This window comes from Brachycentrus maculatus, unplaced genomic scaffold (genome assembly GCF_059751285.1).
Source record: "Brachycentrus maculatus isolate JH-2025_06_01 unplaced genomic scaffold, ASM5975128v1 h1tg000258l, whole genome shotgun sequence".
In the NCBI taxonomy this organism is placed as follows: domain Eukaryota; kingdom Metazoa; phylum Arthropoda; class Insecta; order Trichoptera; family Brachycentridae; genus Brachycentrus; species Brachycentrus maculatus.
This window is the reverse complement of record NW_028281009.1, coordinates 572,876-632,787: the sequence shown is the minus strand read 5'-3', so window position 1 is coordinate 632,787 and position 59,912 is coordinate 572,876. Positions and strand designations below refer to the sequence as shown.

The window sequence follows — 59,912 nt, the reverse complement described above, 5'->3', positions numbered from 1 at the left end:
ATTCCACGCCATCGTCCCGCAACAGCAAAGGCGCGCTCGCCAAATTTAGTGCTTTGGTTGCGAGCTGGTAAGATCACTTTGCCCATAGCAATTGTTGTAGCCGATCAAAGCGTGAGACGTCTATCAACAAATTCGTCCGGAATACACAGGAATTTTATACACTCTGGAGACATATTTTCTTAAGTTGGAGCTATTTTCACTTGATACTACATCTCCCCTACAAAAAAATTGCGAATAAAATAAATTTGGGTATTTTACTTTTAAGTCTCATTAAAAGTAAAATACAAAAATTCTACAAAGAAATGTTCGAACTATCTGAAAATACGTGAAATAAATACATTATGTGATTTTTTTCAAAAAAGAAATAAAAATAAATACATTAACGATACCTTTGTTTATGGCAACAAAAAATAACGGGTTTCGTCAAAATTAAGACAGCGAAAAAAATCATACCTGAGGTACCTACATATTTACGTTTTTAAAGAATTGTTGACCATTTTTAGTGAATACATAATTTTATTCATTTCTGTTTGAATTTTTAAGCTTGAAAACATTAATCAATTTTTAATATGCATAAATATAAATGATAAATTTATTATAAAGGTCATTAAACTTTTGTATCGCACTGTACATTCCACAATACGTAACTACCCGAGTGAAGTTATCGTGGACAGTAATCGGTGCATTTATAAAAAAGTCTTCGTACGTCATACATATCAGAAAGTAACGCAAGAATTACACAAGCCCTTTTCAAGAGAGCCTAATCTCAATAACACGGTATTTTCGGTGCGGTAGGGACCATAGGTATGCTTAAATTATTGAATATTTTATTGTGCCGGTTCTAGTACAATATAATCCAATGAGGATAGACCTGGAATTTATTTAATTTGTTTATTAAAATTTCTTATTTAATTGCTAACCAAGAAATTTGATGCATACTTCAGAAGATTTACCTTTGGAGTAGGTACCTACGTAAAACGAAATAATCCATAGTTCCATAATTCAATACTTCTAGTACAATAATAAAATCCAATGAAGATAAACCCAGAGTTTTTTTAATTTTTTTTTTTTTTTAAATTTCTTATTCAATTTCTAGGAGAAATTTCATGCACGCATCAGGAAAACTATTTTTGGAGTACGTAAAACAATTAGGTGTTTACATTGAGCAAACAACTAATTCGATATTTAAAAAAAAAAAAAAACTTTAGAAAGCAACAAAAATAAGTTGCGTGTCACCATACTTATGGCGGGTTTACACAGCAGTGGACAACTAAATGTACAACTACAGTAAGAGTACAGATATGCAACTCCGTGTGCCCATTGTTCCGCAAAGTGAAAATGAACGCAAAAGTTACCTCTAGTCTATCCGATGTCGTGTCCTATGCACCATTGGGTTAGACATAATACAACCATTGTGAACAGTTACATATTGACCATTTGCCAGTAAACGTCTAATTTTAACCCTAGGATACTAAACTATCGTAAAAATTACGACGGCAAAATGACGATTCCTGGAAACGACTGTTCACGACTTTCCTGCGCCCCTTCCTTCACAATATCTTCCTTATGTTCGTAATTATTACGTGATCTCTTAAACCTGAAGAATGCTATTATTACTTCTTAAGTAAGAAATGTTTTTGATTATGTGTATTATTTACTTCCATTTTATTTCTATGTCGTATTTTTTACGAATGTTTAGTAACAACGTCACTCGTAAGATAGCTTAATAATTTAAGGTTTAATATAGATAAGAGTTGCATTTATTATTTACCTTGTTTATTATATACAAGGCTTATAGATCGTGGATTTTTGTTTAACTTAAAAAAGATGTTTTATTGTAATCTGCGTTGGGAACATGAGGGATTATATAGTGTGGGCCAATCAGGAACTTCTCAGCATTTGCTCATTGCTGGGAGAAAACCACGTAAAACTCCTAGTAATCTAGGGTTAACTGCTCTCCAGCGTGACCAGGGAAGGGTCCTGCCCAACATCTTGGCCATGCTCCAGCCCAAGAATACGAGAAGATGTTGCAATAATACGGCGGCTCCACTTTCCCCCTTTCAGACTCAGAGAACTGATAACGTTTTTCTTTAATATATCCGCCTCCGTAGTGCATTACACTTGTCCACTTGACCATTGTCAGCACGCTCTGCTACCGTTCTGTAGGTCCCGGGTTCGATTCCCAAAAGGGGTAAAATAAATAAAATGTTTTTTTCACTGTTATATTTATTCAATATTACCCTGGACTGGTACCTGAAGCGGAGGGCTGATCACCTTTCCTTCATGCGTAAACGATCAATATAACACTGCGTTTATATGACACAGTGCCCTATGCACCATTGGGGTGCGGATAAGGGTTTTATTATTTTATTATTATATATACTTATATATATATATATATATATATATATATATATATATATATATATATATATATATATATATATATATATATATATATATATATATATATATATATATATAAGTTTCTCGGTTCGAACCCACCACAATTTGATACCTATTTCCGGTGATTTTTTTCGATGTAACGCTACGGAACGGTTTCCGGCACTTTTTTTCACGGATAATTTTTAGAATTTTTGATTCTCAAAATCAATTAGACGAAACAATGTTTGTGTTTACGTTATTATAATCAATATGCATACAATTCGTCAAGATGTTAAATTTTTTTTTTAGTAAAAAGCTAGACATGAAGTGAGATCCGAGATCTTTTTTATTAAAAAAAAAAACCCTGCCTATTTTAATAATGAGCCGTATAGGCTCACATAAATAGTATGCAATTGAAGTATTTTTATAAATAAAATTTAAAAAAAACACAAATATTTATCTTTTTATTAAAAAAATTGCGCTGTATAAATTATCCATTTTTTTCATAACTAACTAACTAACCATCACGCCGCTTCTCGGAGGGGTAGGCAGAGAGAATCGAACGCCACACCACTCTGTTCTTGCAAACATTCTTCGCCTCTTCAACATTCATGCATCTCCTCATACATACCCGACGATTTGTACGATTATTATCTCTCTCTCTAAATTTATTATTATTATTATTATTATTAACGCGGACCATGCTGTCTCTTCCAGAGTCTGGAGATGGTGTGGCTATTGGGTACCTATGTCCTGTGTCGGGGGTGGGGGTAGGGTAGGTGGTAGCGAGTCCCCCCGCGCCCCGCCGCCGCGCCCCCTGCGGTCAGGCCGCCTGACCTTCACATTCGAGCGCATACATTCATCGATTGTTCCGATTTCGTGTTCGGCACATTCCTGGGATGCTGATCCCCCCTCCCCGGGGCCCGCGGGGCCGCGCCAGTCCGCCCGCCGATGCCGAGCGCGCCGCACGCGTGTCGCGAGTGAGTGAGTGCCCTAGCGGTGATTTAGCAGTCGCGGACTACTCGCATTCCTGCCGGCCCCCCGAGACTTCGGTCCCCCTGAGCCCGGCTGCCCCGGTACGTGGTCCTGCCTCCTGGCTCCCGCCTCCTGCCTCCTCCGGCCTCTTCCCACCTCCTCCTGACCCCCGACCCCGAGGCGCATCGCATTCCGAGCCCCGCCGCGCCATGGGCAAGGCTAAATAAGTACCCCCAGGACCTATGCCTTACGTAATATAAGAACTAGCGGCGTTCCAGAGCCCAGTCGGCCGTTCCGTGCTCCGTGCTACCATTCCTCGCCGTGTTGACGTTCCCAGGCGGAGCGTGTTACGGCTCAACAGGCGTCGTTCAAAACACTACAGTACGTACCGTGTCCACAAATGCTCAATTTGCTCCACTTACAGTCACTCAGTCGAGATTTTTATTGATACCTCAGCATAAATGAAGAACTTCATTTTAACCCACTAAAAATATCGTATGTATAATATTTTAGGCCTTTCCTAATACATAATTCGGATGAAGTCTAACATGCATGTACGAAGGTCTCCGCGAACTTACTAAAAACATCACGCGTAGAGTCGAATTTTGAGTAATTTGTTAGTCTGTCATGGGTAGAATGGCGATCACTTGAACCAGCCAAAAACATGTCGCAAGCCCTGCATATCCCCATCTCGATGGGTTTCTTCACACATGTGTCTGTAAAAATGTCGATGAAAAGTTTGCGCGTTATTTGGCAGGTGGTGTGCCTCCTGCGGCCTCGTCCTCGGAACGATGACCGCTAATCCAGCGCCGGTCGCGTCTGGAATGTAGGATTTGGGTTATCCTTAGAGTACAGCCTCCCGCCCGTAGCACCGCGTCTCTCCACCGGTCTTACTCTCGATTCAAAATGCATCTAGGTTACTATCAAACGTACATTCACGCCGGTTATTGGGAACAATTTACATTTCCACGGACAGTCGTGTTTCAGGTCTAATATCATTCATTAGCCGGATACGTAGCGTAGCTACCAATTGTTTACATGTTACCACAACATATTTATTTCCGAGCGTAAATAATTATATTGTTTTGCTGCAGGAAGTTTATCATTATCAAGATCCAATACCTATGATTTTATAACACGCGGATTCGTAGCTACATGCGGCTGGCCTACGTTTATAGAAGCGATGCTTTATCAATTTCTGAGAATCTACACAATTCAATTGAACTCGACGTTTCTGGTATTTTGTAAAACAAAGAGTCTAAATTCTAGATTGTTCTCGAGGCCTGATTTATCCAGGACTGGAATTACAGTGAATAGTTAACGCGGTCACTAGTATCCACCCTTCTTTCTGAACCTAATTCTACAATAGAATTGCGGTCATTATTTCTAAAATGATAAAGGTAAACGCATTTAACCTATGAAAAATTAACAATTATTATTGTGTTTGTAAATAACAATAAGACACTGGCAAAAACATCCTCTCACTGGGTGACTGCCAAATAAAAAACTAAACATAAAACGTAGTGCCGAAAACTTTAGCTTTACCACGCACGTTTATTTCGGACGATTTCGGCATTTTGAAATAGCTAAATAGAATTTAATGGATACCGAAAATGAAACTAATGACTTTTTTAACCGAATTAAATAAAGTTTAAATTATGCTACGCGGTTAAAGCGTTAATTTTCCAATGTATCGACGCCCCAACATGATAAAACACAACTGATAAAGCCAATGTGCATTCGATAAGATTAAAATTACACATTTGTATATTGTTTTAAGCATTTGGAATGTAAGAATTCGTTTTAATCATATTTTTTTGAGAATTTATTTATCGATAGTATTTATATTATTTTTTAAATTAAACTGTAAAACGATGAAACTAAGGAAACTATAGTGATGAAACCAAAAATAAAAGCTTTGCCAATGAATGATTCTCAGCCACCGTAGTACGGTGGTTACCGTGATTAATTTGTACAATTACTATCGCACAAATTTGATTCGTACATTAAAAAAAATCCACTCGCATATGTTATTTATTTCACCAATTATAGCTTTCACCGATTGTGGGGCCGCCATTTCATCAATAAATACCGATGATAAAAAAATCAACAATTACTTGATTTTTTATGTTATGTATTGAACTTTTTGACTATCAGCGTTTCGATCTCGCGATTCGGTGAGAATAATTTTATCTTTGCAAAAATAGCGATATTTCCAGCCAAATACGTGCAAAAGATCCGATAGTGCAGGAATGTTGGATCGAAACGAATAAAATACCGAGTAAAGTATGGCCGAGTTTTGTTTTGTCAGCGCAAACCATTCCAATCGCATTCTTCATCTCCCTTTAAATTCAAGGAATTAAGCGGAGAAGGGGTAACTACTTTCGAGTTCATTCGTAAAAATGAGTAGGGAAAAAATTAAATATATAAATATTGCTTTATTTATTTATTTAAAAGAAATAAGTACGTTGGTGGGCTTATTACTAAAAAGCAATATCTTACAACCAAAACTAGACTAGTGATTTTGGTCAAAGGCAAAACAAATGAATATATGAGGAGAATGTCGTTGGAAACAGAAGGAAATAAAGACCGAGGAAAATTGGGCACGATCAAGTTTTTCAAATGCTGAAAATGATCAGGGCAGGAATATAAATAACCGGTGGGTATGTATGAGGAGATGCATGAATGTGAAAGAGGTGAAGAATGTTTGCAAAGACAGAGTAGTGTGGCGTTCTCTCTGCCGACCCCTGCGGGAAGCGGCATGGAAGTTAATAAGTTAGTTATTCACCTATACCACGTATTCTACATTCGTACATCAATTTTTTTATTTATTGGTAAATTACAGCCGCTCATGACCTGTGTTCTAAATACACAATACAAACGCATCCCATTTCGTTTTGTCTAGCGAGATTTTTAACGACAGTAAGTAGAAATATCGCAAAATCAATTCATTTTTCTTTCGATCATTTGAGTCAGCTGACAGTTGATTTGTGTCGTGAATCCAAATTGATATTGGATTAATTTTTCGATTCCGCCAATTTTACATATCGGTTTACTTCCTGTAAACGTCAGTTACCCCATCTGCGCCTAGCACGCCAGCAGTAGGGTACATGCGGCCCATGGCAGATGAGGTCACGCAACCATCTCGTCAAGTTCACAGAATGCAAATTAAGATGATGGATACGCCTTCAGTGTTGCTTATATCACGATAGGATTAAGGTCGACTTAATTAATAAAAGTACTTAACTATTTGCAAACAAATCGCACATTTTATTTAATACATTTAATAGCCTTGTTTGTTTAATGGTGAACGAATATAAAACCTAAAAGATTTATTTAAGGGGCATCGCCACGTAGTATCTTAATACATTTTTCTTTAATCGTAAACTTGTAAAAAAATTATATCTCATTATCACATGACTGTTTAAAATCTATGACCTTTATTTTCTAACTTATTGATAATGTTTAAATAGTTTTTCATTAAGATTTATTGAAAGCGTCTTTCGGGCAATGTTTTACTAAAATACAAGGGATAAATAAAGTGGGCAGTGTTATATTTAAAAGAATATTTCTAGTTAGGTAGGTACTGTCGAAAAATTCACATAAAAACTACATTTGTTAAGATCAAAACATTGAATTGTTGACATTACGATATAAATTACGATGGTAAAGAATTTTACCCGTCGGGAATTGAGCCCGAGATCTTTTGAATAAAGTTCTACATGGTTACCCGTATCTTTTTTGCTAATGTGACTGATTTTTTATACATTAAAATTTACATCTCTATCTCTTCTATTTAAAAGCGCAATGTTAAAAAAATAAATGCTGTTAAAAAATCTTGAGTGGGAACAATATTGAAATGGGGAACGGGTTGCTATCTGGACCGCGCGTTGATTGTCCGACCAAGTTTTCGAAAGCTTTCAGAAATTCCACGTACTTCGCAGCTTAATAATATCCTATGAAAAATACGAAAAATATAGTTTTTGCAGTTTCCTTTATGAACGCCATATGAAATATTTTGTCATGTTTCTGTATGAAATTCATGTTGAGAAAATTATTACTTGCATACGATAACCCTATTATTTAAATAAATCGCGTAACATATAAAAGACAATAAATAATATATCTAGTGTCGGGTTGTGGTCCCGTGGTTAGTGTCGCCGACTCTTGAGTTAGAGTTTCTCGGTTCGAACCCACTCGTCCCAAAATTTGATACCTATATCTAATAATGAGCCATTTAGACTCACGGAAATAGTATGAAATTGAAGTATTTTTGTAAATAATAAAAACACAAATATTTCTCTTTTATATTTTAGTGTATTTCACTAAATCGCTGGTGTTTTCTTCCCCTTATCTTCATTCAGTGGTACATAAAGCACTGCATCAAAGTAGTCGTCATAATTCAAAACTACCATAAGTCAAATCAATATTTAAAGCAATTAACATTAAGATTTTCCATTTTATTACTAAATCTATTTAAATATCAAGATACCTAAATAATAATTAATATAATCCGAACTCGCTAATCACTCAAAATAATCATACACCTGAAAAAAGTTCTAAATGCATTAAATACATGCAATAGAGGGCTTGAATTAAATTATTTGAAAATATTACGAATTGAAAAACAAGAATATAATTTTGCACCAATAAATACTTGATAACATGATTTATCGAAAAGTCCGTTGTTGAAAATGTTTCCGCTTATTGAGTTGGTCTTGAATTCCTGATCCCTATGTCTGTCTCCCTATCAACACAAAAATAACCACTTGGGATTCCTACCCAAGCCTTGATAACCTCTAAATATTTTACATTTTTGTTATATAGATAGATTTTAGTGTTCATTAGTCTGAGCAAGATGTTACTTGCTTCGAAACCGGTCGACATTATAGTTATAAAACTAAATCTAGTGATATTTTTAAGCTAATTCGTCTCACGTTTGTTTTTTAACTATTGATATCAATTATTGCTTTTACCGACTGTTTTTTTAGTAATCGTCATAAACAATTTATTGGTTTTTAAGCATCTAAAATGTTTGAAATTATCACCATTTCAAGACTGATTTTGACGTTTTTCGTTAAAAAAATACATTGTTACTGTTGGAATATTGGGAAAATTTTTGTTGGTGTTTTTTTTAAAGAAATTAAATATTATAATTGTCTACCAGTGAAAACCTTTAAATTTAATTATATGAAAAGCGGGTGCTCTTTTTAGATAGGCGAGTATAAATGTTTTTTCGATTCCATAACTTTTAATTGATTACAGTCGCTGAAACTCATGCAAAATCGCTTATCCTACGAGGATATATCGGCGCCTATCGTTCCGATATTCTTCCTTACCGAAAGTCTATATTATTTTTTAACTTCTTGTACAAAGGGCATGCACATTGACAAATTTTTGCCTGTATTCTCAAACCCTGTTTATATTTGACCTAGTAACTACAAAAAAATGTTAAAATAGTGTGTCCAGTTAAAAAAGGCATTATTTTTTGACATCTCATCAAAGATGAAGAATACTAATCAAATACATAATAATAAAAGAGTTTCTGCTAGTTAAAAAGCTTCTTTTTGTCTCACCAATAGATGTATCTAGTGAAGTTCTAGTGATTCAAGAACAATGTTTCAAAATTGGTTCATATATATAGAACTTCCAAGAATTTTAGTAGTGTGGTTGTCAATAATGGGTAGAATTGGTGAATGTTATACGTGTGTAAAGTGATCACTTAAACCAGCCTATGACGGTCGTCAGCCCCGTAAATGCCCAGACTTCCATATTCTTCTTCATCTTTGATGACATGTCAAAAAATAATATGAAAATAACTCCTGTAATTGGAGATAATCCAGATTTTGTGAACAAGTATTTGGACACACTCAAAATGTTGTAAAAAAAGACATCTCTAAAAATTAAGCATACAATTTGCGTTCTAGAATTAAACTGCTATTCGCTATAAACGTTATATAAATACCATTTGAAGATTCAGGAAGTATCAATTCAATTCATGAAATATTTTTTATACAAATAAATACCTACTTTGATAATTGTTATCGTGACCATCTCGTATGAATACGTATAAAAATGAATGAATGACGTGATTCCGTAGTCGCCACTGACGTCAGCAGTAATTCATTGCATGAAAGAATCCAGAAAATGGATGAAAAAATACCATTGCCATTATGCAAAATAAATACACAGTTAGTGTATTAAATAATATGACTCATTCTAGATCTCCTCCGATTAACGTAAAAAATATTTATTTTTCTATGAAATATGGCCAAACAAAGGTTAGAAAAGCTCTTTACAGTAACCCCCCCTATAACGTTATAAGGGGATAATTTTTTTATGTTTATTAATGACTTATTTCAGTCATTTTCGCTGGTTAAAATGTAAAAATACAATTTAAAACATTAAACCCCTATAACGTTCTCTCCGATAAAACTGTATATTTCTCAATGTTATAGAACGGTTTACTGTATTCTTTTATCCATTATCAAGCGGTAGAAGTATGTTTTAGTGGCAAGGCTGCGATTTCATATTTCCATGTATAGAATTTTGGTATTTTGCACTTCTTACGTTTTTTTTACTACAAACTTATTTTTTTTACTTTTCAATTTAAATTTCAAAAAAAATTACATATCCATGTGCGTAATTTTAATATTGTTCAACGAAGAAAAGTGAATTGTTGGGTAATATATCCAAAAATAAACAAGGTTTATTTTATTGAATTCTACATTTAATTATGTACTTATATGTTAATACGAGACGCGTTTTGTCTTTTTAAGACATTATCAAACACATAGGTCGGTGAGTGTTTGGTAATGTCTTAAAAAGACGAAACGCGTCACGTATTAACATATACATAAATAAATGTAGAATTCAATCCAATAAACCTTGTTAAATTTTGGACATATTACCTAACAATTCAATATGGAATTCCACCAATTGTCTGCAGGTACAATAAAGAAGAGAAGTGAGTTGACATCGCGATTTTTCTGGGCGATAGGACGGTACCCCGTCGCCAAACTTATAAAAAGATTAAAAAAATAACACGATATGAAAGCATACGGTGCGAGAAAATTAATCAGTGTAGGCAGTAGAGGTAGGTAGTAAGGTAAGCTGGTACTACTTACTAGGGTAGGTAGTAGATGTAGATAGTAAGGTAAGCTATGTACTACTTAGTAAGGTAGGGTAGGTACTGGTTGTATTTTTATGTCACGCGGGGAAGTTAGGATATGCACTGCTATTCTGCCTATATGGAATGCACGCCCCTGCTGTCAAGTTAGTATTATTTATAATGTCGAACCTTCCTGGCAAACTATCGTACGTATAAACACCAAATAGTAAAATGAATATTTGCAAAAATAATATAAAACCAATGATGAATATTTTTCAAATTTTATTTTTAAGGTAAATATACACGAGATGTAAAACGGATAGTGTAATCTTAAAAAAAAAAAAATTATTACACCATTTTTGGCTCGACCTATGTTCATTCAATTTATCTAATGGAATGTTTTTATTATATTTCATCATTTTAAACCGTAATGGATGTTACACAGTTCTATGAGAGTTTCGAAGAATATAGGCATTTTTATGTTTTTTTCATCGTTTTTTATTATTCTTTATTCTTTTGTATATCCCGGGCGCACACGCCAGGTGTGTAGTCCTGAGAATGGAAGGTACCGATCCTTTAATATCCTGGGAGAGTACGTACCTACGTGAGAAATGGGAAAATCTGTCTTGATTTAATAGATGTTATCTACACAAGTATATGTATTTAAACACACATGCATCTGTGGGCGCATATATATATATATATATATATATATATATATATATATATATATATATATATATATATATATATATATATATATATATATATATATATATATATATATATATATATATATATATATATATATATATATATATATATATATATATATATTTAAATATATAATATAGAATATATATACATATTCTTACAGTATTTTTTTAAATTCTTTCAGACTCTTTTCATTCTTCATACATTGAGGCATATGATACAAAAATAAAATAAATACAAAAACTATGATTTCAATGCGTTATGAAATTGTTTTGGAAACAAATACAGATCAGAAGATAATGTTATATTTTAGTGGCTAACTCAAAAACATGATTCCGTAGTGATTACTCCGCGATCCGCGATGTAATAAATACAGAAGTTATACGTTTTTTTAGTTATTAAGCGAGTTAGTGTGAAAGTATATGGAAATTCATCATAATTAGGTAAATACTAATATTTTAAAAAATCAATCTTGTTCCTCTTGCATAACCATTATATCGCTCATTTGGTGCAACAATGACGCAATTTTTTTAAAACAAGTTAAATGTGTCAAAATGTGTGCGGAAAGACTATTTACATCGGGAGAAACATCGACAGAATTGATTTTGTGGTGAAATGCTGCGAGATGGTACGAGTGTCATTGTAGAATTGAGTTAAATGGCGACATTTCTGTTGCTACAAGGTCTGAATGGCATCTCCTGTAATATTTCTAAATGTGTAATTATTCAAGAAGGCGCTATTATACGGCTACTCCACTTTCCCCCCTTCAGACTCAGCCGATTGACGACGTTTTTCATTGATATAATTTTTTTATCTCTCATTATCATAATCCATACCTGCATAAACGCCTTTGAGATATTTTTTTTACGAAAATGACGCTATATAAATAATCAAGATTATTATTATTATTACTCCATTGTTTCACCAAATGAGCGATATTTTTTCGCAAATTATTTTGGATGACTTGTTAGGAATTCCAAATAAATGTTCGTGAACGTACTGAAATATTATTTTGGGCTTTGATTTAGATTCTCAAATATTTTAACGAATCGATTCAAATGGGATCCCAAAATTTGCCGCTTGAGAGTACCACTTGAGTCGAGTTCCACAAAAAGTAGCATCGTGGAATTTGTCGCACGTTTCCATACCATATGGCTACAAGGGGCATATTCATCATTCATCCATTACAGCTCGATTGCAACGGAAATTGGACACCTTTCACAAGTGAGATAGATAAGTGTAATGCCCCTTGCCCGAGATGGTCATCCCTTCAGGGTATTCGATTACAGCCTGAAATTAACCGCCACCCTTAAGAATTTTTCAAACATTTGAAAAAGTGTCGGATTATTTCATCAGTTTTATTTATTTGTAATAAATCAAATGATTTGTTTTCCGTTTGAAGTTTTCCATCAGAATTAATTGTGTGTCTGCTTTTTTTTTTATATATAACAAATTAGTATTTCATGTTTTTAATTTAAATTTCACTTGGTAAATACCACCATTTCTTAGAATCTATTGCGACACGTATTTCGATGGATTCCTCATAATTTTCAAACACCGTATGCGGTTTGATGGATTTTAAGAAATAGCGTTATCTAACAATTGAAATTTAAAATAAAAATGGATAAATATTATAACAAAGTGACTACCGAATCAAATAATCGTATTTGATAGTTCAATTCAATTCAATTCAAATTAAATACACGAACGTATTAATCTTATATGCATTTTTTTATTAACATAAATTCTATGCATTTATTTAAATCACAATTTTAAACATATTTAAACTATTTTTTTGCACAGACCCATCAAGCCACCTTGTGTGTCTTGTCGGTGGAGTTCTTTTTGAATACATTTTTATTGTTTTTAACCATTTTAACATAATATACACACAAAAAGAGAGAAAAATTAAGAAAATAAACATTTTACAACTTTCATAAAATTAACTCTTGATCATTCACCCATTCCTTTATTTTGCCTTTGTTCCGTATTTTATTTTGACCTCTAACATCCGTCGGCAACAAATTAAAAATGTTCGGAACGATATATTGCAGTGACTCCCATATTTATTATGTATTAATTTAAAATCAAACACAGATTTTTGAGTCTACTAAGTTTATTAACATAAATTGTTATATTTATTACCCATATTTATTGTTAATTCTTGGGACTATCAAACCTTCGTTGTGTGTAAATCGTGTATCATGGTTGTGTACTAAATGATTTCGATATTTTCGTCTAGTTTGTTGTTCAACGATGCTACTCATCCACAATATTCCACGTACCGGCAGTAATTTTAAATGTTTATATCAAGATTGGATTGTCTGACTGGGTACAATTTTTTTTATTAAAACTTTTTTTGCAGATTGAAATAATGAATTCCCTTTTTTCACTACAAAATCATAGCTTCTAAATTTTATCTTATTTAATTAATATTTACCCGCTTAAGTGCGAAAGGGCCATCGATAAGAGAAAAACATCTGTATTTTTATAATTACTTTTATCCGAGTAAACAGAAGCCTTATACGTATTTATCTTATTTTTTTATATTTCTCTAAGACGTATTAATAACATGTAGAATGTTTATCTGTCGCCATCTTGTCATCATGATACCTACCATACAATTGAATATTTCCAATAATTGCATACATTCATCATAGCGACTGTCCACTGACACGTGATTTGTATTGCTCTAATCGCCATTCAGAGAATCGAAGGTATATAAGGCGATGTGTTATAATATATGTGGGTAATTATAAGTATCGTGCCATACAAATCAATGGGATTCGATGAATAAATACTGCTTCCACAGGGTGGCCCAAAATTTATCACCCAATCGGAAAATTGGACAAAAGAATTGCATAAAGTTGGTCACCCCAATGAGATAGAGACAGCAAACAGCGGACAGTAATTATTGCAATGTGTATTTTGTGCATATTTATATATATATATATATATATATATATATATATATATATATATATATATATATATGTATATATATATATGTATATATATGTATATATATATATATATATATATATATATATATATATATATATATATATATATATATATATATATATATATATATGTATATATATGTATATATATATATATATATATATATATATATATATATATATATATATATAAATATATATATAATAAAACCCTTATCCGCACCCCAATGGTGCATAGGGCACTGCGTCATATAAACGCAGTGTTATCTTGATCGTTTACACATGAAGGAAAGGTGATCAGCCCTCCGCTTCAGGTACCAGTCCAGGGTAATATTGAATAAATATGACAGTGAAAAAATCACTTATATTTATTTTAGCCCCCTTGGGAATCGAACCCGGGACCGCCAGAACGGTAGCCGAGCGTGCTGACCATTACACTACGGAGGCGGACAAAAATATATATATATATATATATATATATATATATATATATATATATATATATATATATATATATATATATATATATATATATATATATATATATATATATATATATATATATATATATATATATATATATATATATATATATATATATATATATATATATATATATATATATATATATATATATATATATATATATATATATATATATATATATATATATATATATATATATATATATATATATATATATATATATATATATATATATATATATATATATATATATATATATATATATATATATATATATATATATATATATATATATATATATATATATATATATATATATATATATATATATATATATATATATATATATATATATATATATATATATATATATATATATATATATATATATATATATATATATATATATATATATATATATATATATATATATATATATATATATATATATATATATATATATATATATATATATATATATATATATATATATATATATATATATATATATATATATATATATATATATATATATATATATATATATATATATATATATTTATATACATATATATTTTTCAAAAATAATATAAATGAACGTCTCGTCACGGGCTATGCTTAGTGAGGCGTTCATCAAAAAAATATTATATTGTAAATAAAAAGAAATATTAAATAAGTAATAAAATAAATAAATCTGAACTCAATAACAATCTGCCATATTAGTTTCTGTCCAGTGTTCTATCGAGACTGGTTTCGTAGGTATTCCTAGGTTTTATTTCGGATGATGCCTTATGAATAAATCAAATCCGTGTCGGACATGACATTTATAATAATTACGTCGATATTATATGTCGTGCATTTCCATAATTTCTCGTCGCTGTCACCGCTTTCTACTTCGGAACAATATTTGGGCGCCAAAAGCTGGAGCGGCCATGTTGTGTGACGTCACGGCTCGCCACACAGCATTCCTCGGCCCTCGTCCGTCTCGTTCTCTCGGCGGGGATTAGACGGAGACGGCTGCTTCAGGTTCTTTTCGGAGGATTCAACGTGCCCATCCGCGCGGCGAGAAGAACCAAAGTCGTTCGAGACACTGAGAAAAAAGGGGTCTAATTTATCCGCATCGTGTTTGAACTTTGATGTATCTGTTAGGGTTTTTTTATAAGGGTTCATCACGATTTTCGTATGCGATCGTTTTTCTTTGTATCCCGCCTTACCTGCTGCCTTACGTGACCTCAACGGTCTTCATTCTCCTCTCTCGTTCCCTCTACTCCCTTTGTGGATAGCCCCGTCCCGCTTACCGAAGAAGTCTCTTTTTCTATCTCGTTTTCTCTCACTGTGATTTTCATAACTCCGTCCCGCTCCGAACCGCGGATGATGCTGGAATCTCCGCAGCTTTCCCGCCGAAATGCTTGGCGCGCTTTTTGGAAATCGGAAATTCCACTTCACGAGAAATAAATAATATTCCGGTTTCATGTATTGTAATTCGGTGTGTGGATACGAATATATCAACTAATTACCACATATGTGATCCTGATAGTTTTTATTTATGATGATTGACTATCAATGTTCTTATTTTATTTTTAAAGTCAGCCAATAAATAAAAATTCTTATTAAATTCAGTTTTTTTTCTCTCTCTTAACGGCTTAAATAATGTGGTAAAGAAGGTATTATGCTAAAATAATTGGATCTTAGTCAAATTTAATTGAAATACTTGACAACCGGCTAATGTTATGCATAATACCTGTAACGTTATATATTGTAAAGTAATATTCACTGAATGTTGTCTAATGTAAGGTTATTGTCCTTGTAATGTGTCTAGTGTAAAGTTAGTATCCCTGTAATGTGTCTAATGTAAAGTAACTGTCCCTGTAATGCTGTATTATGCCTGCAAATGTCCCTGTGATGTGTCTAATATATAGTAACTGTCCCTGTAATGTGTCTAGTGTAAAGTTAGTATCCCTGTAATGTGTCTAATGTAAAGTAACTCTCCCTGTAATGCTGTATTATGCCTGCAAATGTCCCTGTGATGTGTCTAATATATAGTAACTGTCCCTGTAATGTGTCTAGTGCAAAGTTAGTATCCCTGTAGTGTGTCTAATATAAAGTAACTGTCCCTGTAATGTGTCTAATGCTGGAAATGTCCCTGTGATGCGTCTAATGTAAGCTAACTGTCCCTGTCTAATGCCCTCAAATGTCCCTGTGATGCTATCTTATGCCTGCATATGTCCTTGTGATGCTATCCAATGCCAGGAAATATCCCTGTAATGCGTCAAATGTAAGGCAACTGTCCCTGTAATGCTGTCTTATGCCTGCAAACGTCCCTGTAATGCTAAGTAATGCCTCCAAATATTCCTGTGATGCTGTCTAATGCCCGGAAATGTACCTGGGATGTGTCTAATGTAAAGTAACAACAACTAATGTCTCGTTCCTCTGTCAGGTGGTGCTATGAGGTGGCATGCGCGCGCTGTGCGGCGTGCCCCCGCCCGCCCCGGCCGCGCGGCTGGCGGGCGCGGCGCGCTTCGTGTCGCTGCGCGCGCCGCCCGCCGCCGCGCCGCTCGTGCTGCTGCTGGACGCCAAGGCGCGCGTGCGCGACCTGCGCCACCACGCCGTCGCGCACTTACACCACCACGGCGTCACGGACACGGACATCTTCGGGATAGCCGTACTCTGTGGTGAGTTACCTACCCTACATTCTATCGCGCGCTGATAAAGACCAGATATTTAACTAACCATTAGGGTCATTATCATTACCAATACCACTTAATTACGTAGTCAATCTTCAAAGAACGAATATGGTAGTGCGGGGCTATAAGTACCATTTTAGCTACTACTACTACTACTACCATCACGCCATTTCTCGCAGGGGTAGGCAGAGAGGATGTAACGCCACACTCTTCTGTCCCGACATACTCGTACACTCTGGTATTTACACACGAGGTGTGTAGATACCCCTATTTCTTAAAAATCTATTGTAACACGTGTTTCGATGCATTCCGCATAATTTTAAAATACCGGTACCAAAAAAACCGCGTTTAAAATGACCCAGAATGCACCGAAACACATCGCACAACAGATTTTAAAAACTCAAACTTATTCTCCTTTTTGAATTTGCATACTCCAAAAAAGCACTCAAATATAAATGCGATACCCTCATAAATCAATTTAAGCAACCTATGAACGAAATACTTCTATCTACCTCAGTTACTTAAGTTATATAACAATAACAGACAAATACTTGAAAATCATATTACCGCGTCTTAATTATTAATCATTAATCATAAACAAGTAACCTTGTAATATGAACTTAATTTTTCGAAATCTTTCCTGGCTTCTTCATCATTTCTTTCCCCACCCCGAATCATCTGGATCGCATTTTTCTACCAAGTTTGTAAACTGAGATGGTACTTTTTACTCAATAACATCTTACCCCGCTTTACTCTACATATACACTCGAGACAGATATCGAGTACCTAACTTAATATGCGCTATGAGGCATCTTTTGTTTCAATTTCGTTTCGCCACGAGCAAATTATATAATAAATTTCTATGGGCTACAAACTGTACCTTCATAGTGACTACAATATAGTGTGGAACGGAAGTGAAATCGATTTTTCACATTATTTATATTATATTCTTATACGAGTTAGTTCCCAAGAAAAGAAAACTGACACGAACGTTAATTTTTATCATATTTGCTCGTCACGATAAAACACTACACACACTTTTTATGACCGATCGATCGCTATAAGAGATATAATAAAAGTAAATAAATGTGCTCGTTAGTAAACAGTGTTTATTTTTATTGCAATTGATATGTTCATTTATGTATTTAGTTATGAGTCAATGAAAATGAATGTTGTGCTTACGAGTACATTAACTCGAATTGTTTGTGATTTCGTATTGCATTACATTGGAGAAGCACGTGTATTCGGTGTAAGCACTATCAAGAATTTGGTAACCGGGTTGCCATGATTACAAAATTACAGTCCGTCGACAGTTCGTCAAATGTCCGGGTGATTTTTTCACTGTTTTTTCTTCAAAAGAGAAAATGTGGAAAAACATCTACAATCAATGTTATATAAGTCATTTAGCGTATCCCCCAAAAAAGGATAGGTCACCAAAAAATGAAAATATGGCTTAGTTTTCGAGATATTTTTACTTTTATGAATTTTCCGAAAATCTACCCCTTAGATCCGTTTTTCGAATGCCACTTCTTCAAATTTTAATTTCTTAGGTTTCTAATTTTTCTTTCACATAAAAAAGAATATCATGAAATTGTGTTTTCACGATGTTTTCAAAATCAAGCTTAATAATTCCATGTATGAGGCATAAATGTAGAATTCAAAGTATGTTATGTGCTTCCGGTACGGAGAACAGGAAATAAGTGTGACACAAATATATTGCAGCGACAACAAAACAAAATTCTGAAACTATGACTTACTTTACTTCCTACAATATGTATTTTAAAGCACGGAATAATTTTGCATACCCCAACCATTTTACAGACAGAAAATAAATCATACATCAAATAGCACTGCATTAATTATCCAAAATTCTCATTTCTATGAACTTTCTCACAAGCTATGTGAACAGAAAGGTGTGTGTAGAATATGAGACAAGATTTGGATCATCCTGATTGTACATACTAAGGACAGTGGAGCGAATGGATAACGAGAGAATGACTAAGAAAATATATGTGGCGAATGTGGGAGAACAGAAAGAGGATAGCCGAAAAAGACTTGGGACGATCAGATTAATCAGAACCTAAAATCTGGTGGTGTCAAAAGTCTGCGTAATCGGAGGGCATGCATGCCTAGGTTTATGGATGAGAAGGAATCTAGGAGTTTATGTCAGGACAGAAGAGTGTGGCGTTGACAGCACTATTGTAGTAGTAGCTAATACTTAATCTTAAACCATAAAGTGAATTGTGATACAAATTCTATCATTTTGGAAATAGCTGTAATCATTTATTCGGTTATTCTATTATATATTTTGAAAATTAAAAGCATTAACTTTTTGGATCATCGTAATACCATATATTATTTGGAGAAATAAACAGACATACATAATATATAACTTTTTTTATTATGTATCTCTGTTTAGTAATAAAACTAACCCTGAAGAGGGCAACAGGTTGTTGCCGAAACTAGTTGGTTTTTAATAAAAAAGTGAGTGGATCAAAAAACAAAGTTATTTTATTTCTCCAAATTTTATTATATTATTATATACAATATTCTATTATTTATTATATATTATTATAGTATGCAATATGAATGGTACAAAGTTTACTTAACTTTTAAACCTATGTCGAACACAAATGCCACTGTGTAACCAAATGTTACAATGCAATAAAATGTAACATCGCAAATATATATTTGTGTTTGGTACCTCGCGTATCTATTTTTATTTTCGTATATTTTCTCTACATTTTTTGTGCGCATTTTGTTTAAAATCACTTATTTTATAATTATGCCTTATATCTGTTACTATATACCATAAATAAATAAAAACACGTCTCGCCACTGGTGCTGGGTACTCCCGGTTCTCATATTTTATGGTAATACCTGTCAGTAGGAGCTACCTTCTGTTCAGACCATTATTTTAAGGCCTTGGGCAAGTCCATGTCCCTATTTCTCGATTCTTCTGTAAATTGCGTCATTTTGTGGTGCAAATTATCGGTCAATATCAATGAATTGTTTATAAATGCGTAGCGTGTATTTAATATTGTTTGCTTGCATAAAATAGTCTATTCTTAGATCCGACAATTCTGCTTCATCAATTTATACATAATTAACGAGGTTCTTTACCACTCAAAATTCAATTTTAAAATAATTATTTTATTTACTTAATCTATTGTGCAATAAATTAAATACGTTGACGGACTATTTGCTATGAATCAATATCTACCAACCAATCTAGTCGTGTAGGGGAAGACTGCCAAATGATTGTTAGAATTTTATGGAAATATAGTAATGTTTCAGGGTTTTTTTTAAAAAAAAGGTTTTAAAGGAGCAACGTTACGTAGTTTTTTCACTGATAAAAATTTATACAATAAACTCTTTATTTGCGAATGGTATATGTATAAATAAGACCAAAAAATAAATTTTCTTTTTAAGAAACTAACTAACCATCACGCCGCTTCCCCGAAGGGGTGGGCAGGGAGAATAGAACGTCACACCAATCTGTCACCACACAATCCTCGCCTCTATTTTTTTTTTTATTAAAAACCAATGTTTTTTCTTTCCAAAGTTATTGATATTTACAGTAAGAAGGAAGAAAAACTTTAAATGAATTAAATTTCCAAGTTTTTCTTACTAAGAACAATTTTGAAAATGAAAATGGTGGGTTTTGAATTAAAGACGATTCACGGTAATCTAATATTTTGTATATATATTTTAGGGTCTAAGTTTCGTTAGTAAAGAATTTATAGTAAAATCTATGAAAATACAACGTTGTGATACCTCTTTAAAGAAGCTGAATCTGTCACGGGAAAAAGTCGACATGCCCTACGTAAAAACTACATTTTAGTCAATTTTGAGATATTTGGTGTACGTTATCAACATACCATTATCTAAAAATATAAATAAATAAAAAAATATATAAAATAAATTACGCCTAGTTTTCAGGCGCATAAGAAGCTATCTACATTGAATTTTCGAAATGCACTGAACTCCTAAAACGCTAACTACTTAATTTTGGCCATGCATAAAGTTTTGAAACGATTTAATACATTATTTTATCGTGTTTTTTAATGTATAATACTAATTAAGAATTTCAGATACAACCGTAAATTATAAAAGAGTACGCTGAAAAAATATTCTAAGCTCTCTCCTGTAATGTAACAGATTTGCAGATAGAGTACTTTACGTAGGGGCCGTCGAAGTAATTCATTCCTGAGTCTAGCAGCTTACACAGAAAAGGAATTAGATACTGAAGAAAGATGTGTTATGGCGAGGAATGGAAAGTGTTCTCCCCTGAGAAGAGTGAAGCGAAAGACCGCGTCTAGAGAGGTACATAAAGTTCTCAGTAAGATATTTTGGTGCATCGGAAATCACGAAGAATATTGTCTACAATTCTCTAGACTTGATAAAGATTGTAGATTTATGTACGAGTATGCGTTATTTAAAACGAAGCCATTTTATTTTCATTAATTGATTCGGCAGTCACTTTGTGGTAACACCTATCCATTTTCAATTAAGTTTTACTTAGTAAATACCACTATTTCTTCAAATCTACTGTGACAGGTGTTTCGATGCATTCCGCATTAATTCAAAATGAAGCCATTTTAATTAAATGCAAGAAGGTGATATTTTCATTATTTTCTGTCATATTTTCTTATGAATGTAATTCGAAAAATCTGATTATTATGCATAAAACAAATAGTGACAATCGCTTACTGTTTTATCCTTTTATTTTTCTCTGGTATAATATTTTAGGGCTTGTCTTTTTTTTATCGTATCGCGTGTTTAATTTCTGAATCCTTCGTCGCGTTCCTATCTACTGAAATAATTCCAGGGTTGTGCGCGTATTCACAATTGCCTTTTAAATTGGACCTTGCAACAAAAAGTCAACACAAAATAACCCCAAAAACACTGCCACCTTGATTAAGGACAACGAAATTTTCAATGGTGATTTACATCGGTACTTATCTATCTAATATTTTAAGAATTGTCTCTGGTGCATTATGAAAAGTAATCTCTCATTAATAGACCTTTATTTTATTAGATTTAATAATATCCAGTGTGTCGAAACACATGACGCAGTATAGTGTAAAAATTAGTGGTATTTACTGAAAAAGTTAAATTTATTTAAAAAAAATCCGTTATGTGACTGATCAATTAATGATCAGTCACTTTAAGGTAATATTTTATCAATTGGTACTGTCGAATCAATTAATAAAAATATTTTAATTATAGCGCTATATAAATTATTCTTCTTCTGCAAACCCTTATCCGCACCATTGAACGCAGTGTTATCTTGATCGTTATCACACGAAGGAAAAGTGATCAGCCCTCCGCTTCAGGTACCAATCTAGGGCATTGAATAAATATTCTAGTGAAAAAGACGCTTATATTTATTTGACCCCCCCTGGAAATCGAATCCAGGACCTCCAGAACGGTAGCCGAGCGTGCTGACCATTACACTACGGAGGCGGGCGAATATAAATTAACCAAATATGATTATTATTAATTGCGGTTTTTACCGTTTTTATTACATAAAAACTAATTTTGGTTGGACCATCCCTGATTCCTTCGTTTGTAATTGCTCATCGATACAAAAAATAGCCACTTGAGATTCCATCCCAAGCTCTTCTAACAGCCTAAATGTTATATTTTTTACATGTACATATTATATATTATTTCAAGCGACTTACAAATTAGCAGCGTTCAAGTTACAAAAGCTAGTACGAGTGATGTATACAACCCCGTGTACCTTAGCATTGCTGCTTTCCTCCTATAACTAGGAACCTATTGTTACCTGGATAGTTGGCTAATAAATTAATATGAAAAATCACAAGACTATCGATAACATTCTTATTGAAATCTGTAGGGAACTAAATGAGATATTAAAGTTTAAACTTTAGATATTTGAATAAAAACGAAAAACGTGCGTTCGCATGCCTCATCAAATTTCCGACATCCGAACGTTTTATGACGTCATATGGTTTATTGTCTATGGTTTATAGAGCTGTAATAGTAGTAATATGTATTGTTTGTTTACCACTACACTACCATTTGTGTTATACAAATATGAGGGGAGAGGGGGGGGTGGGAGGGTGAACCATAGACATCAATAAAAAGAGCCGCCAATAATTTAGCAATGACACCAACATTAAAATAACTCCATCGTTTCTGTGACGTCATTCATTGCCAACTTACGAAAATAACGTTTTTTCGAAGGCGAATTTTCCAAAAGAAAATGATGAATGAAAATATTAATTATATCGGCTGTTATAAACTCAAAACGAGTCTTATACAATCCTTTATAGGTTGATTATATTAAATTAGATATTCCTCCCGTCTGACAGAGATCCATTGGGTCTTAATCGATTGACAAAATTTAAGAATCCTACCACTAACGCATTACGAATTTGGTAAAAAAAATTATAATAACGAATCTCCCCTGCCCTCGTACGAATGAGCGGCCAAACTCGTTTATGATTTTCCCGCCATGCCGGCCGTAATACTGGTAGCCGGTCGGCGGGCGGGGAGGGCGGGGGCGCGGGGCGGGGGGCGCGGAATGCGGCCCTACCCGCGCATTCCGCGCCCCCCGCCCCGCGCCCCCCGCACACCCGCACCCGCGCGCGCCGGCCCGAACACGTGAGCGGCTGGCGTGCAAAATGAATTTACTCACTATTTCCATTTTTTTATTTATTGATTTGGGGTTTAATTTGTAGAAATCCATTTTATAATTTATATTTGATGCATTATCTTTGTGATTTTCCATTTCATAATTAAAATGTAACGTTGTTTTAAAATCACTATAAATATTTTATTATAACTTAATTATAATGTCTACCGGTTTCGAAGCTAACCGCTTCTTTATCAATTATTACTAATCAGTCTGATTAGCTTCGATCTGTTAGCTTCGAAACCGGTAGACATTATAATTAAGTTATAATAAAATATTTATAGTGATTTTAAAACAACGTTACATTTTAATTATAAATCCATTTTAATTTATAAAAGCGGCCGGGTCAGGAGTCGTAATAATCGTCGGGTATGTATGAGGAGATGCGTGAATGTGGAAGAGGCGAAGAATGTTTGCAAAGACAGTAGTGTGGCGTTCGATCCTCTCTCCCTACCTGCGGGGAAGCGGCGTTATGGTTAGTTAGTTAGTTAGTTTAAATGTTGAATCAAACACTTATTTTTTTAGTCATACTTATATGTGAACAAAAGTAGAATTCAATCCAATAACCTGGTTTTATTTAGGATATATCGCTCACTCCTTTCAAGAACGTCATAAATCAAAAATCGACAATTTTCAGTTGTGCTAGTTTTCGGAATGCCCAGAAAATGTACTATATCCCAGCAAAAGAGGCATATTTTTAACTTAATATTTACCCGCTACAGGGCAGAAAGTGTTGTTTTTGCATTTTGAAGAAAAGGTATTGTTTAATTTTTTTTTAATCAACTAAATATTTTTCAAATGGAGAAAAAACCTTCAGGCTTTACCTAAAAAGATCTGTTGCACAGTAAAAAGTTCAGTAAGTGGCTTGATATTTATTCTTAATACATTGTATTATATTTATTTACTTTAAAAACGATCTCCTGAAAAATCAAGTTTTTTGATTTATGACGTTCTTGAAAGGAGTGAGCGATATATTTCCCAAAAAATATTAATAATAACTATTGCAACCCCCATCTAAAAAATGATAATAGTAAGAAATATAAATTTATCTATTAAACGTTAAATCAAATACAGTATTTTTAAGTCTACTAAGTTGTATTTAATTGTTAAAAAAACACATAAAAATCAAGATTGTGACAATTGTTTCGCCTAGTTATGGCAAATTCAAATAAACATTCGTTTACAATATTTTGAGTGTCCAAATACTTGTTCACAAAATCTGGATTATCTCCAATTACAGGAATTATTTTCATATTATTTTTTGACATCTCATCAAAGATGAAGAAGAATATGGAAGTCCGGGCATTTACGGGGCTGACGACCGTCATAGGCTGGTTTAATTGATCAATTTACACACGTGTAACATTCACCAATTCTGCCCATTATTGACAACCACACTACTCAAATTCTTGGAAGTTCTGTATATATGAACCAATTTAGAAACCTTGTTCTTGAATCACTAGAACTTCACTAGAGACATCTATTCATAACATTCGTTTGACAATGCCGTAACTAGGCGAAAAATGGTAACAATATTGATTTTTATCTGTTTTTTAAATAATAAAATACAACTTAGTAGACTCAAAAAATCTGTCTTTGATTTGACACATAAATTTATATTTCTTATTTCTATAATTTTTTACATGGAATTTCACGAATTGTCTGCAGTTACAATAAATAAATAATTTCTTCTTCTAACCTTTATCCGTGCCCAATGGTGCTAAGGGCACTGCATCATATAAACGCAGTGTTATCTTGATCGTAAACACATTAAGGAAAGGTGATCAGCCCTCCGCTTCAGGTACCAGTCCAGGGTAATATTAAATAAATATTAGAGTGTAAAATCAATAATATTTTTTTCACCTTCCCCCTGGGAATCGAGCCCGGGACCTCCAGTACGGTAGCCAAGCGTGCTGACCATTACACTACGGAGGCGGACAATAATTATTTAATTAATGCCATTAATTATTTACCTTGTTTATTATGTACAAAGTTTATAGATCATTAAGTGTATTTTTGTTTCTTCTAACTAGTTAAATATGTTTATATTTCTTTTTTCTTATTTTATTTGGGAATTTAATAGATCAGTGACTCGGCTGCCGTACTGGAGGTCCCGGGTTCGATTCCCAAGGGGGTCAAAATAAATATAAGTGATTTTTCATTCTAATATATATTCAATATTATCCTGGACTGGTACCCAAATCCGAAGGCTGATCACCTTTCCTTCATGTGTTAACGATTAATATAACACTGCGTTTATATGATGTGGTGCCCTATGCACCATCATGTTTGAGGAAGAAGAATATATTTTATGTGTGCGTATGTTAATGGAATGACTTATACTTATATATATATTTTTTTAATGTCATATATCGCTGTTTAAAAAATGGTATCTAAATCGTCAATATTTTCATATTCGAAAGACACCCATGATTCTAGCCTTAAAAATGGAAATTTCCAAGGAGAAACTTTTCTTTTATTATTTTATTTGAGAATTTAACAGAACCGTGATCAAGTTATGAGCATATACGAGTATTACAAAAGACGTACTTGTACTTACAAAATTCCACATTTGTAAAAATACCTGGAAGAGAGATGGGAGGGAGGAAAGAAGAAAGGGGAATGATCAGAGACAAATAGTACGAAACCAGGGACACACCACGATATCAATGTCGACTTCTAACGTGTATTTGTTCAAAAAATCAAGTTCAATGGGTATAAAATAATGCACCCTTGAGGTGCTTTTTTATAAAAATAAATAACCCACTCTACCACAATTTGATACCTCTTTCTAATAATGAGCCGCTTAGGCTCACAGAAATTGAGATACATCTTTTTTATATTTTATTTTTATTTATTCATTATTTTTTTATTTCTTCAGGAATTGTACAGCTTTACATTTAAAAAATTATGCAATAAAAATACTTACATTAAGAAAAATAAAGTCAATTACACAATTCCACAATTATATTTGTGTAAATCATAATAATATATAATAAAACCCTTACCGCACCCCAATGGTGCATAGGGCACTGCTTCATATAAACGCAGTGTTATCTCAATCGTTTACACATGAAGGAAAGGTGATCAGCCCTCCACTTCAGGTACCAGTCCAGTGTAATATTGAATAAATATTACAGTTAAAAAATCACTTATATTTATTAAACCCAGCTGGGAATCGAACCCGGGACCTCCAGAACGGTAGCCGAGCATGCTGACCATTATACTACGGAGGTGGACAAAAAATTATATGTAAATCATACAAACAAAAATATTTATCTTTAAAAAAAATGGCGCTGCATAAATTATCCATAATTATTATTATTATTCAAAGCTAACTTGGAATCATTGAATTGTTCAAACTCATGCCTTTAACAAGATACAAGCGAGTGTTTTGTCTATGCATTATAATTTTTCACGCAGAAATACATGAAATTATTTATCGTAACTTTAAACATAAAGAATAAACCCACTAACCATTTTTTTCTATTCTATTCTAACCCTTATCCGCACCCAGTGGTGCATAGGGCACTGCATCATATAGAAGCAGTGTTATATTGATCGTTAAATACACGAAGGAAAGGTGATCGGCCTTGCGCTTCAGGTACCAGTCCAGGGTGATATGAAATAACTCACAAGTAGTGGCTATAAAACTTATAAAGTTGGGACCTTAAAGCCTAAGCAGGGACATGATAAGCTGTGTTGCATAAGTCGTAGCTAGTCACTTGGGCGTTAAGTAATTCAAAATTAATTCAATGTTAATTAAAAAATATATGGTGCCTACTTATTTCACATCAGGCAACACCAGAGGCCTCCCTAAAAAACTACGATATGTTTAAAAGTACCTACCTACTATTTTCTCTTGGCTTCTCAATCTTCGGCATAGTAAGTCATTAACTTCAATTGTAACTGAAGAATTTAAACTTTGTAGGTATAATAAAATAATTAATAATGATGTAACACGTGTGTTTTAATACATATGATTTTTACTCAAATAAGCTTTCTGATTAAAAATGCAGTGGCGGATTCTTGGTGATTGGTGACTAGATGCTGTCGAATAATTTCCATATATATATCCAGGGCTTTTTTTAAAACAAAAAAGGTCCCGGAACTCACTTCATGCCAAGCTTTTTACTAAAAAAAATATACATATTCAAATATCATTTTAATATTTATTACAATACCATATTTTATGATTTTGGGGAATTATATAAATATAGATTATAATTACGTAAGCACTAACATTGTTTCGTCTAATTTATTTTTATATTTAAAAAAATATATATATCATTGTAAAAAGGTGCCGGAACGCCGTTCACCGCGTTACATGAAAAAAAGGCTTGTGTATATCCATTTTTGGATTTGAAATTTCACCGTATCTGGAAGCACATGCGAAAAAAATACGCAGAGTAAATTCACATTGAACGTGGGCTTTTCTGCTGGGTACAATAATTATTCAAATATCATCTCTTACAGTGACTGGTCACGAGACCCAACTCTTCCAGATCTACCTTTCAATAAACTCTGCGTTCAATAACACCCAGTAGTAGGGATTCAACCCTTTCTACTGGATACTCCCATAACTTATGCTCTCCTACTATATAACACTAGAACTTACGTTTTTCTTCATCTAACTTGCTTTTTTTGGACGAAGTAGAATCTACTTATGTTTTGAATATTGAAAGCATTAACTTTGTGGATCATATTGATATATTATTTCGAGAAATAAAAATACTTTGTGTTCTGATCCACTCACATTTTTATTAATCAACTAGTTTCGGCAACAACCTGTTGCTCTCTTCAGGGTTACATTTATTACTAAATATATATATATATATATATATATATATATATATATATATATATATATATATATATATATATATATATATATATATATATATATATATATATATATATATATATATATATATATATATATATATATATATATATAAATATATATATATATATAAAAAGAAACAGTGTACAAGTTGTTGGGTTTCAAAAGGGTAGGGGTGGGGGTAGTGGTGTTTTAAGGAGGGGTTTAAGGATAAGTTTTACCCCTACCCTTTTGAAACCCAACAACTTGTACACTGTTTCTTTTTATATATATATTTAGTAATAAATGTAACCCTGAAGAGGGCAACAGGTTGTTGCCGAAACTAGTTGGTTAATAAAAATGTGAGTGGATCAGAACACAAAGTATTTTTATTTCTCGAAATAATATAGAATCTACTTAGTCCAAAAATGCAAAAAAAAACTTAAAAAATAATCCACAGGTTTTTATTTATTTAAAGGATGTGACAATAATGGTTAAGGTACTCGATAGCGTCTTTTATGACCATCGTAAAAGGGTGCAGTTTTTTTAAAAAATAATTTCGAATCATGCTTTTTCAAAAACATCTCTGATTGAATCCGCTTCTCAGTTTCGATCCTATCCAAAATATCCGCTGAATTATACAATACAAAGTCATTTACATAAATAAATAAATAAATAAAATGTTGGGAGCAGTGCACTACAAGTAAACACAACACAGCGCTACTACTGATGCTTTGAATACTAAATGACGGTCTCTATAGTTACTCTTTATCGTATTGTCATAGGATGGCTACCATCGTTATTGACTATTATTATAACGAGGCTTCGCTTCGCTATAGTCCTGTCGATGTGCATATGGTACTGCCCTAGTTCAATGCACTTTTGCATAATATTTGTCTTAATAGCGCTATGTTTGTTGTATATCAGCTCAAGGGCGTTCCAAATACGCAATCTATTTTAAACTCACTTTTTTACATAAAATAAATGAAGTGTACCGGTACCTACTTTAGGCTAAAATTACAGTGAAAATTAACTAGTTAACCTTTCCCTTCCGGTGCTAAAATAAAACGGTCCCGGTGTTGGGTAGTCACTACACAATAAAAAAAATGAGCGATTTTAAATCGGAAAAATACGGACATTCATATCTAATCCCCTTAATTATTTATAAATAAAAAGTTATAATAATTTAGATTTATTTGCTGAAAACATTAAAAAAAACATCTGGCAACGCTCACTGAACAAGCATAGGTCTACTCTTGTCGGAAACCCAAGAGCTACTGACCGCTAGGCAAAGGCAAAGAACATTGAGCTTTGAGCTCTTCACGCTTGCACAGTGCAAGTATGCAAGAGTGAGATGTCTCTTCGCGCGCTGTTTATACGCGAATTTGTTTCCGATATTCACAAAATAGCTCCAAAGTACCTAAATTCTGATTATTACTAACATTATTTTTTAAATCAATGCATAAATATGTTATGGAAGAATACCTAAAATCTTAGCCTTGTATTTATAATATTTATAGAGATATTGATGGTTAGTAGAAGCAATTTGTATAAGGTACACAACACCGGGAAGGGATGGTTGACTAAAAAGTGCAGATAACTTTAAAATTTATTTTAAAATAATTTTGAACTTTGGCATCAGTTTGGCGATAGCTTCATTTTTTAAATAATGATTATTTAATACAAAATTCTAGATAATTCAATATTAGCCTGATTATTTAAGGAGGAAACACGAGCAGTAGTAAAATAATTGATTTATTTTATTATTTTTTTAATAAGAAGAAAATATTTATGTTTTTATTATTTACAAAAATACTTCAATTTCATACTATTTATGCGAGCCTAAGCGGCTTAATATAAAATATAATAATAATCCCTTTCCGCACCCCAATGGTGCATAGGGCACTGCTTCATATAAACGCAGTGTTATCTCGATCGATTACACATGAAGGAAAGGTGATCAGCCCTCCACTTCAGGTACCAGTCCAGTGTAATATTGAATAAATATTAGAGTGAAAAAATCACTTATCTTTATTAAACCCCCCTGGGAATCGAACCCGGGACCTCCAGAACGGTAGGCGAGCATGCTGACCATTACACTACGGAGGCGGACAAAATATAAAATATAGGTACCAAATTGTGTTAGAGTGGGTTCGAACCTAGAAACTCTTACTCGAGAGTATGAGACACTAACCACAGGACCACAACCCGACACTATTCTTGAAACGATTTGTTTATTTTGAATTATTTATGTGTTACTAATGATTTTATTAAAACATATTTATATTTCTTTTGTTTCTATTTGGTGCAATTCTTGTTGTTTCTACCGAGCTCTCTTCATGTTTACATGGTTTAGAATAATACGTTTTAGAGTAGGTATCAATAAGATGAATCTTTCATAATAGTAGATATTTTGTATTTAATGATTACTTATTGTATGTTGATTGTAATTATTGGGGACACGTTAAGGTCATTCGGATCATAGGCATTCTAATCGACAACAAAATCAATTGGAATTTATAGGCATGCCTTACAAACATTAAAAAATGTATTTTTTTTATTATTACCGTAGAACGGGGCTACTTGAACTTTGATGTGTTACTTGAGTCCAGTACAAAAAAGAGATTTAAATCTGTATTTGGTCTACAATAATGAACGTATCGTGACAATAAGTCACGGAAACAATGAATCATGTCGATACGTTCATTATTGTAGACCAAATACAGATATTTTTTTTTGTACTGGGCTCAAGTAACACATCAATGTTCAAGTAGCCCCGTTCTACGGTATTATTTTTTACTTTGATACGTTTTATGTAAGCTAGTACCTACTTGAGCAAAATTTGTTTTGTTTATGGTAAGTACTATGCCGCGTTCCATTTTTAAGCCAATCAAAATGTAAACAAACCTCACCCCTCTCTATATTTTGCTCCATTACGCACTATGGTAAAAGAGCTTCTTCGTTCTTATGCACTTCTCTTACTACGCTTTCCCCTTCTTGATCCTTGATTCTTTAATCGATGTGTATTGTTTTTCTTTGGACTCTGTCCGGTCACAGTGCTGCATGGCTTCACATCGGACGGACACGGTTTTCTATATACGTATTATATTATACTAAGGCAATGCGATTAGTACTGGGTTCCAGGTTTTATGGTCTTGGGATATATTTGATGGGATACATATGACGTAGGCTAGCGAATAATTTCAAGGGGAAGAATTTTCCTACTTTATGGGAAGGAAATGGTGGAAAATAGCAGGCACTGTAGGAGAATATTTATTCAATATCACCCTGGACTGGTACCTGAAGCGGATGGCTGATCACCTTTCCTTCATGTGTTAACGATCAAGATAACACTGCGTTTATATGCAGTGCTCTATGCACCATTGGGGTGTGGATAAGGGTTTGATGATGTAGGAAAATAGCAGCAATGTTTATGGCACTTGGGTTCGCATACTCGTAATCTTACTAGCTTTGTAGGTGTACTGCTAATATGTTGAGTAAATTACTTGCAAAATATTACTCTCGAGATGTTGTGTATAATCAACATCCTCATTTGATTATTTAAAATATGCAAGATGAGAGGATAATTCTAAGACCTGCGAAATTACCTGTCGACGTTTGTTGTTTTTTATATCCTTCTCGCGTGGCCGAGTCGAATTTGATGGAAATGTAGGAGTCATTCGGGTGTTAGGTGGTTATAGGTGTATTAAATATCGCTCACTCCTTTCAAGAACGTCATAAATAAAATAAAACTTGATTTTTAAGGAGAACGTTTTTAAAGTTTAAAAATATAACACAATGTATTAAAAATAAATATCAAGCTACTTATTGAACTTTTTAGTGTGCAACAGATCTTTTAAGGTAAAACCTGAAGGTTTTTTTTCCATTTGAAAAATATTTAATAAATTTAAAAAAATACTTAAACAGTACCTTTTCTTCAAAATGCAAAAACGCCATTTTCTGCCCTGTAGCGGGTTAATATTAAGTTAAAAATATGCCTCTTTTACTGGGATATAGTACATTTTCTGGGCATTCCGAAGACACGCACAACTGAAAATTGACGATTTTTGATTTATGACGTTCTTGAAAGGAGTGAGCGATATGTATATTATACATTAGAACCGAACGGGAACGGGCGGCAGCAATATTTGCCTGCGCGGGGAATGCGCCGCGGCCTGGCAGCCCGCCTCGCCCGCGGCAGGACCGCCTCCGAATAATGTAACTGAAGTATGTGGTTCGATTCACCTCACTCGTTTTTTATGCCTTGTATCTCGCGCAGGAATTCAGCTCCGGCCGGCACTACCTCGGGGACTCTGCCTGGGTACCTACCTGGCCTGACTAGCCACACAGGGCTATTCCTCTCACTGCCTCCGTTAATGTTAAAATTATCAATACATACGTTTAAAATAGTGTTATAACCTCGATCTCCTAACCCGAGTCGGTCGCGGACGAATATTGGCGCAGGAGGGAATGTCGAGAGACACCCCTTTAATATTTTGACGACTAAAAATGAACGACATCACACGACTAATTTTGGTATTAATATTGACACCACAATGAATTATAATAATCGAATTGTACACAAATGGGTAAATTATTCGATTATTTTCAAACCGGATGATAAAAAAAACTGTCAGAAAAAAATCGCTGCCCGAAACTACCTTCTTCCGCTTCCCCTTGTAATAATAAACTTTATCCTTTTTCAAATTGAATTTCACTTTCCTCCTTTTCTAAATATACCTTTTATAAATTTAACCGAGTAAAATAGCTGACAAAAATACTGAAATTTAAATAATAAAAGCATTCTTCCGTAAAACATAGCTTCTTTCTCGTCCGTCTATCTTCAAAATCTGTAAATTGTCAAATTAGTAATCATAAACATTTACGTTCATTGTATGGTACCTGAATATACAATACATCTCACATTGATGTAAATTACGGCTAAGATAACAATGTATATACCACTAGCAGTGCTTAGTGGACCATTGCTATCTCCTAACTCGTAATATTACTTAGAGACCCGTGCGCTTTATATTTACAACTATGTCGGTACTTGAATTCTCACAATTCCATTTGAGCAGAGTTCAAAACCTCTTCATTACGATCCATCATCAATTCACATATAATTATATGAAATGTGTTGAGAGGTTAGCTTATTTAATTTGAAAATATACTTTCAGTACCTGCATACCCGTCATCGTACCTATTTACTCGTAGTATCTACCCATCAACAATTATACGCATCTCGAAATATCTATGGATTTAGGTTGACTTCCGTTCTGGGGCAAAGCGGCCAACGATAGACAATTTATTAATCGTTTTCTATGACATTTCGAAAGTTTTTGAAAATATATATCCATTTCGCAGATGAGAATATTGCTCACTGCTATATTTTATAGTCATATCATATTTATTGGTTATTCCATGCGTATTGGTAATCAATGTAACCATACTGTTTTATTTTTCCAAAACATTCTAATAATAAAAATAAAAGATAAAAATGAGGGGCATAGGTTTTTATTTACAATACCTATATCAATTTTTACACTTTGAAAAATGAGAATAAACAATTGTTTCATAATTATCATTTATTAATATATGTATAATATTATTTACATGCAGGATACATTGTATCATAGAAAAAATTATAATATAGGCATCTAAAATGTATTTTGTTTAAAACCATCGAGTAAAAAAGGAAGCATTTAAAAAATATTAATATTTTTCTTAATTTTAAAAAGGGCACTCGATAATTCATCAAAGAAATTTCTAAAAACATTATTTTATATTCTTGAAAATATCTTCATATTTCACTCTCGGGTACTATATTTATAAGTACAATAAAATAATACATTGAAACTTAGATTTGTTTAAAAATAATAATACTGAGATGGTCACAAAGGTTTATGATAAATATCACCAAAGATAATCTAAAAATGGTACCTTTAAAAAAGCTAAGCTCACATTTTTCATTATCAGTTTTCCATTTAAAAAAAAAAAATTGAAAAATATAATTGATCATAAGGAAACAATATGGTCAAGGTAATTAATATTTTTTAAGTACAGAGACAGACTTAGTTCATGCTTTAAACATGCTATTAATCATTGCGATTCATAGTTGAAAGTCAAAATATTATTAAAATTGAAGATCTTTCCAATAATTTGGTATTTTTGGTATATAAACTTTAATGATACTTTCATTTATTGATCCAGCAATCACTTTGTGGTAAAATTAATCCATTTTTTATTTAAGTTCTACTTAGTAAATACTAATACTAATAATAATAATAAAACCCTTATCCGCACCCCAATGGTGCATAGGGCACTGTGTCATATAAACGCAGTGTTATCTTGATCGTTTACACATGAAGGAAAGATGATCAGCCCTCCGCTTCAGGTACCAGTCCAGGGTAATTAATATTGAATAAATATGACAGTGAAAAAATCACTTATATTTATTTTACCCCCCTTGGGAATCGAACCCGGGACCTCCAGAACGGTAGCCGAGCGTGCTGACCATTACACTACGGAGGCGGACAAAAGTAAATACTACTATTTCTTAAAATCTATGTTTCGATGGTGACACGTATTTCAATGTATTCCGCATCACTTACGTGACACAATAGATTGTAAGAACTAGTGGTATTTACTAAGTAAAACTTAAATTAAATAAAAAAATATTTTTATTTTTATGTAAGTAAGGTAGGGTAGGTATTGTGTATGTGCCTGTAAGAAAAGTATGCATTTATCAACCTTACTCTATGTATACTATCTATCGGAAGCCATAAAATTGTTAATTTTAAGGTTTGTAAGTGTATTTTAAATATATTTCATTATTTTGATTTAAAAACAATAATAATATATAATTTCGAGAAATAAAAAATACTTTGTGTTCTGATCCACTCACATTTTTATTAACCAACTAGTTGCGGCAACAACCTGTTGCCCTCTTCAGGGTTTATTTATTACTAGTAATAAATAAACCCTGAAGAGGGCAACAGGTTGTTGCCGAAACTAGTTGGTTAATAAAAATGTGAGTGGATCAGAACACAAAGTATTTTTTATTTCTCGAAATAATATATCAATATGATCCACAAAGTTAATGCTTTCAATATTCAAAACACAAAAAGAATTACCCTCAAAGCCTCCATTTTAAGAGGCTTGTTTGAAGGTAAAATAGTAAGTATAGGGAAGGGAGATAGGAAAAATACAACACAAACACCCAGGCAAATTAAATATAAATATTTTAAATTCATAAGTTGTAACAAAAAACTAAAACAGGCAATTCTTCCTCTTTTCTTTCCTGTAAAATAGCATTTTATTACTGTGGTCCCATATATATGATCCCACACACATAATATAATGAAATGTATTAAAAATAAATATCAAGCCACCGATTGAACTTTTTACCGTGCAACAGATCTTTTTAGGTAAAACCTGAAGGTTTTTTCTCCATTTGAAAAATATTTAGTAAATTTAAAAAAATAATTAAACAATACCTTTTCTTCAAAATGCAAAAACAACACTTTTTGCCCTGTAGCGGGTAAATATTAAGTTAAAAATATGCCACTTTTGTTGGGATATAGTACATTTTCTGGGCATTCCGAAAACAACTGAAAATTGACGATTTTTTATATATGACGTTGTTGAAAGGAGTGAGCGATATGTATACGTGATCAGGACAGCGAGACAATATGCGTTTCCAGGTTCAATTCCCATCAGGAAACGAGTATTTTTACATTAAAATACCTTTTTCTTTTACTATGTACAGTAGACTGTGATCCATGTATTAAACATGTATGTTTCCTTTATTCCAGGTGGAGATTACCTCTTCCCCGAACTAGAGAGCAAGCTATCCAAATACGCACCCAAAAGTTGGAGATCGTCACACACACATGTGAGTACCATACATACACACGTATACCATTATTATCAAAACAAAATTACAATTTTATACGAATCACATACACAGATTTTTACGACCGTTTTGATGCTAATAATGCTTTTAGCCAAATGTTGATGCTGCGATTTTTTCTCACATTGCGATTCAATCATCTAGGCTGTGTATGGTATAAAATTAGGAGTTTGAAGGTAGTAATTTTTGAAAACTAAATGTACTTTTTTTTAATTGCAGGGACTAGATGGTAATGGACGGCCACTACTCGAGCTGCACCTGCGAGTCCAGTTCCACGTGGAGAGCGGCGAAGCGGCGGCGCTGGATCCCGGCGCGCGCGGGCTGTACGCGCGCCACCTGCGCCTCGAGGCGAGCGCGCGCGCCCTGCCCGCCGGCGTTAGCGCGCGCCTTGCGGCCGCCGCGCACGACCGCGACTACCTGCGCGAGGCCTGTGCCGTGGAGCAGCTCAACGCGCACTGCTACCGCCTGCGCGCGCACAAACGGGAGCCCGAGCCCGGCTCCGTGCGCCTCTACGTGCGCGCCGCCGGCCTCACCGTCGCCCCCGAGACGCGCCCGCCCGCCGCCTTCCCCTGGCCCTGCATCGGCAAGCTCAGCTTCGACCGCAAAAAGTTCGAGATCCGCGCCGGGGAGAGCCGCATCACGCTGTACTCCACGGCGGACGAGAAAAGCAAACTCCTCCTCGCTCTCTGTCGAGACACACACCGCTTCTCCATGCGTGCCGCGCCCGAAGAGTCGGAGCCGAGACGAGACGACCTCGTCTGCGCGGCGCCGCGGGACGGCGACAAGGCGGAGCAGCGCGTGTCCGTCATTTCTAACGCCAGCTCCAACACCACCTCGGGGATCGTGAGCGATCGCGTGCATTCGGAGGACGAACCCGAGATAATGATCGACGCTCCTCCCACGACCGCGGTAGAAGCGCCGGAAGCTCCGATGACCCCCGACGCCAGCGAGACCAGCGGAGTGTACACCATGGCTTCGTCCGCCGCTGTTCCGCGCAGCGAGGACGGCTACGGGGAGACCGGTCCCATCCGCGCCTCCGTGGCTTCCGACTGCGCGAGCTTCTACAACGACGGCAGCTACGTGTCCGGGGATAGCGCGGACGGGGGTCCTCCCTTCCGGGAGCGCGCGGACTCTGGGGCCAGCGGGACTGGCTCGTTCCGCGGCGACGGAAGCGACCCTACCGACCGGCAACACGGGCCCCTCAGTGCCGAGGAGCTGAGCGATTTGATCGTCGGTCGCGGAGACTACCCGCCGCCCCCGCCCTCTCCGGCTTCCGAGAGCGACTACATGACATTACTGAGGCCGTCGGGTCCCAGTTACCTTCCCGGCCACGAGGATACGGCACCTTCCGAGAATGGCTACCCGGAATCTGAAAGGCCGTACTCCCCCCCGCCCCCGGTTCCTCCCAAACGCCTGGATAGTGCCAAAGGGTACCTGTCGTCCTTGCCCAACATCGCGGACGCGGTGGATGTCGTAGACGGCGGTATTTTCCGCGGACTGTCGCCGCGGCTCAAACCGCCACCACCGTACGAAGCCGACCGCCTGCCGCCTCCCGAACCCGCGCCGTTTGCCAATAGAGAGATCTCCGAGAGTCTGTGCGAGCTGCGACTCGGAATTCCGATCCGAGAGCCTCCTCCGTATCCGGGACGAGCGTGTCCCACTCGCTACCCCTCTTCCGGCCTGCTGCGCACGCGCTCCTCCATGGGGGGCAGCCACGCGGCCCCTCCCCCTCCCCTGACGGTGTACACGAGCCAGTTGGCGCGCTCGCAAATAGAACAATACCGGCGGCAACTCTACAGCGACGTGGATTACGTAGTCTACCCTCTGCAGGATCCGGCCATAAGTCACCAGGATTATCTGGACAGCAAGTTGGCGGCGGCGTGTCCGCGGGGGGCGCTCTGCCGAGGCGGATCCGTGCAAGCGCTCTCCGACACTTACGTACGCCTTCCGTCGTGCGTCACCCCACCGAGACGCGATCCTCCGCCCCCGCCGTTTGGCAGAACCATGTCCGACGACAATATCCTGGACAGTTTGGGATCCGCCCCGCGGTTCCGCCGCCTGCCGCCGCCGCCCCCGCCCTACCCTCGGCGCCCACCGCCCCGGGAGCCCCCGGAGCGACGGGTCCCGGAGCCCCACCCGAAGGATCCTCCCCGGCTGACGGCCATCAGTCCGGAGCCTATAGACATTAAGACGTTGAGGGAGAAGAGTCGGAACCTGGACCTGCCGTTGATCGCGGCCCTGTGCAACGACAAGTCTCTGCTGAAGCAGACGAAAGCGTTTGTGATGCCGCGGCACGGCGCGGCGCGGGCGGCGCCGGGGCGGGCGGCAGGGCTGGGCGCGGGGGCGCCGGGCGGGCGCAAGGAGCGGCGCGGCTGCCACCGCCACCCAGGGGATGCGCTGCCCGCCCTGCCCTGCCCCTCCCCCCGCGCCCCGGACAACACCTACGTGCCGGACCCGCACCCGCGTCCCCCCGCCGTCGCCTAGCGCCGCTCGTATTCCTATTTGTAAGTTAAATCGAATGTAGTTAGACGGGTTGTCGTATATTTGCTCAACTTCGGCGTGAAGAACGCTACAATTGTAAATTTGACCACGAAAACGTAGTAGTTATTTAGTATGGTAACCGTGTTATTTATACGAAGGACGAAGACGGGCCCGAGCTCTGTCGTACTCTCGCGTACCGTGTATAAGTATTAATATAAATATAATTATAACGCTCGAGTACTTGTTTTATTTCTCCAACTTGACCACCATCGCTTCGGCGGATTTCAGAGATAACTCCTTGAACACCAACTGCTTTCCCTCCAACTGCGGGTCGGTGGCCACCAGGGCCGCTCCCCCGTAGTACCAGCAGGACAGGTCCCGGGTGGCGGGCTCGCCGCCCAAGTTCACCAGCAGCACGAAGGAGTTGCGGCGCGGGTACCAGCGCTCCAGCAGCAGCACGCTCTCCGAGTGCCTCACCTGCGCGTTGGGCAGCCCCGCGCCCTCCTTCCACACCGCGCGTAAGTAAATGGAGGGCGCCCCCGGCCGCAGGAGGGCCAGCTCGCGCACCACGCGCGTCCCCGCCTCCGCGTTCTCGGTCCCGCCGCCCCGGGCCCACGGGAGCACCCCGGCGGCGGCGAACTGGCGCTGCCCCGGGGGCCAAACCATCGGGACGAGGTTGTGGATGTGCTCCGACTCGTGGAAGTCCTCTTCGGGTTCTAGAATTTCCTTCAATCCGATCTCGTCCCCGTAGAACATGCTGGGCGTGCCGGGCAGCATCATGTTGAAGAGTAGAGTGGCCGCAGTCTGGTTGGGAGAGAGGGTGGAAGACAACCGCCTCGAGTCCACGCTGCCGACGCTCCAGTGGGGCCAGGGATTGGCCGGCTTGGCCCACAGCTCTCCTAGCAGCACGCCGTCCACTTGCGCCTTGATATTTTCCGTACCATTTACGGTATTGAGAAACACATCTACTAAGTCGACCTTCAGCATTAATTGGTTGAGAGCGACGCCTTTTGCTTTAAGAACTGCGTCGTAACTGACCATGAGTATTCTATCTTGTCCGATAATATTCTTCCACAGTTTGAGGTTATCGGGAAAATTTGGGTCGTCTACCAAGTATTCGGCGCCTTTGAGATAAAACCCGTCAATTCCTCGAGATGTCCAGTACCTGATGGCTGTAGATATTTTGTCATCTTCGAGCACTTTAACATTATTTGTTAAATTCTTTAGTTTCTTTTCCAATGCAAATTGCGTGTGGTTGCTGTAATCCTCATATTCCACCGCCTCCAGTTTAGCGACGTAGGGATACACGGGCAAGTCGAGCACTAACGAGATGTTATTACTGTGGAGAGTTTCCACCAGAGAAGTCATATCTTTCAGATTTCCCAGAGTCGGGTCTACGTCCAAGAGTGAGGTTATGTTTTTATATCTTTCCGGATAGTACTCCGCTTTGAAAATGGAGTTTAATCTGACGGCTCTGACGCCGAGGGTTCGGAAGTAGTCGACCCGAGACGCTAAGCCTCGTAGGTCTCCGATTCCGTCGCCGTTGGAGTCTTGGAAGCTGGCGGGGAACACTTCGTAGAACAGGTTGCCTTGGTACCAGGGCAGTTCCGGGTCGCAGGCGCGAGGCAGGCTGGACACCAGCGCCACCACGGTGGCCACGCAAGCCAGCAGCCCGGACAGAATCACCCAGAACAGGATGGAGCGGATCAGGGTCCAGTTCCAGGACACAAAGTTGGGCAGCTTCCCGGTCGATACTCCTCCCGCCAGAACTTCGGACTTCCCCAGGTCCTCCTAAAATTCCACGAGTATAGTCAGTCAAAAAGATTTTGTTTATGGTAATTTACAATGCGAGATGGAATGTGTAAATTTCAAAAAGATAGCAAATTTTAGTCTGATGTTCGAATTTTAGGTAATTTAAAAGTTTGTTTATTATTTTGGCATTCACTTTGTGGAAGAGACATGATTAAATTATAAATAAAACACTTGTTTTGTTACCACTTGATTATGATATTTTATCGACTATTTTTGGAAGCTACAGATGCTTCCATCTACGGGTTTGAATATGAACTGTTAATAAGAAGTTTATATTCAAACCCGTAGATGGAAGCATCTGTAGCTTCCAAAACTAGTCGATAAAATATAATACTCAAGAAACCAAAAACAAGTGTTTGATTTATACTGTAATTTAAACTGATAGTTAATTACGCAATCACAGATTGTTCAATATGGGAGTGTAATATATTTTATGGGATATAGATGGGGGAACATCTATATGGGAAACAAAATGATTAGGAAGCTTACATACATACAAGTGTATGTGTAGGAAGGGAATAGAATAGCAGTAATGGCTAGGGTGGCATACTCATACTCGCACAAGCTTGTGTAACTTAAATGAATTAATGATAAATATTTTTGACACTTTTGTAGTAAAAATAGTTTGAAATACAAGTACAGAGGATACTGCAAAAACAAAACAAATAATTTTTCTTTTGATTGATGACTAATGCGAGCTAAACAATTATGAAACCAAAACTTGAAATGCTGAGGAGACGCAAATAAGGTTTTTTTTTAGAAACCTTGTGACCATTTTTTAGTAATATTTTCAAGTTAATTAACCCTTCCCTTACGATGCTAAAAACTTCCGCATGCTCCGGTGATATGTATTTTGTACACCATATGAAAATGTGATTTAAAAACGGGAAAAATTTGAATATTCCTAAATGTTGCTTTTATTGACCATAGTTGAAGTTGAAATGTATCAATTTTGTAATGTTAGCTCTGGTAAGGTATGGTGTACAAAATACATATCAACGTTGCACATTAAAGTTTTTAGCACCGTAAGGGAAAGGTTAATGAAGTACAAGGGGCTTTAAAATTATTTTCCGACATAAACGGACTAGGATAAGAATAAGCCCATTTATGGAAAGCTTGGGCACCATTATGAGAAATTATGACTCCATTGCGTGAAGCTTACCTGGTCGATGATAAGCGGCGAGGAGTTCCCGAGGGATCGGTAGTCAAGCATGGTGATGTTATTGATAAGCTGCGCCGACACCTGGTCAGCAGGACCCAGCGCTACTCCGGAACCCGCGGAGCTCGAGTCTCCTGAACCGCAAGCCCCCTCCTCTGAAACATGGTGCTAAATGTAAGCATGCAAAAATAAAAAACAGAGATCTCTAGTTTGTTTAGTGGTAAAAAACCGGTAGAAAATCATAGGGTGTCATTTGCACAGAGTCACTGCCCAAGGCATTATAATAAGTCAGTATAGTAAGACAGGCCATTGGCTCCCTGTTAACACAGTTAGGACGAGAAAGGTATTTCTACCAGTTTGGTCGATTGATGCTTCAGGACGGGAAGGGTATTTTTACCTTGTGCGCCAAAAGGAAGTATCCATGAATGAAGGAATTATCCAATGTTTTTATATGAATATTATATATCAATCTCTTTCTTAAGGTCTTAAATATATGTAAAATTATCAAATCCCGTCACCAGCAGTCCGCAGGCGTAAAAAATACCCGTCTCAAATGTGTTAACTTTCCAAAGTATCACGCATACTCTGAAGGGGTATTCATAGAAATATTGTCTTCTCCGTATTATTCCTCATTGCTGAGGGTTGTGACCCTTGCAGAAGCAATGACTCTTCTCCAGTTATCCCTTGGCTGCGCTGCATGTAGCGATCCAACCACTGAGGTGCCTGCTGCTGCCTTAATTTGATCGGTCCATCGTGTGGGGGATCTTCCTCTCCCTCTCTTTCCCTCCAGGCTACCGATCACAACTAGTCGTTCCAGGCTCTCCTCATTGCCACGCGCAACGTGTCCAAAGAACTGGAGAATCCATCGGGTACAGACATTGGCCAGAGTCAAGCCATCCAAGCGTAGTTCCTGGCGAATGGACTCATTAGAGCGTCTAGCTGTCCATGGAATTCGGAGCATGCACCTCCGACACCACATTTCGAAGGCATATTTTTTTTTCTTTTCTACTGCTGCTTTTATGGTCCATGTTTCAGCAGCATAGAGAAAAATGGAGTAGACCAAGCTCCTGACAAGCTTCATCTTGGTGTTGTTACTCACACCCCGGTCTTTCCAGATAAAAAAGGGTAAACATAAATAACACTCAATGACATGGACCGTTTGATCATTGACCATTGATCATTGACCGATTGACCATTGGATCAGTATCGATGGATTTGACCATAGGTTGCCGGAATATTTATTGAAACAATAAATTAACCTATAACAATAAATAATTGCGAACCACCTCATAGAAAATAATCACTCATTTGATAAAAATAAAGCTCTAAACACACATGAAATAGAGGACTTAATTTAGATTACTTAGAAATATTATAAATTAAAAAGGCAATTAATAATCATTTACAATTAATAAATACACAAGTAAATGATTTTTCTAAAAGTCCGTTATTAAATGTTTCCAATCACTCATCATCTCTGATCCCTTTTGACTGTGACTGCCAATGTTAGCTTGAAAAGAAGCAGAGGAAGACCGAGAAAAACATGGCACGATCAGGTATGCCAAATACTTGAAAGTGGTCAGGTTAGGAGTCGTAACAATCGGCGGGTATGTATGAGGAGATGCATGAACGTGGAAGAGGCGAAGAATGTTTGCAAGGACAGAGTGGTGTGGCGCTCTATTCTCTCTGCCTACCCCTGCGGGGAAGCGGCGTGATGGTTAGTTAGTTAGTTAGTTAGTTAATTTCATACTTATTGATTTTTTGTAAGTACATATTATAAATAAATTGAATGCGGAGGTAATCAGAAAGTAAAATAATAGTAATTGTGAAGAAAGAAAACATTACTAAGACCAGAAGTGAGTAGAAGTATGTTTTCTGCCGAATGAACCGACAAAAAATGTATTGGTATAGTAATAAACATTTAAAAAATTTCAACAATCAATATTATTAATAGGACACATAAATCAAACAATATGAACATTTTTACTTTAATAAAAACCAATTTATAAATGACCACTCAGTTTGAGATTTGAGTTTCTCCTCGCTTAATTATTTTTTCTTAATGTATTTAAAACATACTTGAAAACATATTTGAAACATACTAACCATCGACAACCTAAAAAGAGTTTACTATGCTATCGTTCACTCGCTACTACAGTATGGCATTATTGCATGGGGAGGCTCATACAACAACATACTGAACTCAGTGAAAATAGTACAGAAAACCATAATTAAAGTCATCTTGAAAAAAAAAACATATTTCCAACAAAATTATTATTTAAAAAATTTCAAGTCCCAAATATAGAATCCATTTATAAAAAAACCGCAGTTTTACAAATACTAAAGGGTGACAACTATTTAAATTTAACAAAGAATTTATCATCGAGATTCTCAAACGATTTTTCTATTCCAAAATGCAACACCAAGCAATTTCAGCAAAACTTCAAATATTTGGCAATCAAACATTTCAATAAACTCCCTTAAGAAATAAAAAAAATAGATGATATAAAAATCCTCAAGAAAAAAATTAAAGCTCTATACATTTAAATCTTTAAAAAAATATATAAAAAAAACTATTATATCTTTTATTATATTACATTAAACCACGAGTGTAAGTCCCTTTCCAAGCACAAGAGCACAGACTCTTTTATGGAGAGGCACAGCGAATCGAAATATAAAAGTTCTACATATGTATAAATGATTCAAATGTTATTATGTTATAAATAAAAATGTAAATATATTAAATGAATAAAAATAAATAAAAAAATAAAAAATAAAAAATTTCAATAGTTGAAGTTGCATACTTTAACTGGTTTTTGTGATTTTTAGAGATTGCGTCAAATTGGCAATGCTGAAGAGCGTGCGAACGGATATTGTTCACTGCTTTTAAAACAACATGCATGACTTGGCGGCTCATAGAATACTTGAGGGCATAAATTTTGTTGATACATCAAACCGTGTATCACAAATATATCACTGGTTTAAAAATATATTCTTCATACATGGCCGCGGGCCGCACGTAAGGGCCGCTGGTTGGCCACCCGTGATCTAAATGATGGTGTACTTATTTAAAAGTAATAATGCAAACCTGTTGGGGGTAATGTTGGAGAAGGGGGTCTCGGGGACGGGGGCCCTTCATCCAGCAGCGCTTCCTGCTGCTCCATACTTATTGAGGATATCTCACTTCACCTGTAATTTATCACAAGGCAATTTATTTGGATGATAAAAAAGTTTACAAGCCCAGAGAGGTTGGAGAAAACCAGAATGCACCATCAGTAGGATTCTTCCAAAATGTATAAAATGTAAATCAAAATAAATTCAAACCCTTATCCGCACCCCAATGGTGCATAGGGCACTGCATCATATAAACACAGTGTTATCTTGATCGTTAACACATGAAGGAAAGGTGATCAACCCTCCGCTTCAGGTACCAGTCCATGGTAATATTGAATAAATATTGGAGTGAAAAAAATCACTTATATTTATTTGACCCTCCCTGGGAATCGATCCCGGAAACTCCAGAGTGGTAGCCGAGCGTGCTGACCATTACACTACGGTCATATACGGTTATAGGGTCATAGGCTGGTTTTAGTGGTCACTTTAGGCACATGTAACATTCACCAATTCTACCCATTATTGACCACAATACTCAAATTCTTGGAAGTTCTATATGTATGAACCAATTCAGAAACATTGTTATTGAATCACAAGACCTTCATTAGAGACATCTATTGGTGAGATGAAAAGAAGCTTTTTATTGAGCAGAAACTCTTATGTCAGTATGTGAGGTCCGAATCCTGGATTATAATCACATACATGAGAAACGCCAGAAAATATCATTTTCATTTTTATTATTTAAGCTTATAATTTGCAGCTTGATTTGATTTACAGATTTTGTGAACAAGTATTTGGACACACTCAAAATGTTGTAAAACTATATTTGTGTTTGTATTATATACACAGCTGTTAACTTCATACTATTTGCGTATGCCTAAGCGGTGCATTATTAAAAATAGGAATGAAGTTATAGTAAAGTGGCCTCGAACCCAGAAACTTTGACTCAGTGACTCCAATCATGGAACCATAAACATGTTTATCAAACTGCGTTGCAAGATGATATATAATTAACAAAATGTAAACGATAAGATAAGTATAAAACAGAATTAGGGCCCTTAATCTAGTAGCACAATGTCAGATTGTAATCAATTATTCTTCTTCTTTGATCTCAATTGGCACCCAGATGCTGCATGTTTATTGACAGATAATATAAGCGAAGGAGTGATACGACATTACTTGCTGTATGGAAAACGAAATCTAAAGGAGGAGACTGACCAGAGCATTTCATCGTAACATCGCTCGCGGCGAGCATCCCCGAGCTTCCGAAACTATGGATGAAGCGCTCGGCTCGGTGTACTGACTGCCTGAATGCTCGCATCGTAATGTGTTACGTTACGACGAAATGCTCCGGTCAGTCTCCACCTTAAGACAATAGAAGCAATGGGTAGGTTTCAAGCTTGTGTTACTTAGATGAGCTAGATACAAAATTAATGAAATCTTGACCTTGAATAGCATAATCTTGATACCTTTATCCACTTATTGAATTATGATGTCCGCCTCCGTAGTGTAATGGTCAGCACGCTCGACTACCGTTCTGGAGGTCCTGAGTTCGATTCCCAGGGGGGTCAAATAAATATTAGTGATTTTTTCACTGTAATATTTATTCAATATTACCCTGGACTGGTACCTGAAGCGGAGGGCTGATCACCTTTCCTTCATGTGTAAACGATCAAGATAACACTGCGTTTATATGACGCAGTGCCCTATGCACCATTGGGGTGCGGATAAGGGTTTTTTAAAAATTTGTGCACTGTGAATTTTTTATATATGTTCATTTAAGATCAAATTTAATTGGATGACTTGAAAACAAATGGTTTATTTGCAATTGGATGTGACAAACGGAGTTCTGTCAACAATTTTTAAAAAACTTGCAAATTTATGGCGCACTACCATATTATGTCTGTCTCCCAATTTCTGAAACTATAGCATCAAATCGAGCAGATTGCACCCAGAAAATAAAAATTATTGCTGTATAAATATATTTTAAATATAGAGGTCATGGTTTGTAGAATATATATATATTAATAACAATTATTATACCCAGAAAAAACAAGTTTTTCCAAAATAGAAAAATCAATAATTATTTAAATAATTACAAACTGAGCGTCATATAATGGGAATATCCGAAGGGAAAAACTAATGAGATTTACATTTTTTTTAAATATTAAAATAAAATGAATAAATAAATGTTACATTGAATAAATTACGTGCCTCCGAATTGTATATTAATAAAATTATGTATTTTGTTAATATTTTTTTTGTTCCTAAAAATTGCGTGCTAAGTATAAACACATATTGAATTCCCCACTGATAAGATACAAAACATAATTGTCCAATATTTCATAAACAAACCTTTTGATAACACGAAATTTTATTTGTTTATCAAAATCACACGTTATATTATACTAAATTCGCGAGACAAAATTGATAGAACATTGACACATCCACGAAATCTACACGAGCTTTTCGTGAATTTTCATTCGTCTAAACTAAATTTAGTCACCCTGCTTGAAAGCGCGCGCAACTCCCGGTATGGACCGCACTGCGCCGACTAACAGTTTTAATAAAAAGGAACAGACCATCACACTCGACTCATTCGCTGCGTTAGAAAACCCTTCAACATTTTTTACTCTTTTGCGCGTATCATCTTATAATATCATTGCTGCCAACAGAGAAATACAATTTTTTGTTCGGACGTCAGTTAATGAATGTCAAATGAATGATATTGTACTAATTAATTCCAATTATTAATTATGCTCGAAATGCTTCACGGCTATCGTTTAATTGTGGTCTTATGTCTGATAATAAAACTCATCATTTAGTAACGAAAGCAATGCGCAAACTTTGATTAGTGCGTGTCATTATGAAATTTTGTGTAGGTACTACTTTCTAACCTTGTATTTTGTATTTCATAAGTAAGTACCTATAGTGGAAATGGAAAAAAATATGTATGAAAAGATTATTTGTTTAGAATTCACTATAATTCAGATACAGATATTTTAGATTATAAGGTGCATGCATTTAGCCATACTTGTCAACGTTTTGAATAGCATTGTTAACTATACACACCCAAAAACATTACTACATGTCGCTCACTCCTTTCAAGAACGTCATAAATCAAAAAACTTGATTTTTCAGGAGAACGTTTTTAAAGTTTAAAAATATAATACAATGTATTAAAAATAAATATCAAGCCACTTATTGAGCTTTTTACTGTGCAACGGATCTTTTTAGGTAAAACCTGAAGGTTTTTTCTTCATTTGAAAAATATTTAGTTTATTAAAAAAATTAATTAATCAATACCTTTTCTTCAAAATGCAAAAACAACATTTTTTGCCCTGTAGCGGGTAAATACTAAGTTAAAAATATACCTCTTTTGCTGGGTTATAGTACATTTTCAGGGCATTCTAAAAACATGCACAACTGAAAATTGGCGATTTTTGATTTATGACGTTCTTGAAAGGAGTGAGCGATGTGTAATAATTTATTACGCACGATAAATCAGGAAATTTTGGGTAACATTGAACAAAGGTGAAATATTACTTCTTCGATTATTTTTATCTTCTAAAAAACTATTGGCACATTTTTTGACGTAACCCTTAAGTTAATGGTGCGTCCTACATCGTACCGAAGCAATGCAGTCTTGATTGCTAATTATTAGAAGACAAGGTGTTTAGTTCCGTGCTTCAGATAACAGTCCATAGTAATATTGAATTCGAAAAAAATGTGTACATTTAGATATTATAAATGTATACTTATCACAAAAAAGAATTGAGTAATAGGATAATAGGAATAATATGAATAGTTAGTGATCACATCCTTTTGAAAATCGTTTTCTTTTTAAATGAAAAATAGGATATTCATTCATATTCCAGTGAATGTGCAATTCTTAAAGCGTAAATTATAATTGTCGTTCAGACGTCAAAATAACTACTTTGAACCGCTTTCCCATTGTATGTTTGTAAACACATAAGATAAAACAAATGCAACAGCAAAATATCTACGCTTAGATCTTGTTATGCTACTGTTATCTGTAGACTATGGTCAGGGCCACATCAAGAATTTTTGACTTAAATCAACCTTTCTTGTGTCCTACTTTATCGATATAATATATATGATTTTTTTATCAATTAAGCCATATCCGCTCCCTAGGTGGAGCATATGGAGTCCACAAACTGTCTCCAGGCTTTTCTGTCGGCTGCCAGCTCCCTCGCATCCTCCCAAGTCAGATCCGCATCCCGAAGTTCTGACGAGAACTGCCGACGAATTGTCAGCAGTGGTCGTCCTGGGCGGCGCGAACCTGATGCCTTGTAAAAGAGGCAAGCTTGATTAAGGCTCTCAGGAGTCATGGGGAGTACATGGCCAAGCCAACTGAATCGCCTTTTCTTGACGACAGTTGTGACCAAGATTTGGTGCGTCCTACGCCTTGTCTCTTCATTCCTCACAAAGTCAAACTAAACTGTCAAACTAATGTTGAAAAACTAAACGTTATTTTACCTTCAAGTAAAACTATACGAATAATATTAGTAACTAACCAGCCACACCATTCCGTCTTTTCAAACATTCTTAACCTCTTTCACATTCATGCATCTCCTCATACATACCCGCCGATTATTCCGACTCCTGACCTGACCGTTTTCAAGTATTTTACATACTTTCTATGGCAAGTTTTCTTCGGTCTTCCTCTGCTCCTATTTCCAACTACGTTTGCCTCAAAAATTTGTTTTACAATAAATAATCCTAAATCATTTTATTATTTGTAAATAATCAAATATGCATCAATTTACGTTTTATTTTTCGCGATTACGAAGTTTTTGTGATTGAATAATATTAAAACAAAGAAGAATTATGATATTAATAAAAAAAATCACATATATTTTTTAAAGGATAACAAGTAAAGCCTCACTTTTAGAGGCTTGTATGCAGGTAAGATAGTAAGGATAGGGAAGGTAAATGTGAAAAACACATCATAAACACCCAGACCCAGTAAATAAATTTTTCTTGAATTTATTTTTCAATTGGCGGGAATCGAACCCGCGATGCCAGTTTCGCAGAGCGCCTACCCAACTACACCCGGCTTGTATGGCAGTACATCCCCTTGTTGTTTGAAAAGAAGTAATTCGCCGAAGTAACTAAACGTGTTGGCAGCTAGCGAAGAAATGTTATTTCTTTACAGATAATGGGGTCAGGGGTTATTACGATTCCGGAATAATCGAGATTCTTGTGTTATACTAACAACAGACAGCTCCGTTTTAAAAAAAGAGACATTTGCATAATTTTATAAAATAATAATAACTAATTGCGATGCGACAGTGCTTTGAAAATCGGTTGATATAAGTTAAGAACAATTATTATTTATAATTGACTATCTCGGAAAACTATTTATTTTAAATACCCAATCACGGATCCAAAATAAATGAACTGAAAACATACTTTATGGAAATATATTTCTGTTAGTGATTAGTTGTATTTTCTCTAAATTTCTTTTATAAGTGGAAAAACTTATATATAAGTATAAATATATATATATATATATATATATATATATATATATATATATATATATATATATATATATATATATAAATATATATATATATATATGTATATATATATATATATATATATATATATATATATATATATATATATATATATATATATATATATATATATATATATATATATATATATATATATATATATATATATATATATATATATATATATATATATATATATATATATATATATTTATATATATAGTGGATACAGTGGAAAAACTTAAAATAAAGTATTTCAATTATAGACAATACACTTTTAATTTATTATTATAAGAAAAATATTATTTTTTAACTTACAATACATATAAGTTTCTTTTGAATATGCTTCTTACCATATCGCTCACTCCTTTCAAGAACGTCATAAACCAAAAATCGACATTTTTGAGTTGTGTATGTTTTCGGAATACCCAAAAAATTTGCTATATCCCAGAAAAAGAGGCATATTTTTAACTGAATATTTACCCGCTACATGGCAGAAAGTGTTGTTTTTGCATTTTGAAGAAAATGTATTGATTAATTATTTTTTGAAATAAACTAAATATTTTTCAAATGGAGAAAAAATCTTCAGGTTTTACCTTAAAAGATCTGTTGCGTATTAAAAAGTTCAATAAGTGGCTAGATTTTTATTTTTAAAACATTGTTTTATATTTTAAAACTTTAAAAACGGTCTACTGAAAAATCAAGTTTTTTGATTTATGACGTTCTTGAAAGGAGTAGGCGATATGTTATTTTTATATGCTTATTTACCTCACCCTTTTATTGTTTTATATTTTATATTTTGCCTTGTTAGTTTTGTTTCATTAAAAAAAAATTGTAACTTTATTATTTGTGTTTTCAGTCTTGTTAACCTAAATTCCATGTCCCAATGTGAGAAATGGAAATTACTCATCGGAAATATTATATATTTTACTTTTGTATGCAATTTATTTTGAAATAAATATGTAAATGTATGTATAGCACATATCATTGAATATTTTACCTATATATACAAGAGTAAAAAAATATTTTGCGTGGTACTGAAACTAGATTACAAATCTTGTAATTTGTGGATTTTATTTACGTTTTGATAAAAAAAAAAGATTGTTACACAATAGACAGTAATAAGTGTTGAATTAAATGCAGATATTACTTGACATTCACATATTTATTTTTCGATATATTTAGAAGTTTATTCATATGTTAATTCAATATTATATACCTGTACTTTTCTAAACCTATGTACATGTGTGATATAATCTTTTATATCTTATTTTATAATTTGTTGCCGACTGATGTTAGAGGTCAAAATAAAATATGGAACAAAGGCAAAATAAAGGAATGGGTGAATGATCAATAGTTAATTTTACGAAAATTGTAAAATGTTTATATATTTAATTTTTCTCTTTTTTGTGTGTATGTTAAAATGGTTAAAAACAATTAAACATGTATTTAAAAAAAACTCCACCGACAAGACACACAAGGTGGCTTGGTGGGTCTCTGCTAAAAAAATATGTTGAAAATTGTGATTTAAATAAAAGTATACAAATTATGTTAATTAAAAAAAAAAAAAATATATATATATATATATATATATATATATATATATATATATATATATATATATATATATATATATATATATATATATATATATATATATATATATATATATATATATATATATATATATATATATTTATATGTATATATATTTATATATATATATATATATATATATATATATATATATATATATATATATATATATATATATATATATATATATATATATATATATATATATATATATATATATATATATATATATATATATATATATATATATATATATATATATATATATATATATATATATATATATATGTGTATATATATATATATATATATATATATATATATATATATATATATATATATATATATATATATATATATATATGTGTATATATATATATATATATATATATATATATATATATATATATATATATATATATATATATATATATATATATATATATATATATATATATGTGTGTGCCTACTTGGTAAATATTACATTTTGACATCTCAACATAGATGAAGACGAATATGGAGTTAGGTATTTACAGGGCTTATGACCTGTCATAGGCCCTTTAAGTGATAACTTTATACACGTGTTACATTCATGATTCCACCCATAAATCTCATATCACTTCATGTTTCAGTTCAAGGCAGCATCTAGAATTATTTTTAGAAAGTTTTTTTTTACACGTGTCTGAAGTGATCCCTTAACCAGTCTATGACAGGTTATGACAAGTCATAACCCCTGTAAATGTTCAGACTTACATTTCTTCTTCATCTATGCTGAGATGTCAAAATGTAGTAGAGAAAAGTGGAGAAACCCAGATTTGTAAACAAGCATTTTGACACACCTTAAATGGTGTAATAAATCCTTTTTTGAGAAATAAAAAGACTTTGTTTTTTGATCCACTCACATTTTTATTTACAACCAACTAGTTTCAGCAACATCCTGTTTCCCTATTAAGGGTTTAATTTTAAACCCTAAACCCTGAAGAGGGCAACAGGTTGTTGCCGAAACTAGTTGGTTGTTAATAAAAATGTGAGTGGATCAAAAAACAAAGCCTTTTTATTTCTCAAAATAATATATCAATATGATCCACAACTTTAATGCTTTCAATATTCAAAACATAATAAATACTATTTTTTTTTGACATCTCATCAAAGATTTTGTGAACAAGTATTTGGACACACTCAAAATGTTATATATAATAAATACTACTTAAAACAAGTTTTTCGTGATCATTTTAACATGAAATTTTAAGTAGTACTGTAATTTATCTTCTGGACATTTAAATAATAAATAATGGCTTAATCTTATAAGGGTAGGTACCTACAAGAACGGCCACTATAGTACGGACCTGTACTCCATCAATTAATCTTATGTTTTCATGTCTAGTCGAAATGTGTATATTATTTAGACTTTATCACATAACATTGACGTATGTATCTGAACATTATCCTATATCTGTATTTTTATAATTATAAGTAGATTTTCTGTGAGTCTATGGAAACAGTCGAAGAAAAATTAACGCAATACATTCCAACACATTTCTTCAGATATTTTAACTGTGCAGTAACATAAATGATAAACCTAAATAAACGATCATTAGACTCTTATGCAAATAAGTTTTTTGATGATTAAAAAAAAAATTCTCGTATGTACGATTTCTGCTCATATCTTTGGCGCAAAAGGGCAAACAAACCTAGGTTCTTTAGATCAAATTAGGTTTAGAAAAACATGTCCTGATTTTTTTACATTTTGACATCTCAATGAAGACGAAGAAGAATATGTAAGTCTGGGTATATTTACCAGATCGTAGGCTGGCAAAGTGATCACTTTACAAACGTGCATCATTCACCATTATACCTACGATTGACAACCACACTACTTAAATTTTTGGAACTCCCTAGATATATTGATCAAACTCGTAACACAGTATGCTAGAGTTCACTAGGGACATCTATGGTAGGACGAGGAAAGCTTTTACTAAGCGGAAACTGTTTCATTTGTATGTAAGGTCCAAAACCTGGATAATTTTTTTAAATTGATTTTTTTTATTGTTAAAAAGAGAAATATTTGTGTTTTCATTATGAAAAAATACTTCAATTTTATACTATTTCTGTGAGGCTAAGCGGCTCATTATTAGAAATAGGTATCAAAATGTGGTTGAGTGGATTCGAACCCAGAAACTCTGATTCAATCGACATTAACCATGGAACCACAACCCGACACATTATATTTACATACTTGAGAAATGGTTAGAAATATCATTTAAAAAATTTGTTTGGGCTTATAATTTGACCTATTAATTAATTTACTACATTTTGAGTGTGTCCAAACTTGTTCACAAATCTGGATTATCTCCAATGAGGAGTTTTTTTTAAACTATAATAAGAGACTCTGGCCAATATCTGTACCCGACGGATTCTCTAGTTCTTTGGACACGTTGCGCGTGGCAACGAGGATAGCCTGGAACGACTAGTTTTGATTGGTAGCCTGGAGGGAAAGAGAGGGAGAGGAAGATTTCCCACACGATGGACCGATCAAATTAAGGCAGCAGCAGGCACCTCAGTAGTCAAGGGATAACTGGAGAAGAGTCATTGCTTCTGCAAGGGTCACAACCCTCAGCAATGAGGAATAAGACGGAGAAGAAGAATAATTAGAGATAATCCAGTTTTGTGAACAAGTACTTGGATACACTCAAAATGTTGTAAATAAATTATAAGCCAAAATAATAAAATGAAAAGGATATTTTGTGGCGTTTCTCATGTATGTGATTATAATCCAGGATTCGGACCTCACATACAAATAATATAGTTTCTGCTCAATAAAAAAGCTTCTTTACCTCACCAAGTGAAAAATCTAGTAATTCAATTTCAATGTTTCGAAATTGGTTCATATATAAAGAACTTCCAAGAATTTTAGTAGTGTGGTTGTCAATCATGGGTAGAATTGGTGAATTTTACACATTTGACATCTCAACATAGATGAATAAGAATATGGAAGTCTGGGCATTAACAAGGCTTACGACCGTCATAGGCCACGTTAAGTAATCACTTTACACGCGTGTAACATTCACCAATTCTACCCATGATTGACAACCACATATGTATATTTAAGTTTTCTTTCAGATAAGTGAGTAGGCTGAAGATCTATGACCCGCTAATTATACTAATCTATGAAAAATATAAATAGTTGTTTAACACTGTTTTATTTATAATTATATATTGTTGATAAAATAATATAAATTCAATTCGGATGTTATTTTGCGTCAGACATATTAACCCCTTGATTCAGGAGATACTGATTCAGTTTTTTAACAATAAAATTTATAACTATAATAAAATTTATAAACATAAAATTATTAAATTACTTTGATAATTATTATTTAAATACTAATATTTCAGCAAAGTATAAATATTTAGTTCTTAAACGGTTTTTTTAAACATAAAAAAAAACTTTGTTATTCAATCACTTCACTTTGGTTTCGGAGCAAACAGCTTCTTCCTCAATACCACTTTTTCTTTATCACTAAGCTCAGCTAAGTAAGCTAAGCAAAAAAATATGGCTTTAAAAAAATATTGATTGGCAGTTACAGACGAAGCAATCAGAGATGGTCAAAAATTATAAATATTCTTAATAATATCTTTAGGATAAATAATTTAATTCGTTATTATTTTATTTCTAATATTGTGCGCATGTGTGTAATACATAAAAATCTTTATATTTATCAAATGTGTGATTATTTTCAAATTATTATTTTTACATCTTGAATGCTCTAGAAGTTTTTCCTATAAATAAACTAGGAATTTATGAACAAAAAATTCTAGATTAATAAAATTTATCAACTTTATGTATATTATTTCTTAATAATTAAAATATTATTCATATTACAAAAGACACGAGCATCTATCGTTTTTATATAACAAGAGAACATGGAAGTCTAAGTATTTCAAGGCTTTTGATCTGTCATTTTGCTGGCTAAAGTGATCACTTTATAACATTCCCCCTTCTGCCCATTATTGAACATCCATATTGTATTAATTTTTGAAAGATATACACAGTTGTTCGATTTCTTTCGTATGTTAGTTGTAGCCGACGTAAAGAAAATGTAGATTTAGAAATAGATTTAATTAGCGTAGGGACCTCGGTATGTGTTAGCAATGTACTACCCCCTCAATAAAGACTGAAATGTGTCGCTTTCGGGGGTGGTCTTTGCCCATACCGAGGGGAGAAATTAGCTCTAGGCTAGATTAAGCTATTTTTAAGACATTATTATAGACTGAATAAATTGTAAAGTGTATACTGCTCTGTGGTGCGCGCTCGACTGCGCCGAAGTAGCGGAGTGGGGATGTCCTTATACGTGCTAGAGGGAGACGGTACGCGAATGCCCTCGCTCCCTCTACGCCGTGATTGGCGGACATACCCCCCTCCGCGATTGGTCAGGCACGGCCGGGCGGCGCTACGGCGAGGCACCCAGAGCGGGTATATATAGGGCTACATTCAGCTTAATAAATCAGATTTCGACCGACTACCGCTGCGTTTTCTTCTCTCCGCCCCGCTTCTTCCCGACTTCGCTGCCCGCCCGGACTCATCGCCCCTCAGGAACATTCGACCGCCGCTACCCCCTGGACTTGGACTCGGATTTACTTTGGAGCTGACTGCACCCGGACTGGACGACGACGGAGCCGCCGCGACGACCCGACGGAGCGATACCGGACTTACGACCCGGTTGCCTGCTGCGTGCAGGTTGCGACTGCCGGTGCTACATACCGCCTTCGCCGGCTATCGCAAGGGATCTCTGGGCTTTCGGTGGATCTCTACGCGGGTAGATTCACCGTCGAGCGCGGCCGCGGGCTGAGACTTGCCCGGCCGCTCTGCGCTGACGCCAGCACCTGCGGCATCTACAGTACTTTGTGCTGCGGCGCGATTGCCTAGTCGCCGCGTCGCGTACAAGTTGGTCCTTCGAGCCGGATCTTCACCGCAGAGCGCCTAGAGATGACTTCGAGAACCCCATCGCTTCGCTCAGGGAGAGGAGGCACACCACCCAGAGAAGAACCCCCAATGGAAGGAGACTCTGTCGAATCGGATTCGTCAGAGGACACCGTCCAAAGGCTAAGAACGCAAGTTCGAAATCTCCGCGCTACACTACGAGACGTCGAGAGCAGCCGCGGACGCGCGGACGCGAATCCCGAGCCCGCGGCGCGTACAACAGACATGGACAACATCATGACAGTTTTATCGAGGATGGCGGTACTATTAGAGGCTTCGCAAGGAAGGAGCCCGGCTTCAGTCCCAGAAGACGTCAGCAGGGTCGGCGCTTTGATCGCGCGACAGTCCACTGCCAAGGATTTACCCGTCTTCGCCGGAGAGCCGCAGGAATGGGCCACGTTCAAATCGCAGTACACTCAGTCGACGGAGATGTGCTGCCTTTCGGATCCGGAGAACCTCCTGCGTCTACAACGCGCATTGAAGGGACGAGCTAGAGAATCGGTATCATCATTACTCGTGGACCCGAGCCAAGTAGGCGTCATAATGAAGACGTTAGAACTTCACTACGGTCAGCCGGACATCGTTGTGTCATCACTATTGGAAAAGGTGAGAAGACTCCGCTGCATACAGAACGACGGATCGACGCAGGCATTAGTGGACCTATCGAGTGCAGTTCGGAACGCGATAGCGACCTTGGAAAGCTTCGGCGGGGACTACATGTCGACGCCTCAGCTGCTAAGCGAGCTAGTGAGCAAGTTGCCGCTGTGTATGAAGTTTCTATGGTGGTATAGCAGAAGGGGAGACCCCACAAGGCCCACCGCGAAGGATTTCGCGCTGTTTTTGGAAGACATGACGGAATCGGCAATGATAGGCGGCGGTATAGAGCCGCACGTATATAGCGGAAAAGACAGACAGCGCGAGAGGCCTCACAAGCGGGAGCAGGTGCATACAGTGATTTCTGTGGAGAAAAATGTGAATAGTGTCGTGTCATGTGTTTTGTGCGGACAGAGCCACTGGTTGCAATCTTGCCAGGAGTATCTAGAGTGTAGTGTCACAGAGAGATGGAACATAGTGCGGCGGAAAAATCTGTGCTACGCGTGTCTAGCGAATACTCACCGGTATGTGAGTTGCAAAAATACGAGGAAGTGCGGCGTCGATGGGTGCCGCCGAACGCACCACAAAACACTTCATACGAGGGATCGAGCCGAAGTGCGCGAAGCTCGATCCGACTCAGACATAAGAGCGCCAGATAGCAGCGCCCGCCGGGATTCGCCCGCTGCTGCCGGCACCGGGGGTGCTAGACCACTCGCGGACGAGAGACAAGCCGCGAGTACGAGCGAAAGGAACATCGACTCCGGACACAGTTCCCGAGTCTACAACTTGGTTACGAGCACGCACGCTCGTGAGGAGCCAGTGCTCCTGAAGGTGATCCCCGTCACCCTAAGCGGTCCGCGCGGAGAAGCGGACGTCTATGCATTGCTCGACGAGGGATCAACCATAACACTGCTGGACTCGAAGATTGCCAACGACATTGCGGAACCAGGGGGTGCCCGAGGATTGAGGATTCACGGTGCTGGCGGGATGTGCGTTACCGATGCAACTTCGAGGAAGGTGACACTGGAGGTGCGCGGGACTGCGAAGGGACAATTCTCGCTCCGTGCAAACACGATTCGGAAGCTGCATCTACCGCCACAACCGGTGGCTAGTATAGATGGTAGGGTGCAGCATGTGCGCCCGCAATTACTGATCGGCCAGGACAACGCCTCACTTATTGTGTCAAGAGAGGCGCGTAATTGCGGGAACTACATCGCCTCCGAGACGGCCCTGGGAACGGTCGTTCATGGGGGGCGATTCCGCCAGACTTGCGTCAATACACTGATGGCGTTAAGTGCGGACCAGAGGCTGGAAGAGCTAGTCCAGCGGAACTATGCTGTGGATGCGCTGGGAATATGCGCTGCAGCGAAAATATCGCGCCAGGAGGCGCAAGCCATAGAGGTCATGAAGGCTACGACCCGTTTCCTACCTGAAGGGCGGTACGAGACGGGGCTTCTATGGAAGGAAGGCGGGCCTTGTTTGGAAAACAATCGCCGTATCGCGCTGAACCGCTTCTCAAGCTTGGAGAAAAAGTTCAGAAAGGATAGTCAATTCGCCGGGGCCTACCGAAGGAAGATTGAAGAATATCTCGCCAAGGGGTACGCGCGGGAATTGGCAACGGCCGAAATAGAAGACACTTCGAGTGGGCGATGGTACCTCCCCCACTTCGCAGTAACAAACGTAAACAAGCCCGACAAATTACGTATTGTGTTCGACGCCGCCAGCTTTTGTAACGGGGCCTCATTGAATGGCATGTTGGCCAATGGACCGGATCTCCTCTCATCGCTTGTGGGGAATATCATGCGATTTCGCGAGGGGAAGGTCGCGCTGGCGGCGGACATAAGGGAGATGTTTCTCCAAATAAAGATAAGAAAGGAGGACCAGCGGGCGCAGCTGTTCCTCTGGCG

The 59,912-nt window shown here is 35.9% G+C and overlaps 3 protein-coding genes across 4 annotated transcripts in view; 2 read left to right on the top strand and 1 right to left on the bottom strand.

Annotated features, from left to right (window-relative positions):
- The first annotated feature begins 3,326 nt into the window (after positions 1 to 3,326).
- On the top strand, positions 3,327 to 39,401 carry ex (FERM domain containing expanded). 2 transcript variants are annotated; one of them, XM_088265808.1, is made up of 4 exons: positions 3,327 to 3,461; positions 17,072 to 17,306; positions 36,625 to 36,704; positions 36,942 to 39,401. In XM_088265808.1, exons 2-4 carry the CDS (start codon positions 17,090 to 17,092, stop codon positions 39,204 to 39,206), a joined length of 2,562 nt encoding a protein of 853 aa, XP_088121934.1. In that variant the 5' UTR covers positions 3,327 to 3,461; positions 17,072 to 17,089; the 3' UTR covers positions 39,207 to 39,401. The 2 variants fall into 2 exon arrangements, with proteins under 2 accessions (XP_088121934.1, XP_088121935.1); XM_088265809.1 differs by having other exon boundaries at positions 3,330 to 3,741.
- Positions 39,402 to 39,434: 33 nt separating this feature from the next.
- On the bottom strand, positions 39,435 to 47,814 carry LOC148305926 (amino acid transporter heavy chain SLC3A1-like). Its single transcript, XM_088265810.1, has 4 exons — positions 47,644 to 47,814; positions 45,263 to 45,363; positions 42,178 to 42,329; positions 39,435 to 40,994 (listed from the first exon to the last, which is right to left on the bottom strand). Exons 2-4 carry the CDS (start codon positions 45,336 to 45,338, stop codon positions 39,450 to 39,452), a joined length of 1,773 nt encoding a protein of 590 aa, XP_088121936.1. The 5' UTR covers positions 45,339 to 45,363; positions 47,644 to 47,814; the 3' UTR covers positions 39,435 to 39,449.
- Positions 47,815 to 57,483: 9,669 nt separating this feature from the next.
- The window catches only part of LOC148305925 (uncharacterized), a 2,757-nt gene continuing 328 nt past the window's right edge, over positions 57,484 to 59,912 (top strand). The window contains exon 1 of the mRNA XM_088265799.1: positions 57,484 to 59,912. This exon is cut by the window's right edge and continues 328 nt beyond it. Coding sequence (XP_088121925.1) covers positions 57,484 to 59,912 — 2,429 coding nt within the window.

Bases quoted from the DNA above. Each gene is read 5' to 3' on its own strand.
- LOC148305926 (XM_088265810.1), bottom strand. From the start codon at position 45,338: ATGGAGCAGCAGGAAGCGCTGCTGGATGAAGGGCCCCCGTCCCCGAGA. The intron at 42,330-45,262 runs GTTTGCATTATT...ACCATGTTTCAG, and splicing joins TCCAACATTACCCCCAACAG to AGGAGGGGGCTTGCGGTTCA. The intron at 40,995-42,177 runs GTAAGCTTCACG...GTGGAATTTTAG, and splicing joins CGCCGCTTATCATCGACCAG to GAGGACCTGGGGAAGTCCGA.
- ex (XM_088265808.1), top strand. From the start codon at position 17,090: ATGCGCGCGCTGTGCGGCGTGCCCCCGCCCGCCCCGGCCGCGCGGCTG. The intron at 17,307-36,624 runs GTGAGTTACCTA...CCTTTATTCCAG, and splicing joins CGGGATAGCCGTACTCTGTG to GTGGAGATTACCTCTTCCCC. The intron at 36,705-36,941 runs GTGAGTACCATA...TTTTAATTGCAG, and splicing joins GGAGATCGTCACACACACAT to GGACTAGATGGTAATGGACG.